The sequence below is a fragment of the Aegilops tauschii genome, chromosome 5 (assembly GCF_002575655.3).
Source record: "Aegilops tauschii subsp. strangulata cultivar AL8/78 chromosome 5, Aet v6.0, whole genome shotgun sequence".
NCBI classification, from domain to species: Eukaryota; Viridiplantae; Streptophyta; class Magnoliopsida; order Poales; family Poaceae; genus Aegilops; species Aegilops tauschii.
In genome coordinates this window covers 314,111,729-314,183,817 of record NC_053039.3, presented here as the reverse complement: position 1 = coordinate 314,183,817, position 72,089 = coordinate 314,111,729, and the positions used below count along the sequence as shown (strand labels likewise).

Below are 72,089 nucleotides of genomic sequence, written 5' to 3'. Positions count from 1 at the left end.
TGTATCGAGAGCATCTGGCCGGTGCATTGTATGAGTATTATGCTGAGGTCACTCTACACCACAGTTCCCCTTCCGGCACTTACACACGTTCTTCTAAGGGTGGTCTTGCTTCTACGCCATCTCAGGTGGTTTAGTTTGCTGCTTTCGAGGCTCTTGTAGACTTGCGCTACAACGAGGTTCGCATGCACACCCACCCAGGTTTCTTCTACTACCCATCTCTACACGAGAATGGGCGTATCCGCTTTCCTTTGATTAATCCAGCGTGCGATCGTTCCACTAGCCACCTTTCTTGCTATATCACTACTAGTTATCTCCTGAACTACGAGTTAGCTCGGGAGCTTTCACGCGCCCGGACAGCCCTCGCCGCTGCTCGTATGAGGAACCCTCTTCCCATTGTCATCTATACTTCTTCAGTTCCTCCAGTCTCTGTTCCACTGGTGACATCTCAGGGTGCCGTTAACCCTCTGACGGTGACCCCTCGCAGTGCCCCTGCTGCGTGGGCTTCCCTTGTCGCTACTCCTGCCGCTCCTATGCTTAGATCCCATCCCATGCCTGCCCCTGAGGGAGAGCCGTCGAGGCAGCGCTGTCGTGTCTCTCTTAACCCGGAGGTCTCTACTATCAGTTCAGGATCTGGGTCCGGCTCAGGAGAGGAGCCCGCAGCAGCGCAGTCCGAGCAGTAGACCGTTAGAGTATCGCTTCCGTCATGAGTATTATGTATGGGTGTAATCGCACGTGTCATGATGCTTAGTTTCATGTATGAGTGTAGTAGAACCGTTGTGATGTGTACTTTCATGTTAAGTCTATGTATAATTATGTTGAGACTTTTTATTCGCTTTGGTTTTCATTCGTTGTTTTCTTCTGGGATTTGTCATTGGCTTTCCTCCCATTTTGGGATTTTCTCATCATGGTTGCTATTATTGGGAAAAACAAATAATAGGATGACGCGGGGAGGCAGCAGCAGTCAAGCTTGTGAGGATGTCCCTGTCCGTCGCTCTGCAAGACAGGCAGGACATTCCCCTGAGCCATACCAGCCACCTCCGTCTCCACCGCCAAATCTGTCGTCCACTGACAAATCCTGCGAATGTTTGAAGAAAGAATGGGCAACGATCTGCTGGAAATATTGAAAAGTGTGCAAGTTATGGTTGGGCAGAATGGAAACCAGAATGGCCATCACTCCAAGCTGTCAGATTTTCAGCGAACCAAGCCTCCCAGCTTCAGCCAAGTTATTGATCCATTGGACGCCGACGACTGGCTAAGGACTATTCAGAGGAAATTGGAGATTGCTCACACTGAAGATGGAGACAAGGTTCCCTTCGCAACGCATTATCTTGAAGGAGCTGCCGCAATATGGTGGGATAATGCTAAGGCAATATGGCCCGCGGACGAGGAAATTACTTGGACAAAATTCAAGGACCATTTCTGCAAGTATCATATTCCCACCGGAATTATGAAAATCAAGCAGCGCGAATTCCTCTCCCTCACTCAAGGCAGCATGACAGTCAACGAGTATCTGAATAAATTCAACCACTTGGCCCGCTATTCTCTCCATGATGTGGCGACAGAAGAACGGAAGATCGACAGGTTTCTTGGAGGACTGAATCAGCATCTCAGGTGCACTCCCAGCATGTTTGATTTTCCGGACTTCCTGACTCTGGTGAACAAGGCCCTCATCGCAGAAAGGGAACACAAACTCCTCCACGACAACAAGCCAGCTGTTAACGACCACAAGCGCAAATTCGAGCCTAAGAAGGATATTCAACCAATGCAGAAGGCTCGTACTTGGCAACAGACTCAAGTTGAGTACAAACCCAACTGGCAGCAGAATGTCAACAAGACTACCACCCAAGTCAAGAATGTCATGACCAGCCCGGTGCGCGAAGATTGTCAATGCAACAATTCATGTTTCAGCTGTGGTCAAACCGGACACTATGCCAGACAGTGTCCCAAGAACAACAAAAAAGCAGCTCCATTCCATCCACAAGTCAACTACATGGAGTTGTATTCCGCCCCAGATGTGATCCAGGGGCAAATTCATCATATCTTCGCAGACGAAGCCCAAGAGGACCCGGAAGTCGTCACTGGTATGTTTCTTGTTAATGACATACCCCCGTAATTTTATTTGACTCTGGGGCTTCCCACTCTTTTATCTCGTGGAGTTTTGCTTCCCAAAACAATTTTCCTTGCTCGATTTTGGGAAAACACATGCTGGTGCGATCCCCGGGATCCCTACTTAGAAGCAATCTCGTCTGCCGTAACTTGGAAATTGATATCAAGGGCGTCAACTTTCCAACATCCTTGATAATCATCGACTCCAACAAATTGGATGTTATTCTGGGCATGAATTGGCTAACCCAATACCAAGTATGCATCAGCTGTGCGACTAGAGAAGTTACCCTGCAAAAAATATGGAAGGTCGCACCACAAGTTTTTATGCCCGCAAGCGCATACCCACGAAAGATATGGTTTTCGCAGCCATGGCAGAGGAGGTGGAATTAATTCCAATGGTCAGTGAGTATCCAGATGTATTTCCTGAAGAATTACAAGGCATGCCACCAGACAGAGAATTGGAGTTTGCAATTGACTTGGTGCCTGGAACCACCCCGATACACAAGAAATACTATCAGATGCCTTCATCAGAATTTGTGGAATTGAAGAAACTACTGGATGAGATGCTGTAGAAAGGATACATCCGTCCAAGCTCTTCACCATGGGGATCACCAGCGATCGTCGTGGACAAAAAGGATGGCAGTCTACGAATGTGCGTAGACTACCGACAGCTGAATGACGTCACCATCAAGAACAAGTATCCACCGCCAAGAATTGACGATCTGTTTGATCAACTCAGCGGGGCCAAAGTATTCTCCAAAATTGATTTGAGGACCGGATATCATCAGCTCAAAATAAAGAAGGAAGATATTCCTAAGACCGCGTTCATCACTCGGTATGGTCTTTATAAGTATACTGTTATGTCCTTCGGCCTCACCAACGCACCCGCATTCTTCGTGCATATGATGAACAAGGTGCTTATGGATTTCTTGGACAAATTTGTGGTGGTGTTCATTGACGACATACTCATTTACTCCAAGAGCAAAGATGAACACAAGGAGCATCTCCGAGCAGTTTTGCAAAGACTTCGCGACCATCAACTTTATGCCAAATTCAGCAAATGTGACTTTTGGCTCCAGCAAGTGGGATTTCTTGGGCATGTCCTCTCGGCAGAAGGAATCTCAGTGGATCCAAGCAAGGTGAAGGATGTACTTGATTGGTCCGCACCCACAATAGTCTCAGAAATCCGGAGTTTCCTTGGACTAGCCGGATATTATCGCTGTTTTATTAAAGGATTCGCCAAGATCGCCAAGCCAATGACTGAGCTCCTTAAGAAGGACAAGAAGTTTGAATGGACTGAGGACTGCGAATGGAGTTTCAATGTGTTAAAAATCAGGCTGACATCGGCACCAATATTAACTCTTCCAGACATCTACCGCAGTTTTGATGTCTACTGCGACGCATCCAGAAAAGGGCTTGGATGTGTACTCATGCAAGATGGGAAAGTTGTGTCTTATGCATCCCGACAACTGCGGCAACACGAAGGAAACTATCCTACTCATGATTTGGAATTGGCCGCAGTGGTGCACGCTTTGAAGATCTGGAGACACTATCTGATTGGAAAGAAGTGCCAGATATTTACCGACCACAAGAGTCTCAAGTACATATTCACTCAGCCCGATTTGAATCTTCGACAGCGAAGATGGCTCGAGTTGGTTAAGGACTATGACCTCGGAATAAATTACCACCCGGGCAAAGCTAATGTGGTGGCTGACGCCCTCAGCCACAAACCAGCCAACCTTAATAGTCTAATGGATTCCTTGCCCCCTAAGCTTTATGAAGAAATCACTCAGCTCAATTTGGTGATCACCGATGGCCGTCTTGACAACATATTGGAAGTTACCCCTACTCTTGAAGAAGAACTCCGTGGTACTTAGGCAGATGACAAACGATTGAACATATATGTCCAGAAGATGCACCAAGGGCATGCACCGGATTTCTCTAAGGGTCAACGAGGTTCGCTAAGGTTCCGAGGAAGACTTTGCGTACCCAATCAAGAAAGTCTGAAAAAGAAGATATTGGCAGAAGCACATGAAGCCCCATACTCAATTCACCCAGGTGGTACCAAGATGTATGAAGGCCTTCGTCAGGTATTCTGGTGGGATGGAATGAAGAAAGACATCGCATTATTTGTGGCTTGTTGCGTTATATGCAACAGGGTAAAGGCGGAACACCAAAAACCCGCCGGACTCCTCCAACCTCTATCAGTCTCCCAATGGAAATGGGACGATATCTGCATGGATTTCATCACCGGATTACCAAGATCTCATCAAGGAAAGGACGCAATATGGGTCATAGTGGACACCTTAACCAAGGTGGCACATTTCCTTCCTATCCGACCACATACCGTGCAAACCAACTCGCACAGCTGTATGTGTCAAGAATCGTTAGTCTGCATGGAGTACCTAAGACTATCACCTCCGACAGGGGATCTCTCTTCACCTCCGCATTTTGGTCCCGACTACATCAAGCCTTGGGGACCGCTCTGAAGTACAGCACGGCTTATCATCCTCAGACAGATGGACAGACTAAGCGAGTAAATCAAATACTCGAAGATATGCTCTAGGCATGTGCATTGGCCCAAGGAACCAAGTGGGAAGACTGTCTTCCCTACGCAGAGTTTTCCTACAACAACAGTTTCCAGACCAGCTCAAATATGTCACCTTATGAAGCTCTGTATGGCCGGAAATGCCGCACCCCATTGAACTGGTCTCAAACCGGGGACAGCCGTATTTTCGGGACTGATTTAATGCTCAAAGAGGAGAAGCAAGTCAAGGAAATCCGAGGTAGACTTTAGGTGGCCAAATCACGACAGAAAAGCTACTATGATGCCAAACACCGTCAGATCAACTTCGAACCCGGAGAACACGTATATCTCTGAGTCACCCCTATGAAAGGAATCAAAAGGTTTCAGACCCGCAGAAAATTGGCACCCAGATACATCAGCCCGTTTCCCGTCATGGCCAGAGTCGGAACAGTTGCATATCAGTTGGAATTGCCACCGGAACTGTCAGAAGTACACAATGTGTTTCATATCTAGTAGCTGAGAAGATGCATCTCGCCACCAGAGAAAAGGACTGATATGGCAGAGATAGAATTGGCTAAGGATTTGACTTATGAGGAAAAGCCAATCAGAATATTGGATCAGACAGAAAAGGTCACTCGCAGCAAAGAAATAAGGTTTTACAAGGTTCAGTGGGAGCATCGCACCGAAGAAGAAGCAACCTGGGAAAGAGAGGAATTTTTAAGGACTGCATACCCAGAACTGTTTTCCCAAGCAACCGAATCTTGAGGACGAGATTCATCCTAAGTGGGGGAGCTTTGCGACAGCCTGGATTTTGCCTTCTCTCTTGTTCCGGACTTGCCTTCTCTCTGTTTCCGGACTTGGTTTTTTGCCCTGTTTTGATTTGGGTTTTGGAATCATTTCAAATGGACTTGTCACTTGGGAATATCCTTGACTTTCACTCAAGTGACCTATCTACTCCTCATTCAACGATATTTCACTGATAAATCCTCAAAATAGTCAAATGGATATTTTTCATAAAAGAAAAATATTCATTTTCTCTCTGAAATTCAATTCAGAAACTTGTGCTCCAAAGCAACCCCCAGTTTTCTTGCTCCCAAAAATCTGAAATAATTCCTGAATAATCTTTGTACCTTGGAACACCTTCCCAAGCAAAAATATTGCATGACTTTTTGTAATATTTTTGCTATAGAAAATCATTTCTCTTCTGGCCCAAAATTCTAGTTTGTACATCAAGTACATTTTTCCTTGATCTTTTGACCCTGATCTTTCTTGAGCTTAAACACCCTCCTAAGAAAACCTAAACCCCAGGAGATCAGCCCTAATGGCCTTCTAGAAGGTTGCTTAACTTGGCGACCAAGTTTCTGGTCAAAAACTTGCCAGCTTAGTAGAGTCAAATCTGGTCGGCCTGGGTATGAGCTATCAACTTTCCTAGACTAAACACTACGTGGACGAACGCGTAGACAAGGTTTGGCAGCGTTTGGGCGTCGTCTTGACCATGCTAGCATGGTGACCGCGTAAAGACACGGTGCCTGGCAGCGTCTCGACGCGCTCTGGATGACGCCTTCCTGTCTATTCATCGCGTGCTCGTTCCAGCGCTCGCCGACGCCTGCCGCGCCACGCCACCGACCCGGACCCATCGCCCTTGACCTCTCCCTGGCGCTCGCCGACGCCGGAGACGCCGCAGAAAGCACGGGCACGTCGCGGCCAAAAGCCATAGTGCGCGCGTGCACTTGTCCGCTTCTCCCACCGCCTCCTGTGCTCGTCCGCGAGCGTGGGCAGCTCCTGCGTTGACGCTGCGTGCTTGCCCCCTCGCTCTGGAGATTTTCGTTGTTGTGCGCCGTGTGTCCAGAGAGCTCCGGTGGCGACACGTTTCCCCCCTCGCTCCGGCTATTTATATCGCCCCCCTCCTCCGTTCCTAGCCACGCACCACTCCACGCCACCTAATGATAATTATATTGCTATGGAAACTAAAGATAGTTCTTTTATTAAGTGAGATTTCATTTAAATGAATGAACTAATAAAAATATTGTTTGATATTAAAAATGAGTTATAACCAGAGTAGTTTTGATCCTGAGTATTGCAAAATTATTATGTTGTTAAGTTTGATCCATGTATATAAGTTGTTTGCTTTGCATGTCAATTAGTTGCATGGTTACGGCATAGTATCATGGTTATTTTATGAAAAGTTTTTGCCAAAGTTAAACTTGATTAAGTTCAACTTGAATATGATGTTGATCACATCATGGTGCCGCTGAATCGGGTTTTTATTCAGTGCGACCACATTTACCTTGTGGGAAGGTCTTGATTCTGTCCTTTGTTGTGCATCTCACGGGTGCCTCCCGCGAGGGAAGGTTATGGGCGTGCATACCCTGGCCCGGTAAGCAGGCATCGTGCTCGTTTTTGTTTTTATGGTACCTTGTCCCCATTTAGGACCGTTTTGCCACGACGGTGGCCGTTGGTGTCTTTGGTAGACACGGGGCCACCCAAGACCTAGCCCTGAGAGGGAGTAGGTCAGAGTGGCGCGGAGAGTGCCACAACAAAGGGAGGGTTTCGTCGGAATGCTTTGGTCCACCCAAATGGGAGTGCGAGGCCAGGGTTCCGTACTGTGGGTAAAGTGCGCTACCTCTGCAGGGTGTATTTAATCTATCGATAGCTGCGTCCTTGGTTATGGGCATAACTCGTGAGTAAGTCACACCATGGATCAACTTCTAAAATTAATCTTGCAAACTAAATGATTGTTGTGATGCAATATTGTCCGAGCGATTCATGAACTCGGGAGTTGTTCATGAGTTGTTGGTTTCAGCTGTGACCCCGGTAAGGTCACCGTTTGGGTTACGAGGTAACCGTCTGGTAAGCGAGTCTGTCAGACTCGGTGCACGTATCGTTTGCATTGCATCTGTAGTAGTTCTTGCATTGCATTAATATGATTAATTGTCATGATATTGTCTGTCATCATGCTTATGTTTGTTGTGAGCTTGCAAGTACATTCAATGTACTGACCTGGCGTGTTATGCCAGCTTTCAGGCAAGTCGGTTCGCACCGGAGCGCATCTCGTGTCTAGGCCGTGTCCACGTCGGTGTCCCTGTGCTATGGAGTTTCCACTTCGTCGTTCTTCCGCTGCCGCTTAGTTTGTGTTATCGAGGCCCCAGCCATGTTCATTAAATAATGTACATACTGTCTAGCAGAACCGTGTGTGCCGCTTGGCCTCGTATCTCGATGTAATATCAGACTTATGTAATCCGCTAGCATCAATTACTGGTTGTTTCTGTCCCATGTTGTTGTGTATTGCCAGAAGACTTGATCTCTGGGCTGGCAATGTAAGGTAAACCGGTCGCTCTGAGCCGGGGTGTCACAACGCTTGGTATCAGAGCCGCGCTGATTGTAGGGCACACTAGACCACTAGTGCGTTAGTGAAACGGTAGATAGCTTCGTTTGAGTGCTGGTACCAATAGAAACTGGTTGTTGCATCGCATGCATGTTTATCTGTTGTTATTACTAACCGTATGGTTTGTGAGTGTAGATTGCTCCAGTACCGATCTTGTACCATCCTGAGCCAGCTCCGTACATATCACCGCACCTGCTTCAGAACGTGTGGCGATGACTCTACCCAGAGGGTGCTTGTCGTGGAATTGTCACGGCAGATGTCCTCGAGCTAGGACTTAGTCGTGGAGCCATCGCAGCTAGGAAGCTTGAAGGCGTTAATGCGGGACAAGGAACACAAGGGTTTATACTGGTTCGACCCCTTATGGTGAAGGTAGCCTACGTCCAGTTTGAGGTGGTATTGATTAGGGTTACGATCACCAGGGAGCTAAACTGCTATGCCCGGCTCTCGATGAGATTGTTCTTGTCCCTAAACCGCTGCCGGGTCGTCCCTTTATATAGGGAGGCTGACGCCCAGCAGCTCTCAGAGTCCTGGCCGGCTCATAAGAGTGTCCGGCTCGGACTCTCAACTATACTTGCCTTACACTACAAGTTCTACCATAATAATGATTGTACTACGGGTTTTAAGCCATATCCGGGTCTTAAGCCCATCTCTGGCCCATCGTCTTCAAGCTTGGCTCCGGGCTTCTGGCAACGACCATATGAGTAACCCGGCCCTCTCCTGGCGGGTGACTCTAAGGTCTACATCCTCAACATTAGGCCCCAGATTGATTTAAGCCGGCTCATGTCAATCTTCAATCCTGTCAAAAAATCTCCGGCTTACAATTGTGTGAAGGCCATAACCCGGCGTGACGTCATCCTCTGGACTCCGGGTAATCCGCCGTGACGTCATCTTCCATTAAGCCCGTTTTTTACTCCACCAGATCCGCAACGGATCTTTGCATTTACTGTCATCCCGAAAATCGAGGCGGTACGTGGGGAGATAACCACGCCGTGGTCTCCTTGAATCTCGCGCCCACTTATGAACTTGCCTTATAAATAGGCCGGCCCGACGGGCTCTTAGCCACTTCTCTCTCCATCTTCTTCCTCGTGCCACTACTCCTCTGCCCGAGCTCTACTACTGCCGCCGCCGTCGCGCCCCCGGTCTTCGCCAACCTTGGCCGCTGCATCACCCTAACTCGGACCAGACAAACGGCAGCAACCTCCGCTCCTCTCCAGCTCCGGTGAGTCTCCGCTACTCCATAGGGCAGATCCGTACTAGGGCTCGAGTAGTTCGCCCGTGTTCTTCGTAGTTCGTCACCATTGCCACAAACTCCGGTAGTTTTCTTTCTTACTGCTCCTTTTGATCTTAGATCCGCATAGAACTATTGCGGTGACTGTTTAGCACCCATTTTACACGCAAGCAGCTCTCTTTTTACTGCATAGGAACTTTGTTCGAGCCCCAAGAACTCCCTCGCTTCTGTTTCTAGGTCTAGAAATTTTTCTTTTGCCCGACCATTTTGATCCAAAAAAGTTACTGCAATGTGTGAAACCTGTTTTACCACACTTAGTCAAAAACTGCAATCATTGAATCCCGGCGGTTTATAGTTCCGTTTTAAAGAAACCACGCGCCGTAGAACCGTCCGGCTTAAAGAAAGCCATGCGCCATAAAAATTTCCGGCTTAGCTGTAATAAGGCCTGTAGACGATCAAATTACTCTCAATCCCTCGGCGGCTTAAATAGCCCGATGCACTTAAGTGTATACCATTGGTCCCCTTCATAAGCCGCCCCCTTGACATTGAACTGTAGACTTTCTCCGGCTCATAATTAACCCGGACCTTGCATTTTTATCATAGACCGCCGACTTTCACCATGCCTCCCAAAGCTCCCATTACTTGCAACTGGATGAGGTCCAATGTCACCAATGAGACCCTAGCAGATTTTGTTAAGGCCGGATATCTGCCCAAGAAGGATGTCATGTCCTACCGAGCCCCTGACCCGTCAGAAGAGAGACCACGGCCAAAGGACGGGGAGGTAGTGATTTTTGCGGATCATATGAGCCGGGGCTTCGCACCGCCCGGCTCAAAGTTTTTCAGAGACGTTCTGAACTTCTTCGACTTGCGGCCTCAAGATATAGGACCCAACTCAGTGTCCAACATCTGCAATTTCCAAGTCTTGTGCGAGGTTTATCTTGGAGAAGAACCTAGTCTGCTGCTCTTCAGAGAGCTTTTTTACTTAAACCGTCAGAATGAGTGCGCCAATGGACCAAGTCTAGAGCTAGGTGGCATCTCCATTCAGCGGCGAAGAGACTGTCTTTTCCCTTATGCCGAGCCACCGAGCCACCCAAAGGACTGGAACATGACTTGGTTCTATTGTCAAGATACATCACCGGCTGATGAAAGTCCGCTACCCGGCTTTCGCCCATCACGTCTGGAATCAACACACCCATTGTCAGACAAACTAACTTCAGCGGAACGCCAGCCTCTGCTCCCCACCATCAACAGGATCAAGGCTCTCCTGGGCAACGGTCTGAATGGAATCGATCTGGTCCGGGTCTGGATCTCATGGCGGGTGATCCCATTGAGCCGCCGCCCCGGCTTAATGTGTGAGTACACAGGCCGAAAAGACGACCCTCAGAGACACAGCCGCAATGATCTTCATGAAGACGTTGCAGAGGAGATGACCAAGGCTCTCTTGAACGAGAGCCTGGAAGACTGTGGAAGGACCGGGTTAGCCCCCTTTTGCAAGACCAACCCAGCCCCAGCGGTAAGCCGCCAATCTGATCATCCTATCTTCTCCTGTATATAACCTTCATCAGAATCGTTTGAAGAAATCATCATTGTATTTTTCAGGCTGATGACAAGTTCTGGCGGGTCAAATATGACCATGAGGCGGCCAACAAGGCCAGAAAGGTGAAGAAAGCCTCCAAGAAAGCCGCTCCCCGTAAGAAGGGAAGTAGGCCCACTGCTTCGGAGCTGTTGCAGCTAAGTGACAGCTCCGAGTCTGAGGTAATTCCTAAACCTGTAAGCTCTTGTTATACTTGTCGTTTATTTCTGTCCGCCTTATCAATGCTATTTATCAACAGGAGGACACCGGAGCCAGTAACCCGGTGGTTGAAGAGGTAACAATATTTTCCTCCGACTCGGAGCCCTTGCCAAGGCTGAAAACCCGAAGAGTAACCCGGAAAGTAAGCTTTTCCCATCCTTTAGCTTACCAAGATCCTCAATTTATTTTGAAGCGACAGGTTCATGAGAGCCGGCGGCACACCCGGACCAGCAAGGACACTGACCTCTCCTCCGGGTTACCTGATGCATCAAGGAAACACCGGACCGAGGTGATCGCAAAATTATACCCTTTTCATCCTTTTGCGGGTGTTATACGCCAACCACTTAATTCTTCTGACTCAAATTATCAGGAGACTTCCCCTTCGTCCGGCGACTCTATGCAGTCGAATCTGCCGGCTTTCAAGACCGCGCCCGGGTAACGATAATCATCTCATGTTGTTCTGATCTTTACTCATATTTTTTGTACTAACCTTTGTTGTTCTTTCAGTGCCCAGGCAAAGCTCACCAAGAGGGTGAAGAAAACCAAATCGGCCGGAGTGCCAGATTTGCCTGAGCCGGAGGTGACGGTCCAAGAACCGCCAGCTGCCTCCGCCCCCGAAGCCACCACTCCAATGGACACGGTGCCTGTAGAAGCTTCTGTTGACCCGGAGGCCTCCGGCTCGGCCCAACCAACAAATGACCCGGACGTGGTAATCACCCGGACGGAGTTCGTTGAACCGGGGAGACCTACCGTGCTGGCCAAGTGCTCCGCTAAGGGGGAGTTGCTGCAGCCCCACTGGGTGAACCTGGATCTCTCCGGCTACACCAACCTGAGCATTGGAGAGCTCGTCTCTGGCTACATCAGCCAAGTGCACAAGAGCCGGGACGCCGAGGTTGCCATGGTGACCCAGATCCAGCAGAAGTCTGATGTAACATCTTTTTGCCCTCTTATTCACTGCTTAGTTACCTGTACCATGCTAGCCCCCAAGTTGACGACTTATGACTGAGTATGTTGTAGACTTTGGTTCCGGCTTACTCCATTTGAACCGGCAATGTGTAGATAGAAAACGTTCAATATGCATTAGCCCCCAAGTGCCAAGTGTCTTTGCTTGGAAAACGCTTGGGACTTTAAATTTGTAGAGTAATTGTTCATGCCATAACCCGGAAACTTATACAGGCTGCTGGCAAGAAGCTGGAGACTGACCTTGCTGATCTCACGAGCCGGCTGAAGATGCAAGAGATGGAGACCCGGAAGGCAAACGCCAAGTTCGTGTCCAGCATCGCCGCGCAAGAGAAGCTGAAGACGGAGTTCGACGCTGAGCGGAAGGCATGGGCCGAAGAAAAGGCCGCATTGGTGACCCGGGCTGAACAGGCGGAGAAGACTCTCTCCGAGAAGACCGCTGAGCTCTCCGGCCTAAAGCGCCAAGTGTCCCAAATGGTGGCCGCAATCTTCGGTAAGTCGTCTCGCCGGCTTTCATCAAGTTTGAGAATGTGTATATCTCATAATTTCATCCTTGTCGGCGGCTTATCTGTCTCTGTTAAACAGGTCCCAGAAGTGCCAACCTGAACCAGAGTGTGGTGACCAAGCTGAAGGCCATCTACACCCTGGTGGAGCAACTCTACACCGGGTCACAATGTGCCTTGGCTGTGGTGGCCCTCTCCAACGAGGTGCCGACTCACCTGGCGGAAGTCCTTCGCCGGCTCACCGTTCTTCCTCAACGGATCCAAGAGCTGCGACGGGCCTCTGCAAGAGCCGGAGCAATCGCCGCGCTGAGCCGGGCCAAGGCATTCTTGCCAGAGCTAGACCCGGCAGACATCGCCCTCGGCTACCCAAGCCTGAAGGAAGACGGCACCGCCTTTGATCAGAAAGACTTCGCAGCTTGCGTGAAGGCTGTACGTCCGGTGGCTACTCTCATTGGCAACGATACAGATCTAACCAAGTACCAGCCGGGTTAAAATGCGGAGAATCAGAGGATTCCAACCCCTCGCTATGAAGCCCTCAACTTGATCCCGCCGGCTCGTCAGCACACTTTCGCCCCGGAGATTGACCCGGCCGGGTTAATTGACGAGGAAGCCCAATTCGAAGCTCTCAGCGGCATCGACTGGAAGTCATCAACCTTCCAGGTCTTGGGATCAGCTGGAGGAGAGGATAGGAACGAGCCGGAGACTTCCACTCAGCAAGCGTCGTAACTCGGCTGGTGGTTTACCAAACAATGCTCCACCCTTTTAGACTTGATGATTTTTGTAATAGAGTAGGTGCAACAGTTTATCTCTGCCGTGCCATCATGCACGTATTGAATGCTAAAGTCTGTTGAAGTTATCTCTTTGATATTTCTCCGGGTCATAATCAATCCTTTGTGTTTCTTAACCTCAAAAGAGGTGCCTTTAATTATCCTGCATAAAAGGGCAAATCACAAGTCTCGAGGCGGCTTACCGCCCTGAGAATCATACGTTTTAGATATATAACCCGGAATATGAATCAAAAAAGACTGGTCCTCAACCAGATCCTTAACACAGCCGTAATAACACACTTAGCGGCCTGTAAGCATACCTCCGGTTTAGATAACCCGGGTAATAAGGTTGGCACCTTAATTCCGATTTACTTACCCATTGTGTTCAACTAACACTGTAAACCAAAGTTAAGCCGGCAAAGTGAGAACCGGCCGTACACACTGTGAAATAATCAGAAGAAACTTGTTATAAAGCAGAGGAACGTAGGGGCTTCCGGTTCGGATACAACCAGAAACCCGGCCCAAAGGGGTTATGCTAAGATTCGTATACGATCATATAGCCCCCAGTGGGTGTGGCGATGCCAATCAAGAGGGTATCGACAGCTATGTTCTCTTTGGTTTGAATACGACCCATGTTTGAACAGGAAGCCCCCAAGTGATTTTAAGAATTGTTTAACGACGCTGATTCGAATACGATCCACGTCGGTTCTCAGAGGGGTTAAACTATGATTCAAATATGACCAAAGATAACCTCCCAATGAGCTCGGCACTTTGCCAATCAAATGGGTATCGACAGCTATGTTCTCTTTGGTTCGAATACGACCCATGTTTGAACAGGAAGCCCCCAAGTGACCTTATTGCTTACGGCTAGATTCGAATACAATCATAAGCCGGATCCTCCTTTAAGTCATCATGTAATCTTGCAATGAAAACAACACGTGCATATTTGGAGGAGAAAAAAGGACAGAGGTCCTGCTTTATTGCTTATCATAATATATACATGGCTGAGAGAAATATGTACACCAGGAGAGCCGGTGGCTCAAGTGTAGTAAGGCCAAAGCTGAGCTATGTTCCACGGCCGACGGGTCTCTTCCTCCGACTTACGTGAATCTTTGTGCTCCCGAATGTCAATGAGGTAATATGACCCGTTGTGCAAGTTCTTGCTGACCACAAAGGGCCCTTCCCAAGGCGGGGATAACTTGTGTGCATCTGTTTGATCCTGGATGAGCCGGAGCACGAGATCGCCTTCCTGGAAGACCCGGGATTTAACCTGGCGGCTATGATAACGACGCAGGTCTTGTTGGTAAATCGCTGAACGGGCTGCTGCCACATCACGCTGTTCGTCCAACAAGTCAAGAGCGTCCTGGCGTGCCTGTTCATTATCCGTCTCAACATAAGCCGCCACTCGAGGTGAGTCATGACGGATGTCACTGGGGAGGACTGCTTCTGCTCCATAAACCATGAAGAAAGGCGTAAAACCTGTAGACCTGTTAGGAGTAGTGTTGATGCTCCATAACACGGAGGGCAACTCCTCCACCCAACAACCCGGCGTCCGTTGCAAAGGGACCAAAAGCCGGGGCTTGATACCCTTCAGAATCTCCTGATTAGCTCTCTCAGCTTGACCATTGGATTGAGGATGAGCCACTGAGGAAACATCAAGTCGGATATGCTCGCGTTGACAAAACTCTTCCATGGCGCCTTTGGAGAGATTGGTGCCATTGTCAGTTATAATGCTGTGCGGAAAGCCAAAACGGAAAATCACCTTTTTCATAAATTGAACCGTCGTGGCTGCATCGCACTTGCTAACTGGCTCAGCTTCCACCCACTTTGTGAATTTGTCAACTGCCACCAAGAGGTGGGTCTTATTATCCTTGGACCTTTTAAAAGGCCCAACCATATCAAGCCCCCAGACCGCAAAGGGCCAAATGATTGGAATCATCCTCAGCTCCTGAGCCGGCACATGAGCCCGTCGTGAGAACCACTGGCAACCATCACATTTACTGACCAAGCCCTCCGCATCAGCATGAGCCGTCAGCCAATAAAAACCATGGTGAAAAGCCTTGGCCACAAGAGACTTTGAGCCGGCGTGATGGCCACAATCCCCTTCATGGATCTCATGCAAGATCTCTCGACCTTCCTCAGGGGAAACACAACGCTGAAACGCCCCCGTAACACTGCGGTGATGCAACTCCCCATTGATACAATCATTGACTTAGCCCGCCGGGTTATTTGCCTAGCCAAAGTTTCATCCTCAGGCAACTCGCCCCGGGTCATGTAAGCTAGATATGGCATTGTCCAGTCTGGTATGATATGGAGAGCCGCCACCAGTCGTGCCTCCGGGTCAGGGACAGCCAAGTCTTCCTCTATAGGCAATTTAACAGAAGGGCTATACAGTACGTCCAGGAAAGTGTTGGGCGGCACCGGTTTTCGTTGAGAGCCCAGCCGGCTTAAAGCATCCGCCGCCTCGTTCTTCCTGCGATCGATGTGTTCCACTTGGTAACCCTGAAAGTGCCCAGCAATGGCCTCAACCTCGCGGCGATAAGCCGCCATGAGAGGGTCCTTGGAATCCCACTTTCCTGATACTTGTTGAGCCACCAAGTCTGAGTCGCCGAAGCACCTTACCCGGCTTAAGCTCATCTCTTTAGCCATCCGAAGACCATGGAGCAAGGCCTCGTACTCAGCCGCGTTGTTAGTGCAAGGAAACAGCAACTGTAGCACATAATGGAACTTGTCACCTTTAGGGGAAGCCAATACAACTCCAGCCCCCGAGCCCTCCAACTGCTTGGACCCATCGAAGTGGATAGTCCAATATGTGTTATCCGGCTTCTGCTCGGGCACTTGTGACTCTGTCCAGTCATTGATGAAATCCACCAAGGCCTGAGATTTAATAGCAGTGCATGGCACGTACTTGAGACCATGAGGTCCAAGCTCTATAGCCCACTTAGCTACTCTCCCTATGGCCTCTCTGTTTTGAATGATATCACCAAGAGGGGCAAAACTGACCACAGTGATGGGATGACCCTGAAAATAATGCTTAAGTTTCCGGCTCGCCATGAACACACCATAAACAAGCTTCTGCCAATGCGGATACCGCTGCTTGGACTCAATGAGCACTTCGCTGACATAACAAACCGGCCGCTGAACCGGATGCTCCTTACCCTCCTCCTTGCGCTCCACCACCATAGCCACACTGACGGCTCGTGTGTTCGCCGCCACGTATAATAATAAGGGCTCCTTATCCACCGGAGCAGCAAGGACTGGAGGTTCTGCCAGCTGCTTCTTCAAATCCTCAAAGGCAGTATTATCTGCATCATTCCAGACAAAGTTATCAGTTTTCTGCATCAACTGATATAATGGCATGGCCTTCTCACCCAAACGGCTTATAAACTGGCTTAAAGCAGCGATGCGACCCGCCAAACGCTGAACGTCATTTATACACGCCGACTTAGCCAGGGAGGTGATGGCCTTGATCTTCTCCGGGTTAGCCTCAATGCCTCTGTCAGAAACCAAAAAACCCAAGAGCTTGCCTGCAGGGACACCAAAGACACACTTGGCCGGGTTAAGCATCATCTTGTAGACCCGGAGATTATCAAAGGTTTCTCTCAAGTCATCTATCAGGGTTTCCTCTTTTATGGACTTAACCACGATATCGTCCACATAAGCGTGAACATTGCGCCCAATCTGTTTATGAAGACAGTTCTGTACACAACGCTGGTAAGTCGCCTGTGCACACTTGAGTCCAAAGGGCATAGACACATAGCAAAAGGCTCCAAAGGGAGTGATGAACGCCGTCTTCTCCTGGTCCTTAACTACCATCTTAATCTGATGATATCCGGAGTAAGCATCCAAGAAACTTAAGCGTGCACAACCTGCCGTAGCATCAATGATTTGATCAATACGGGGGAGGGCAAAAGGATCAGCCGTACACGCCTTGTTTAAGTCCGTGTAGTCCACACACATCCGCCAAGTGCCGTTCTTCTTGAGTACGAGCACCGGGTTAGCTAACCACTCTGGGTGAAAGACTTCAACGATAAACCCGGCCGCCAAGAGCCGGGCCACCTCTTCACCAATAGCTTTCCGCCTCTCTTCATTAAACCGCCGAAGGAACTGCCTGACCGGCTTAAATTTCAGATCAACATTGAGAGTATGCTCAGCGAGTTCTCTAGGTACACCTGGCATGTCAGAAGGTTTCCATGCGAAGATGTCCCTATTCTCACGGATGAACTCGATGAGCGCGCCTTCCTATTTTGGATCCAGATTGGCACTGATGCTAAATTGCTGAGATGAGTCTCCTGGAACGAAATCAACAAGTTTAGTTTCATCAGCTGACTTAAATTTCATTGCCGGCTCATGCTCCGTAGTCGGCTTTTTCAGAGAGGTCATATCAGCTGGGTCAACATTGTCCTTGTAAAACTTCAACTCCTCTGTTGCACAAACAGATTCCGCATAAGCTGCATCGCCTTCCTCACACTCCAGGGCCACTTTCCGACTGTCGTGAACCGTAATGGTCCCGTTGTGACCCGGCATCTTGAGCTGTAAGTACACATAACACGGCCGAGCCATGAACTTGGCGTAAGCCGGCCGCCCAAATATAGCATGGTACGGGCTTCTTATCTTAACCACTTCAAAGGTCAATTTCTCCACCCTGTAGTTGTTCTCATCTCCAAAGGCCACTTCCAATTCAATCTTGCCGACTGGATACGCCGACTTACCAGGTACCACACCATGGAAGATAGTGTTTGACTGGCTGAGGTTCTTATCAACCAACCCCATACGGCGAAAAGTCTCATAATAGAGGATGTTGATGCTGCTGCCTCCATCCATGAGCACCTTTGTGAACTTATATCCTCCCACTTGAGGAGCCACCACTAAGGCCAAGTGGCCCGGGTTATCCACCCGGGGAGGGTGATCCTCCCTACTCCACACTATAGGCTGCTCAGACCACCGCAAGTAGCGTGGGACCGCCGGTTCAACAGCATTCTCTGCCCTCTTATGAAGCTTTTGATCTCGCTTACACAGACTGGTGGTAAACACATGATACTGTCCACCGCTAAGCTGCTTTGGATTGGTCTGATAACCCCCCTGCTGCTGTTGATGACCCTGGCCAGACTGCTGATTAAAGCCCCCTTGACCGTTCTGAGGACCGGAATTTGAGCCGCCGCCCGGGCCATGAAAGCCGCCGGCGCCTGAGCCGCCGCCCGGGCCATTGTAATTCTTAAAGGCCTTCATGATTGCACAATCCTTCCACAAATGAGTCGCTGGCTTCTCTCTAGAGCCATGCCTTGGACAAGGTTCATTCAACAGCTGCTCCAGCGTCGGACCTGACCCGCCGCCTCGGGGAGGGGGCCTCCCCTTGCGTCGCTGGTTATTACCTTGTAAGCTGGCGTTAGCTACAAACTCTAGGCTGCCATCAGCCTTGCGCTTGCCTCCTCCTTGGTTCCCCGGGTTAAACTGGGGACCCTTGCCATTGCCGTTCTTCTTTCCCTTCCCTGTCCTTTCATCATCTGAAGGGGGATCCTTGGTACCATCAGAATCGGCGTACTTGACAAGAGCCGCCATTAGTGTACCCATATCACTGCAGTCGCGCTTAAGCCGCCCGAGTTTCATCTTCAGGGGCACAAAACGACAATTCTACTCCAGCATTAAAACTGCTGAGCCGGCATCCATCTTGTCTGACGAGTGTATGATCTCCTTAACCCGGCGGACCCAATGTGTCGTAGAATCACCCTCCTGCTGCTTACAGTTAGTCAAATCCACAATTGACATGGACTGCCTACAGGTATCTTTGAAGTTTTGGATGAACCAGGCTTTCAGCTCAGCCCAAGACCCAATGGAATTCGGTGGTAGCCCTTTCAACCAGGTGCGGGCAGTCCCATCTAACATCATGGTGAAATACTTAGCCATGGCCGCCTCACTGACCTCCAGCAGCTCCATAGCCATCTCATAACTCTCGATCCAGGCTGCAGGCTGTAAGTCTGCTGTGTAATTAGGCACCTTCCTAGGGCCTTTGAAGTCCTTGGGTAGACGCTCATTGCGGATAGCTGGTACTAAACAAGGGACACCCCCAGTCCTGGTGGGGATACCCACGTCGACGGAAGTCGTCGGATAAGCTGGGGGGGTCTGGTAAGCCGTTAATTGAGGCACTTGCTCTGCCTCTTGCCGCGCTCTGTCCTAGTCTGCTGCGTGAAAAGCTCCATTATGAGCCGGGCCGTGGCCAGGGGGCGCGTCATGGCGTCGGACGTTACTTGAGCCGGTTGCTGAGACCATGTGTCGGCTGTAACTCGGGCTCTGGCCTGGACGAGGGGTCGAGTGGATCCTGTCCCGGCTGTAGGAGTATGCCTCTTGCTGCGCCAGTGCTGTCTGAAGGAGTTCCCTGACCCGGCGGGTTTCAATAGCCGTCGGAGAGTCGCCGTCAACTGGGAGAGCCGCCAGCCGTGCTGCCGCAGCGACCATGTTCTCCAGCGGGTTATTATAATGACCCGGGGGTATTGGCACGTACTGAGGCGGGGCAGGGGCACCTGGGGAGGCCCCATCACCCGTGGCTGAATAGGGGCTCCAGACCCGGGCACTATGACCCCTGGCGGGTTACTAGACCCTACACCTGGCGTGTTGAAGAGGTTGCGTGGATCGTAAACCGGAGGGAGTCGAGATTGGGTCTTTTGATGCCTCCTTCTCATGACCTCATTGGACGCGTTCTGATCCATCGTGAGTTGGAAGGACTGCGCCTGGATCAGCTGAGTTTGGGCATCGAGAGCCGCCCTCTCTGCAGCCATCCTGATCCCTTCCGCTGCAAGCTCCTCCTTAGCTTTCACTAGATCCAATTTTAACTGCGCCACCTCCGCATCATGCTGAGCTTGATCCGCCGGGTCAACCGTGGCGGTTAACAGGGCCGTCATCTTGTCCATGAGGTCCATCAGCACCTGAGCCGGAGAAGGCACCGGGTTTCCTGCTCCAGCCGCGGGGTTCTGAACAGGCTGCGCGCCAGCCATAAAGACTCCAACCTGACTTGGCGGCTCAAACTGGTCCGGAATACTGTCACCATCGGAACAACCCATGAGCCTGCCATCTTGAAGTTGATACAACGAGTTTGACTCATCGGTGGCCGACTCGCCGTCAGAGCCGGCGGCCGCCTCATCACCAGACCCAGATAGATCAGAGGGCCCTCCATGGATACATCCCACAAACACACGCCTTAAGGCAGGCCGGGCCCGGGCGGGTTGTGCACGCTGAGATCCGGCTCAGGGCCCGGCTCAGAGATCCGGCTCAGGGCCCGGCTCACCAATCTTGCCAATGAAAACATGAATTCCGCTGAAGGGGACCCGGTACCCGTACTCAATTGAGCCGGCGTCGGGGCCCCAGTTTGCATCGTCGATGTAGAGCTTGCCGCGACGACTCTTGGTCATCCGGCTTACAGCGTATCCCTTGAGCCCTTCGAAGCTGCCCTTCAAGAACTCAAATCCACCGTGCGTTGGCCCCACGGTGGGCGCCAACTGTCGTGGAATTGTCACGGCAGATGTCCTCGAGCTAGGACTTAGTCGTGGAGCCATCACAGCTAAGAAGCTTGAAGGGGTTAATGCGGGACAAGGAACACAAGGGTTTATACTGGTTCGGCCCCTTACGGTGAAGGTAAAAGCCTACGTCCAGTTTGAGGTGGTATTGATTAGGGTTACGATCACCAGGGAGCTAAACTGCTATGCCCGGCTCTCGATGAGATTGTTCTTGTCCCTAAACCGCTGCCGGGTCGTCCCTTTATATAGGGAGGCTGACGCCCAGCAGCTCTCAGAGTCCTGGCCGGCTCATAAGAGTGTCCGGCTCGGACTCTCAACTATACTTGCCTTACACTACAAGTTCTACCATAATAATGATTGTACTACGGGTTTTAAGCCATATCCGGGTCTTAAGCCCATCTCTGGCCCATCGTCTTCAAGCTTGGCTCCGGGCTTCTGGCAACGACCATATGAGTAACCCGGCCCTCTCCTGGCGGGTGACTCTAAGGTCTACATCCTCAACAGTGCTGATCCAGAGTATCGGGTGTATCGGGAGCATCTGGCCGATGCATTGTATGAGTATTATGCTGAGGTCACTCTACACCACAGTTTCCCTTCCGGCGCTTACACTTGTTCTTCTAAGGGTGGTCTTGCTTCTACGCCATCTCAGGCGGTTCAGTTTGCTGCTATCGAGGCTCTTGTAGACTTGCGATACAACGAGGTTCGCATGCACACCCACCCAGGTTTCTTCTACTACCCATCTCTGCATGAGAATGGGCGTATCCGCTTTCCTTTGATTAATACGGCGTGCGATCGTCCCACTAGCCACCTTTCTCACTATATCACTACTAGTTATCTCCTGAACTACGAGTTAGCTCGGGAGCTTTCACGCGCCCGGACAGCCCTCGCCGCTGCTCGTATGAGGAACCCTCTTCCCACTGTCATCTATACTTCTTCAGTTCCTCCAGTCTCTGTTCCACCGGTGACATCTCAGGGTGCCGCTAACCCTCTGACGGTGACCCCTCGTAGTGCCCCTGCTGCGTGGGCTTCCCTTGTCGCTACTCCTTCCGCTCCTATGCTTAGATCCCATCCCGTGCCTGCCCCTGAGGGAGAGCCCTCGAGGCAGCGCCGTCGCGTCTCTCTTAACTCGGAGGTCTCTACTATCAGTTCAGGATTTGGGTCCGGCTCAGGAGAGGAGCTCGCAGCAGCGCAGTCCAATCAGTAGACCGTTAGAGTATCGCTTCCGTCATGAGTATTATGTATGGGTGTAATCGCACGTGTCATGATGCTTAGTTTCATGTATGAGTGTAGTAGAACCGTTGTGATGTGTACTTTCATGTTAAGTCTATGTATAATTATGTTGAGACTTTTTATTCGCTTTGGTTTTCATTCGCTGTTATCTTATGGGATTTGTCATTGGCTTTCCTCCCATTTTGGAATTTTCTCATCATGGTTGCTATTATTGGGAAAAACAAATAATAGGATCACGCGGGGAGGCAGCAGCAGTCAAGCTTGTGAGGATGTCCCTATCCGTCGCTCTGCAAGACAGGCAGGACATTCCGCTGAGCCATACCAGCCACCTCCGTCTCCACCGCCAAATCCGCCGTCCCCTGAGCAAATCCTGCGAGTGTTTGAAGAAAGAAGGAGCAACTATCTGCTGGAAATATTGAAAAGTGTGCAAGTTATGGTTGGGCAGAATGGAAACCAGAATGGCCATCACTCCAAGCTGTCAGATTTTCAGCGAACCAAGCCTCCCAGCTTCAGCCAAGTTATTGATCCATTGGACGCCGACGACTGGCTAAGGACTATTGAGAGGAAATTGGAGATTGCTCACACTAAAGATGGAGACAAGGTTCCCTTTGCAACGCATTATCTCAAAGGAGCTGCCGCAATATGGTGGGATAATGCTAAGGCAATATGGCCCGCGGACAAGGAAATTACTTGGACAAAATTCAAGGACCATTTCCGCAAGTATCATATTCCCACCGGAATTATGAAAATCAAGCAGCGCGAATTCCTCTCCCTCACTCAAGGCAACATGACAGTCAACGAGTATCTGAATAAATTCAACCACTTGGCCGGCTATTCTCTCCACGATGTGGCGACAGAATAACGGAAAATCGATAGGTTTCTTGGAGGACAGAATCAGCATCTCAGGTGCACTCTCAGCATGTTTGATTTTTCGGACTTCCTGACTCTGGTGAACAAGGCCCTCATCGCATCAAGGGAACTCAAACTCCTCCACGACAACAAGCTAGCTGTTAATGACCACAAGCGCAAATTCAAGCCGAAGAAGGATATGCAACCAGTGCAGATGGCTCGTACTTGGCAACAGACTCAAGTTGAGTACAAACCCAACTGGCAGCAGAATGTCAACAAGACTACCACCCAAGTCAAGAATGTCGTGACCAGCCCGGTGCGTGAAGATTGTCAGCGCAACAATTCATGTTTCAGCTGTGGTCAAACCGGACACTACGCCAGAGAGTGTCCCAAGAACAACAAACAAGCAGCTCCATTCCATCCGCAAGTCAACTACATGGAGCCGTATTCCACCCCAGATGTGATCCAGGGGCAAATTCATGATATCTCCCCAGACGAAGCCCAAGAGGACCCGGAAGTCGTCATTGGTATGTTTCTTGTTAACGACATACCCTCCGTAATTTTATTCGACTCTGGGGCTTCCCACTCTTTTATCTCGCGGAGTTTTGCTTCCCAAAACAATTTTCCTTGCTCTATTTTGGGAAAACACATGCTAGTACAATCCCCGGGATCCCTACTTGGAAGCAATCTCGTCTGCCGTAACTTGGAGATTGATATCAAGGGCGTCAAGTTTCCAACATCCTTGATAATCATCTACTCCAACAAATTGGATGTTATTCTGCGCATGAATTGGCTAACCCAATACCAAGTATGCATCAGCTGTGCGACCAGAGAAGTTTCCCTGAAAAATATGGAAGGTCGCACCACAAGTTTTTATGCCTGCAAGCGCATACCCACGAAAGATATGGTTTTCACTGCCGTGGCAGAGGAGGTGGAATTAATTCCAGTGGTCAGTGAGTATCCAGATGTATTTCTTGAAGAATTACCAGGCATGCCACCAGACCGAGAATTGGAGTTTGCAATTGACTTGGTGCCTGGAACCACCCCGATACACAAGAAATACTATTGGATGCCTTCATCAGAATTGGTGGAATTGAAGAAACAACTGGATGAGATGCTGCAGAAAGGATACATCCATCCACGCTCTTCACCATGGGGATCACCAACGATCTTCGTGGACAAAAAGGATGGCAGTCTACGAATGTGCGTAGATTACCGACAGCTGAATGACGTCACCATCGAGAACAAGTATCCACTGCCAAGAACAGACAATCTGTTTGATCAACTCAGTGGGACCAAAGTATTCTCCAAAATTGATTTTGAGGACCGGATATCATCAGCTCAAAATAAAGAAGGAAGATATTCCTAAGACCGCGTTCACCACTGGGTACGGTCTTTATGAGTATACCGTTATGTCCTTCGGCCTCACCAACGCACCCGCCTTCATCATGCATATGATGAACAAGGTGTTTATGGATTTCTTGGACAAATTTGTGGTGGTGTTCATTGACGACATACTCATTTACTCCAAGAGCAAAGATGAACACAAGGAGCATCTCCGAGCAGTTTTGCAAAGACTTCGCGACCATCAACTTTATGCCAAATTCAGCAAATGTGAGTTTTGGCTCCAGCAAGTGGGATTTCTTGGGCATGTCCTCTCGGCACCTTAACCAAGGTGGCACATTTCCTTCATATCCGGACCACATACCGTGCAAACCAACTCGCACAGCTGTATGTGTCAAGAATCGTTAGTCTGCATGCAGTACCTAAGACTATCACCTCCGACAGCGGATCTCTCTTCACCTCCGCATTTTGGTCCCGACTACATCAAGCCTTGGGGACCGCTCTGAAGTACAGCATGGCTTATCATCCTCAGACAGATGGACAGACTGAGCGAGTAAATCAAATACTCGAAGATATGCTCCGGGCATGTGCATTGGCCCAAGGAACCAAGTGGGAAGACTGTCTTCCCTACGCAGAGTTTTCCTACAACAACAGTTTCCAGACCAGCTCAAAGATGTCACCATATGAAGCTCTGTATGGCCGGAAATGCCGCACTCCATTGAACTGGTCTCAAACCGGAGACAGCCGTATTTTTGGGACTGATTTAATGCTCGGAGCGCAGAAGGAAGTCAAGGAAATCCGAGACAGACTGTAGCTGGCCAAATCACGACAGAAAAGCTACTATGATGCCAAACACCGTCAGATCAGCTTCGAACCCGGAGAACACGTATATCTCCGAGTCACCCCTATCAAAGGAATCAAAAGGTTTCAGACCCGCGGAATATTGGCACCCAGATACATCGGTCTGTTTCCCGTCATGGCCAGAGTCGGAACAATTGCATATCAAATGGAATTGCCACCGGAACTGTCAGAAGTACACAATGTGTTTCATATCTCGCAGCTGAGAAGATGCATCTCGCCGCCGGAGAAAAGGACTGATATGGCAGAGATAGAGTTGTCTAAGGATTTGACTTATGAGGAAAAGCCAATCAGAATATTGGATCAGATAGAAAGAGTCACTCGCAGCAAAGAAATAAGGTTTTACAAGGTTCAGTGGGAACATCACACCGAAGAAGAAGCAACCTGGGAAGAGAGGAATTTTTAAGGACTGCATACCCAGAATTGTTTTCCCAAGCAACCGAATCTCGAGGACGAGATTCATCCTAAGTGGGGGAGGTTTGTGACAGCCTGGATTTTGCCTTCTCTCTTGTTCCGAACTTCCCTTCTCTCTGTTTTCGGACTTGGTTTTTGCCTTGCTTTGATTTGGGTTTTGGAATCATTTCAAATGGACTTGTCACTTGGGCATATCCTTGACTTTCACCCAAGTGACCTATCTACTCCTCATTCAACTATATTTCCCTGATAAATCCTCAAAATAGTCAAATGGATATTTTTCATAAAAGAACAATATTCATTTTCTCTCTGAAATTCAATTCAGAAACTTGTGCTCCAAAGCAACCCCAAGTTTTCTTGCTCCCAAAAATCTGAAATAATTCCTGAATAATCTTTGGACCTTGGCACACCTTCCCAAGCAAAAATATTGCATGACTTTTTGTAATATTTTTGCTATAGAAAATCATTTCTCTTCTGGCCCAAAATTCTAGTTTGTACATCAAGTACATTTTTCCTTGATCTTTTGACCCTGATCTTTCTTGAGCTTAAACACCCTCCTAAGAAAACCTAAACCCTAGGAGATCAGCCCTAATGGCCTTCTAGAAGGTTGCTTAACTTGGCGACCAAGTTTCCGGTCAAAAACTTGCTAGCTTAGTAGAGTCAAATCTGGTCGGCCTAGGTATGAGCTATCAACTTTCCTAGACCAAACACTGCATGGACGAACGCGTAGACAAGGTTTGGCAGCGTTTGGGCGTCGTTTTGACCATGCCAGCATGGTGACCGCGTAAAGACACGGTACCTGGCAGCGTCTCGACGCGCTCTGGATGACGCCTTCCTCTCTGTTCATCGCATGCTCGTTGTAGTGCTCGCCGACGCCTGCTGCGCCACGCCACCGACCCCGACCCATCGCCCTTGACCTCTCCCTGGCGCTCGCCAACGCCGGAGACGCCGCAGCAAGCACGGGCACGTCGCGGCCAAAAGCCACAGTGCGCGCGTGCACTTGTTCGCTTCTCCCACCGCCTCCTGTGCTCGTCCGCGAGCGTGGGCAGCTCCTGCGTTGACGCTGCGTGCTTGCCCCCTCGCTCTGGAGCTTTTCGTCACCGTTCGCCGCATGTCTAGAGAGCTCCGGCGGCGCCACGTTTCCCCCCTTGCTCTGGCTATTTATATCGCCCCCATCCTCCGTTCCTAGCCACGCACCACTCCATGCCACCTCCACGAACACATAGACGAGACACAGCTCGGTCGGGCAGGCCTCTGGCCGTTGCCCCGACCAGAGAACTCCGGCGACCCCCGCAGCAGGGCCACCGCTCTCCGGTGCCTCTCGAGCTCAAGCAGCTGCTCGGGCGGGGCGTTGGTAGTCTGTTGGTGCTACCTGGATTCCTTTAAGCCCTCGGAGCCGCCCCTAGCCGTCGTCTTCAACCACTCCGGCGAAACCCGTCTGCCACCGAGGCTTGCGAGCTTGACCGCAAGCAGCTCCGGCCACCCCAAGCCAAGCCACGGGTACGGGAAGGTGCGCCCCGAGCCCAGCTTCAATCCTATCCCTCTAGCCTAGCCCCAAACCCCCTCGTCACCGGCGTGAGCTCCGGCGAAGCGCCGCCACTCTCTGATCTTGATCCCCCTCTCTCTCTCCTGACGGGCGGGGCCCAGTGTTAGCTTCACCACTCGCGCCCGAAGCGGTACGAGTGGAGGCGCACTCCCGCTTTACGCCTTCGACGTCACCCCCCCCCCAGGATTTCTGTTTAAATCAAATTAATTTAGAAATTTGACTAAACTTTGACCAACCACCATTTCTAAACCACAAGTCCAAATGAATTGATTCTTTTTGCATTGTCTTTGTTTCAGAAAGCTCTAGCAACACACCAAAAGGTGGATTTTCCTTGCTTTCTAGAATTTCTGGTAATTTTCAGAATGGGTTTTGATAATTGTTTTTGTGGTTTTAAATTCTTTTCAGAAGAAGAAGCTTGTCTTGAAGCAAACCAAGAGGGGTGTGATCCTCCTCTACACTAAGGCAAGCCACACCAGCATTTGGATGGTGTTATTTCAATATCTATGATTTTCTACTTGAATATGAGTTCTTATTTGCATTTAAAATTTGATAAATAAATTTGGTTAATTGTTAGTTAGTTTATCATGCTTGATATGCTTGTTTAGTTACTGGTTGAATGCATGAGCTTGTTTGGTTAAGTAGAGTATGAAGTTGCACTAGTTATATTGCTATGGAAACTAATGATAGTTCTTTTATTAAGTGAGATTTTCATTTAAATGAATGAACCAATAAAAATATTGTTTGATATTAAAAATGAGTTATAACCAGAGTAGTTTTGATCCTAAGTATTGCAAGATTATTACGTTTTTATGTTTGATCCATGTCTAGAAGTTGTCTGCTTTGCATGTCGATTAGTTGCATGGTTACGGCATAGTATCATGGTTATTTTATAAAAAGTTTTTGCCAAAGATAAACTTGATTAAGTTCAACTTGAATATGATGTTGATCACATTATGGTGCCACTGAATCGGGATTTTATTCAGTGCGACCACATTTACCTTGTGGGAAGGTCTTGATTCGGTCCTTTGTTGTGCATCTCACCGGTGCCTCCCGCGAGGGAAGGTTATGGGCGTGCATACCCTGGCCCGGTAAGCAGACATAACCTTGTGTGCTCATTTTTGTTTTTATGGTACCTTGTCCCCGTTTGGGACCGTTTTGCCACGACGGTGGCCGTTGGTGTCTTTGGTAGACACGGGGCCACCCAAGACCTAGCCCTGAGAGGGAGTGGGTTGGAGTGGCCAGGAGAGTGCCACAACAAAGGGAGGGTTTCGTCGGAATTCTATGGTCCACCCGAATGGGAGTGCGAGGATTGCGTCATGCATATGATGAACAAGGTGTTTGTGGATTTCCTGGACAAATTTGTGGTGGTGTTCATTGACGACATACTCATTTACTCCAAGAGCAAAGATGAACACAAGGAGCATCTCCGAGCAGTTTTGCAAAGACTTCGCGACCATCAACTTTATGACAAATTCAGCAAATGTGAGTTTTGGCTCCAGCAAGTGGGATTTCTTGGGCATGTCCTCTCGGCAGAAGGAATCTCAATGGATCCAAGCAAGGTGAAGGATGTACTTGATTGGTCCGCACCCACAACAGTCTCAGAAATCCGGAGTTTCCTTGGACTAGCCGGATATTATCGCCGTTTTATTGAAGGATTCTCCAAGATGGCCAAGCCAATGACTGAGCTCCTTAAGAAGGACAAGAAGTTTGAATGGACTGAGGACTGTGAACGGAGTTTCAATGAGTTAAAAATCAGGGTGACATCGGCACCAATATTAACTCTTCCAGACATCTACCGTAGTTTTGATGTCTACTGTGACGCATCCAGAAAAAGGCTTAGATGTGTACTCATGCAAGATGGGAAAGTTGTGTCTTATGCATCCCGACAACTGCGGCAACACGAAGGAAACTATCCTACTCATGATTTGGAATTGGCCGCAGTGGTGCACGCTTTGAAGATCTGGAGACACTATCTGATTGGAAAGAAGTGCTAGATATTTACCGACCACAAGAGTCTCAAGTACATATTCACTCAGACCGATTTGATTCTTCGACAGCAAAGATGGCTCGAGTTGGTTAAGGACTACGACCTCGGAATAAATTACCACCCGGGCAAAGCTAATGTGGTGGCTGACGCCCTCAGCCGCAAACCAGCCAACCTTAATGCTCTAATGGATTCCTTGCCCCCTGAGCTTTATGAAGAAATCACTCAGCTCAATTTGGTGATCACCGATGGCCATCTTGACAACATATTGGAAGTTACCCCTACTCTCAAAGAAGAAATCCGTGGTACTCAGGCAGATGACAAACGATTGAACATATATGTCCAGAAGATGCACCAAGGGCATGCACTAGATTTCTCTAAGGATCAACGAGGTTCGCTAAGGTTATGAGGAAGACTTTGCGTACCCAATCAAGAAAGTCTGAGAAAGAAGATATTGGCAGAAGCACACGAAGCCCCATACTCAATTCACCCAGGTGGTACCAAGATGTATGAAGACCTTCGTCGGGTATTCTGGTGGGATGGAATGAAGAAAGACATCACATACTTTGTGGCTTGTTGCGATATATGCAATAGGGTAAAGGCGGAACACCAAAAACCCGCCGGACTCCTCCAACCTCTATCAGTCTCCCAATGGAAATGGGACAATATCTGCATGGATTTCATCACCGGATTACCAAGGTCTCATAAAGCAAACGACGCAATATGGGTCATAGTGGACACCTTAACCAAGGTGGCACATTTCCTTCCTATCCGGACCACATACCGTGCAAACCAACTCGCATAGCTATATGTGTCAAGAATCGTCAGTCTGCATGGAGTACCTAAGACTATCACCTCCGACAGGGGATCTCTCTTCACCTCCGCATTTTGGTCCCGACTACATCAAGCCTTGGGGACCGCTCTGAAGTACAGCACGGCTTATCATCCTCAGACAGATGGACAGACTGAGCGAGTAAATCAAATACTCGAAGATAAGCTCCGGGCATGTGCATTGGCCCAAGGAACCAAGTGGGAAGACTGTCTGCCCTATGCCGAGTTTTCCTACAACAACAGTTTCCGGACCTGCTTAAAGATGTCACCTTATGAAGCTCTGTATGGCCAGAAATGCCGCACTCCATTGAACTGGTCTCAAACTGGAGACAACCGTATTTTCGGGACTGATTTTAAACTTGAAGCGCAGAAGCAAGTCAAGGAAATCTGAGACAGACTGCAGCTGGCCAAATCACGACAGAAAAGCTGCTATGATGCCAAACACCGTCAGATCAGCTTCGAACCCGGAGAACACGTATATCTCCGAGTCACCCTATGAAAGGAATCAAAAGGTTTCAGACCCGCGGAAAATTGGCACCCAGATACATCGGTCCATTTCTTGTCATGGCCAGAGTTGGAACAGTTGCATATCAGTTGGAGTATCCACCAGAACTGTCAGAAGTACACAATGTGTTTCATATCTCACAGCTGAGAAGATGCATCTCGCCACCGGAGAAAAGGAGTGATATGGCAGAGATAGAATTGGCTAAGGCATTGACTTATGAGGAAAAGCCAATCAGAATATTGGATCAGACAGAAAGGGTCACTCGCAGCAAAGAAATAAGGTTTTACAAGGTTCAGTGGGAGCATCACACCGAAGAAGAAGCAACCTGGGAAAGAGAGGAATTTTTAAGGATTGCATACCTAGAATTGTTTTCCCAAGCAACCGAATCTCGAGGACGAGATTCATCCTAAGTGGGGGAGGCTTGTGACAGCCTGGATTTTGCCTTCTCTCTTGTTCCGGACTTGCCTTCTCTCTGTTTCCGGACTTGGTTTTTGCCTTGCTTTGATTTGGGTTTTGGAATCATTTCAAATGGACTTATCACTTGGGCATATCCTTGACTTTCACCCAAGTGACCTATCTACTCCTCATTCAACTATATTTCCCTGATAAATCCTCAAAATAGTCAAATGGATATTTTTCATAAAAGAAAAATATTCATTTTCTCTCTGAAATTCAATTCAGAAACTTGTGCTCCAAAGCAACCCCAATTTTTCTTGCTCCCAAAAATCTGAAATAATTCCTGAATAATCTTTGGACCTTGGAACACCTTCCCAAGCAAAAATATTGCATGACTTTTTGTAATATTTTTGCTATAGAAAATCATTTCTCTTCTGGCCCAAAATTCGAGTTTGTACATAAGTACATTTTCCTTGATCTTTTGACCCTGATCTTTCTTGAGCTTAAACACCCTCCTAAGAAAACCTAAACCCCAGGAGATCAGCCCTAATGGCCTTCTAGAAGGTTGCTTAACTTGGCGACCAAGTTTCTGGTCAAAAACTTGCCAGCTTAGTAGAGTCAAATCTGGTCGGCCTGGGTATGAGCTATCAACTTTCCTAGACTAAACACTGCATGGACGAACGCGTAGACAAGGTTTGGCAGCGTTTGGGCGTCGTCTTGACCATGCCAGCATGGTGACCGCGTAAAGACACGGTGCCTGGCAGCGTCTCGACGCGCTCTGGATGACGCCTTCCTCTCTATTCATCGCGTGCTCGTTCCAGCGCTCGCCGACGCCTGCCGCGCCACGCCACCGACCCGACCCATCGCCCTTGACCTCTCCCTGGCGCTCGCCGACGCCGAAGACATCGTAGCAAGCACGGGCACGTTGCGGCCAAAAGCCACAGTGCGCGCGTGCACTTGTCCGCTTCTCCCACCGCCTCCTGTGCTCCTCCGCGAGCGTGGGCAGCTCCTACGTTGACGCTGCGTGCTTGCCCCCTCGCTTTGGAGCTTTTCGTCGCCGTTCACCGCGTGTCTAGAGAGCTCCAGCGGCGACACATTTCCCCCCTCGCTCCGGCTATTTATATCGCCCCCTCCTCCGTTCCTAGCCACACACCACTCCACGCCACCTCCACGAACACATAGACGGGACACAGCTCGGTCGGGTAGGCCTCTGGCCGTCGCCCTGACCAGAGAACTCCGGCGACCCCCACAGCAGGGCCACCGCTCTCCGGTGCCTCTCGAGCTCAAGCAACTGCTCGGGCGGGGCATTGGGAGTCTGTTGGTGCTACCTGGACGCCGTTGAGCCCTCGGAGCCACCCCTAGCCGTCGTCTTCAACCACTCCGGCGAAACCCGTCAGCCACCGAGGCTTGCGAGCTTGACCGCGAGCAGCTCCGGCCACCCCAAGCCAAGCCACGGGTACAGGCAGGTGCGCCGCGAGCCCAGCTTCAATCCTATCCCTCTAGCCTAGCCCGAAACCCCCTCGTTGCCGGTGTGAGCTTCGGCGAAGCGCCGCCCCTCTCTGATCTCAATCCCCCTCTCTCTCTCCTGACGGGCGGGGCCTAGTGTCAGCCTCACCACTCGCGCCCGAAGCGGTACGAGTGGAGGCGCACTCCCGCTTTACGCCTTCGACGTCACCACCCCCCCCCCCCCCGCCAGGATTTCTGTTTAATTCAAATTAATTCAGAAATTTGACTAAACTTTGACTAAACTTTGACCAACCACCATTTCTAAACCACAAGTCCAAATGAATTGATTCTTTTTGCATTGTCTTTGTTTCAGAAAGCTCTAGCAGCACACCAAAAGGTGGATTTTTCCTCTCTGTTCATCGCATGCTCGTTGTAGTGCTCGCCGACGCCTGCTGCGCCACGCCACCGACCCCGACCCATCGCCCTTGACCTCTCCCTGGCGCTCGCCAACGCCGGAGACGCCGCAGCAAGCACGGGCACGTCGCGGCCAAAAGCCACAGTGCGCGCGTGCACTTGTTCGCTTCTCCCACCGCCTCCTGTGCTCGTCCGCGAGCGTGGGCAGCTGCTGCGTTGACGCTGCGTGCTTGCCCCCTCGCTCTGGAGCTTTTCGTCATCGTTCGCCGCATGTCTAGAGAGCTCCGGCGGCGCCACGTTTCCCCCCTTGCTCCGGCTATTTATATCGCCCCCATCCTCCGTTCCTAGCCACACACCACTCCATGCCACCTCCACGAACACATAGACGGGACACAGCTCGGTCGGGCAGGCCTCTGGCCGTTGCCCCGACCAGAGAACTCCGGCGACCCCCGCAGCAGGGCCACCGCTCTCCGGTGCCTCTCGAGCTCAAGCAGCTGCTCGGGCGGGGCGTTGGTAGTCTGTTGGTGCTACCTGGATTCCTTTGAGCCCTCGGAGCCGCCCCTAGCCGTCGTCTTCAACCACTCCGGCGAAACCCGTCTGCCACCGAGGCTTGCGAGCTTGACCGCAAGCAGCTCCGGCCACCCCAAGCCAAGCCACGGGTACGGGCAGGTGCGCCCCGAGCCCAGCTTCAATCCTATCCCTATAGCCTCGCCCCAAACCCCCTCGTCGCCGGCGTGAGCTCCGGCGAAGCGCCGCCACTCTCTGATCTTGATCCCCCTCTCTCTCTCCTGACGGGCGGGGCCCAGTGTTAGCTTCACCACTCGCGCCCGAAGCGGTACGAGTGGAGGCGCACTCCCGCTTTACGCCTTCGACGTCACCCCCCCCCCCCAGGATTTCTGTTTAAATCAAATTAATTTAGAAATTTGACTAAACTTTGACCAACCACCATTTCTAAACCACAAGTCCAAATGAATTGATTCTTTTTGCATTGTCTTTGTTTCAGAAAGCTCTAGCAGCACACCAAAAGGTGGATTTTCCTTGCTTTCTAGAATTTCTGGTAATTTTCAGAATGGGTTTTGATAATTGTTTTTGTGGTTTTAAATTCTTTTCAGAAGAAGAAGCTTGTCTTGAAGCAAACCAAGAGGGGTGTGATCCTCCTCTACACTAAGGCAAGACACACCAGCATTTGGATGGTGTTATTTCAATATCTATGATTTTCTACTTGAATATGAGTTCTTATTTGCATTTAAATTTGATAATTAAATTTGGTTAATTGTTAGTTAGTTTATCATGCTTGATATGCTTGTTTTAGTTACGGTTTGAATGCATGAGCTTGTTTGGTTAAGTAGAGTATGAAGTTGCACTAGTTATATTGCTATGGAAACTAATGATAGTTCTTTTATTAAGTGAGATTTTCATTTAAATGAATGAACTAATAAAAATATTGTTTGATATTAAAAATGAGTTATAGCCAGAGTAGTTTTGATCCTGAGTATTGCAAGATTATTATGTTGTTAAGTTTGATCCATGTTTAGAAGTTGTTTGCTTTGCATGTCGATTAGTTGCATGGTTACGGCATAGTATCATGGTTATTTTATAAAAAGTTTTTGCCAAAGTTAAACTTGATTAAGTTCAACTTGAATATGATGTTGATCACATAAGGTGCCACTGAATCGGGTTTTTATTCTGTGCGACCACATTTACCTTGTGGGAAGGTCTTGATTCGGTCCTTTGTTGTGCATCTCACCGGTGCCTCCCGCGAGGGAAGGTTATGGGCGTGCATACCCTGGCTCGGTAAGCAGACATAACCTTGTGTGCTCATTTTTGTTTTTATGGTACCTTGTTCCTGTTTGGGACCGTTTTGCCACGACGGTGGCCGTTGGTGTCTTTGGTAGACACGGGGCCACCCAAGACCTAGCCCTGAGAGGGAGTGGGTTGGAGTGGCCGGGAGAGTGCCACAACAAAGGGAGGGTTTCGTCGGAATGCTTTGGTCCACCCGAATGGGAGTGCGAGGCTAGGGTTCCGTAGTTTGGGTAAAGTGGGCTACCTCTGTAGAGTGTATTTAATCTATCGATAGCCGCGTCCTTGGTTATGGGCATAACTTGTGACTAAGTCACACCATGGATCAACTTTTAAAATTAATCTTGCAAACTAAATGATTGTTGTGATGCAATATTGTCCGAGCGATTCATGAACTCGGGAGTTGTTCATGAGTTGTTGGTTTCAGTTGTGACCCCGGTAAGGTCACCGTTTGGGTTACGAGGTAACCGTCTGGTAAGCGAGTCCGTGAGACTCGGTGCACGTATCGTTTGCATTGCATCTGTAGTAGTTCTTGCATTGCATTAATATGATTAATTGTCATGATATTGTCTGTCATCATGCTTATGTTTGTTGTGAGCTTGCAAGTACATTCAATGTATTGACCTGGCGTGTTATGCCAGCTTTCAGGCAAGTCGGTTCGCACCGGAGCGCATCTCGTGTCTAGGCCGTGTCCACGTCGGTGTCCCTGTGCTATGGAGTTTCCACTTCGTCGTTCTTTCGCTGCCACGTAGTTTGTGTTATCGAGGCCCCAGCCATGTTCACTAAATAATGTACATACTGTCTAGCAGCACCGTGTGTGCCGCTTGGCCTCATATCTCGATGTAATATCAGACTTATGTAATCCACTAGCATCAATAAAGCGGTTGTTTCTGTACCATGTTGTTGTGTATTGCCAGAAGACTTGATCTCTGGGCTGGCAATGGAAGGTTAACCAGTCGCTCTGAGCTGAGGTGCCACAACGCTTGGTATCAGAGCCACGCTGATTGTAGGGCATGCTAGACCGTTAGTGTGTTAGTGAAAAGGTAGATAGCTTCGTTTGAGTGCTAGTAGCCATAGAAACTGGTTGTTGCATCGCATGCATGTTTATCTGTTGTTATTACTAACCGTATGGTTTGTGAGTGTAGATGCCTCCAGTACCGATCTTGTACCATCCTGAGCCAGCTCCGTATATATCACCGCACCTACTTCAGAACGTGTGGCGATGACTCTACCGAGAGGGTGCTGATCCAGAGTATCAGGTGTATCGGGAGCATCTAGCCGGTGCATTGTATGAGTATTATGCTGAGGTCACTCTACACCACAGTTCCCCTTTCGGCGCTTACACTCGTTCTTCTAAGGGTGGTCTTGCTTCTACGCCATCTCAGGCGGTTCAGTTTGCTGCTATCGAGGCTCTTATAGACTTGTGATACAACGAGGTTCGCATGCACACCCACCCAGGTTTCTTCTACTACCCATCTCTGCACGAGAATGGGCGTATACACTTTCCTTTGATTAATCCGGCATGCGATCGTCCCACTAGCCACCTTTCTCGCTATATCACTGCTAGTTATCTCCTGAACTACGAGTTAGCTCGGGAGCTTTCACGCGCCCGGACAGCCCTCGCCGCTGCTCGTATGAGGAACCCTCTTCCCACTGTCATCTATACTTCTTCAGTTCCTCCAGTCTCTGTTCCACCGGTGACATCTCAGGGTGCCATTAACCCTCTGACGGTGACCCCTCGCAGTGCCCCTGCTGCGTGGGCTTCCCTTGTCGCTACTCCTTCTGCTCCTATGCTTAGATCCCATCCCGTGCCTGCCCCTGAGGGAGAGCCCTCGAGGCAGTGCCGTCGCGTCTCTCTTAACCCGGAGGTCTCTACTATCAGTTCAGGATATGGGTCCGGCTCAGGAGAGGAGCCCGCAGCAGCGCAGTCCGAGCAGTAGACCGTTAGAGTATTGCTTCCGTCATGGGTATTATGTATGGGTATACTCGCACGTGTCATGATGCTTAGTTTCATGTATGAGTGTAGTAGAACCGTTGTGATGTGTACTTTCATGTTAAGTCTATGTATAATTATGTTGAGACTTTTTATTCGCTTTGGTTTTCATTCGTTGTTTTCTTATGGGATTTGTCATTGGCTTTCCTCCCATTTTGGAATTTTCTCATCATGGTTGCTATTATTGGGAAAATAATAATAGGATGACGCGGGGAGGCAGCAACAGTCAAGCTTGTGAGGATGTCCCTGTCCGTCACTCTGCAAGACAGGCAGGACATTCCGCTGAGCCATACCAGCCACCTCCGTCTCCACTGCCAAATCCGCCGTCCACTGAGCAAATCCTGCGAATGTTTGAAGAAAGAAGGAGCAACGATCTGCTGGAAATATTGAAAAGTGTGCAAGTTATGGTTGGGCAGAATGGAAACCAGAATGGCCATCACTCCAAGCTGTCGAATTTTCAGCGAAACAAGCCTCCCAGCTTCAGCCAAGTTATTGATCCATTGGACGTCGACGACTGGCTAAGGACTATTGAGAGGAAATTGGAGATTGCTCACACTGTAGATGGAGACAAGGTTCCCTTCGCAACGCATTATCTCGAAGGAGCTGCCGCAATATGGTGGGATAATGCTAAGGCAATATGGCCCGCGGACGAGGAAATTACTTGGAAAAAATTCAAGGACCATTTCCGCAAGTATCATATTCCCACCAGAATTATGAAAATCAAGCAGCGCGAATTCCTCTCCCTCACTCAAGGCAGCATGACAGTCAACGAGTATCTAAATAAATTCAACCACTTGGCCCGCTATTCTCTCCACGATGTGGCGACAGAAGAATGGAAGATCGACAGGTTTATTGGAGGACTGAATCAGCATCTCAGGTGCACTCTCAGCATGTTTGATTTTCCGGACTTCCTGACTCTGGTGAACAAGGCTCTCATCACATAAAGGGAACACAAACTCCTCCACGACAACAAGCTAGCTGTTAACGACCACAAGCGCAAATTCGAGCCGAAGAAGGATATGCAACCAGTGCAGAAGGCTCGTACTTGGCAACAGACTCAAGTTGAGTACAAACCCAACTGGCAGCAGAATGTCAACAAGACTACCACCCAAGTCAAGAATGTCGTGACCAGCCCGGTGCGCGAAGATTGTCAGCGCAACAGTTCATGTTTCAGCTGTGGTCAAACCGGACACTACGCCAGACAGTGTCCCAAGAACAAGAAACAAGCAGCTCCATTCCATCCGCAAGTCAACTACATGGAGCCGTATTCCGCCCCAGATGTGATCCAGGGGCAAATTCATCATATCTCCGCAGACGAAGCCCAAGAGGACCCGGAAATCGTCATTGGTATGTTTCTTGTTAACGACATACCCGCCTTAATTTTATTCGACTCTGGGGCTTCCCACTCTTTTATCTCGCGGAGTTTTGCTTCCCAAAACAATTTTCCTTGCTCTATTTTGGGAAAACACATGCTAGTACAATCCCCGGGATCCCTACTTAGAAGCAATCTCGTCTGCCATAACTTGGAAATTGATATCAAGGGCGTCAAGTTTCCAACATCCTTGATAATCATCTACTCCAACAAATTGGATGTTATTCTAGGCATGAATTGGCTAACCCAATACCAAGTATACATCAGTTGTGCGACCAGAGAAGTTTCCCTGAAAAATATGGAAGGTCGCACCACAAGTTTTTATGCCCGCAAGCGCATACCAACGAAAGATATGGTTTTCACAGCTGTGGCAGAGGAGGTGGAATTAATTCCAGTGGTCAGTGAGTATCCAGATGTATTTTTTGAAGAATTACCAGGCATGCCACCAGACCGAGAATTGGAGTTTGCAATTGACTTGGTGCCTGGAACCACCCTGATACACAAGAAATACTATTGGATGCCTTCATCAGAATTGGTGGAATTGAAGAAACAACTGGATGAGATGCTGCAGAAAGGATACATCCATCCAAGCTCTTCACCATGGGGATCACCAGCGATCTTCGTCGACAAAAAGGATGGTGGTCTACGAATGTGCGTAGACTACCGACAGCTGAATGACGTCACCATCGAGAACAAGTATCCACTACCAAGAATTGACGATCTGTTTGATCAACTCAGCGAGGCCAAAGTATTCTCCAAAATTGATTTGAGGACCGGATATCATCAGCTCAAAATAAAGAAGGAAGATATTCCTAAGACCGCGTTCACCACTCGATACGGTCTTTATGAGTATACCGTTATGTCCTTCGGCCTCACCAATGCACCCGCCTTCTTCATGCATATGATGAACAAGGTGTTTATGGATTTCTTGGACAAATTTGTGGTGGTGTTCATTGACGACATACTCATTTACTCCAAGAGCAAAGATGAACATAAGGAGCATCTCCAAGCAGTTTTGCAAAGACTTCGCGACCATCAACTTTATGCCAAATTCAGCAAATGTGAGTTTTAGCTCCAGCAAGTGGGATTTCTCGGGCATGTCCTCTCGGCAGAAGGAATCTCAGTGGATCCAAGCAAGGTGAAGGATGTACTTGATTGGTCCGCACCCACAACAGCCTCAGAAATCCGGAGTTTCCTTGGACTAGCCGGATATTCTCGCCGTTTTATTGAAGGATTCTCCAAGATCGCCAAGCCAATGACTGAGCTCCTTAAGAAGGACAAGAAGTTTGAATGGACTGAGGACTGCGAACGGAGTTTCAGTGAGTTAAAAATCAGGGTGACATCGGCACCAATATTAACTCTTCCAGACATCTACCGCAGTTTTGATATCTACTGTGACGCATCCAGAAAAGGGCTTGGATGTGTACTCATGCAAGATGGCAAAGTTGTGTCTTATGCATCCCGACAACTGCGGCAACACGAAGAAAACTATCCTACTCATGATTTGGAATTGGCCGCAGTGGTGCACGCTTTCAAGATCTGGAGACACTATCTGATTGGAAAGAAGTGCTAGATATTTACCGACCACAAGAGTCTCAAGTACATATTCACTCAGCCCGATTTGATTCTTCGACAGCGAAGATGGCTCGAGTTGGTTAAGGACTACGACCTCGGAATAAATTACCACCAGGGCAAAGCTAATGTGGTGGCTGACGCCCTCAGCCGCAAACCAGCCAACCTTAATGCTCTAATGGATTCCTTGCCCCCTGAGCTTTATGAAGAAATCACTCAGCTCAATTTGGTGATCACCGATGGCCGTCTTGACAACATATTGGAAGTTACCCCTACTTTCGAAGAAGAAATCCGAGGTGCTTAGGCAGATGACAAACGATTGAACATATATGTCCAGAAGATGCACCAAGGGCATGCACCGGATTTCTCTAAGGATCAACGAGGTTTGCTAAGGTTCCGAGGAAGACTTTGCGTACCCAATCAAGAAAGTCTGAAAAAGAAGATATTGGCAGAAGCACACGAAGCCCCATACTCAATTCACCCAGGGGTACCAATATGTATGAAGACCTTCGTCAGGTATTCTGGTGGGATGGAATGAAGAAAGACATCACATACTTTGTGGCTTGTTGCGATATATGCAACAGGGTAAAGGCGGAACACCAAAAACCCACCGGACTCCTCCAACCTCTATCAGTCTACCAATGGAAATGGGACAATATCTGCATGGATTTCATCACCGGATTACCAAGGTCTCATCGAGGAAATGACACAATATGGGTCATAGTGGACACCTTAACCAAGGTGGCACATTTCCTTCCTATCCGGACCACATACCGTGCAAACCAACTCGCACAGCTGTATGTGTCCAGAATCGTCAGTCTGCATGGAGTACCTAAGACTATCACCTCCGACAGGGGATCTCTCTTCACCTCCGCATTTTGGTCCCGACTACATCAAGCCTTGGGGACCGCTCTAAAGTACAGCACGGCTTGGCATCGTATCTTGATGTATATCAGACTTATGTAATCCGCTAGCATCAATAAAGTGGTTGTTTCTGTACCATGTGGTTGTGTATTGCCAGGAGACTTGATCTCTGGGCTGGCAATGCAAGGTAAACCGGTCGCTCTGAGCCGGGGTGCCACAACGCTTGGTATCAGATCCGCGCTGATTGTAGGGCACGCTAGACCATTAGTGCGTTAGTGAAACGGTAGATAGCTTCGTTTGAGTGCCGGTAGCCATAGAAACTGGTTGTTGCATGGCATGCATGTTTATCTGGTGTTATTACTAACCGTATGGTTTGTGAGTGTAGATGGCTCCAGTACCGATCTTGTACCATCCTGAGCAAGCTCCGTACATATCGCAGCACTTGCTTCAGAACGTGTGGCGATGACTCTACCCAGAGGGTGCTGATCTAGAGTATCAGGTGTATCGGGAGCATCTAGCTGGTGCATTGTATGAGTATTATGTTGAGGTCACTCTACACCACAGTTCCCCTTCCGGCGCTTACACCCGTTCTTCTAAGGTGGTCTTGCTTCTACGCCATCGCAGGCGGTTCAGTTTGCTGCTATCGAGGCTCTTGTAGACTTGCGATACAACGAGGTTCGCATGCACACCCACCCAGGTTTCTTCTACTACCCATCTCTGCACGAGAATGGGTGTATCCGCTTTCCTTTGATTAATCCGACGTGCGATCGTCCCACTAGCCACCTTTCTCGCTATATCACTGCTAGTTATCTCCTGAACTACGAGTTAGCTCGGGAGCTTGCACGTGCCCGGACAGCCCTCACCACTGCTCGTATGATACTACTGTGCCACTAGGTGAATTTCTTGATGAACAACTTGCTAGGGCTAGAGAATGAAATTATTGAAACTTATAATATTGATAAAAGTGATTATGAAGATTCTCCCCCTAGATATGAATTTCCTATTGTGCCTGAGGGCTATGTTATGGATGAAGAAACTGCTAGAGACTTTCTTGCGTGCAATGATAGGAATGATCTTAAGAAATTATTAGCTAAGCTGAAAGAAAAATCTTTGAATGCTAGAATGAAATATGACCCTACTTTTGCTACTTCACCTATTGCTACGTCTTGAGCTTGCGTTGGTTTTCCTTGAAGAGGAAAGGGTGATGCAGCAATAGTAGCGTAAGTATTTCCCTCAGTTTTTGAGAACCAAGGTATCAATCAAGTAGGAGGCTCCTCAAAAGTCCCACGCACCTACACAAACAAACAAGAACTCGCAACCAACGCAATAAAGGGGTTGTCAATCCCTTCACGACCACTTGCGAAAGTGAGATCTGATAGAGATAATATGATAAGATAAATATATTTATGGTATTTTATGATATAGATAAGAAAAGTAAAGATGCAAATAAAAGTAGATGGCAAACTTATATGATAAGAGATAGACCCGGGGGCCATAGCTTTCACTAGTGGCTTCTCTCAAGATAGCATAAGTATTACGGTGGGTGAACAAATTACTGTCGAGCAATTGATAGAAAAGCGAATAATTATGAGATTATCTAGGCATGATCATGTATATAGGCATCACGTCCCTAACAAGTAGACCGACTCCTACCTGCATCTACTACTATTACTCCACACATCGACTGCTATCCAGCATGCATCTAGAGTATTAAGTTCATAAAGAATAGAGTAACGCATTAAGAAAGATGACATGATGTACAGGGATAAACTCATGCAATATGATATAAACCCCATCTTTTTATCCTCGATGGCAACAATACAATACGTGCCTTGCTGCCCCTGCTATCACTGGGAAAGGACACCGCAAGATTGAACCCAAAGCTAAGCACATCTCCCATTGCAAGAAAGATCAATCTAGTAGGCCAAACCAAACTGATAATTCGAAGAGACTTGCAAAGATAACTTAATCACACATAAAAGAATTCAGAGGAGATTCAAATATTTCTCATAGATAAACTTGATCATAAACCCACAATTCATTGGATCTCGACAAACACACCGCAAAAAGAGTTACATCGAATAGATCTCCAAGAAGACCGAGGAGAACTTTGTATTGAGATTCAAAGAGAGAGAAGAAGCCATCTAGCTAATAACTATGGACCCGAAGGTCTGTGGTAAACTACTCACAACTCATCGGAGAGGCTATGGTGTTGATGTAGAAGCCCTCCGTGGTCGATTCCCCCTCCGACGGAGCGCCGGTGAAGGCTCCAAGATGGGATCTCGCGGATACAGAAGGTTACGGTGGTGGAAATAGTTTTTAGTGGTCGCCTCTGATGTTTTCGGGGTACATGGGTATATATAGGAGGAAGAAGTAGGTCGGTGGACGCCCGAGGGGCCCACGAGATAGGGGGGCACGTCCAGTAGGGGGGCCTCCACCCTCGTGGCCGCCTCGATTGCTTCTTGACTTGCACTCCAAGTCCTCTGGATCACGTTCGTTCCAAAAATCACGCTCCCAAAGGTTTCATTCTGTTTGGACTCCGTTTGATATTCCTTTTCTTCGAAACACTGAAATAGGCAAAAAACAGCAATACGGGCTGGGCCTCCGGTTAGTAGGTTAGTCCCAAAAATGACATAAAAGTGTAAAGTAAAGCCCATAAACATCCAAAACGGGTAATATAATAGCATGGAACAATCAAAAATTATAGATACGTTGGAGACGTATCAAGCATCCCCAAGCTTAATTCCTGCTTGTCCTCGAGTAGGTAAATGATAAAAAACAGAATTTTTGATGTGGAATGCTACCTAGCATAATTCTCAATGTAATTTTCTTTATTGTGGCATGAATGTTCAGATCCAAATGATTCAAAATAAAGCTTATAAAACATAAAAACAATAATACTTCGAAGCATACTCGCAAATAATCATGTCTTATCAAAATAGCATAGCCAAAGAAAGCTTATCCCTACAAAATCATATAGTTAGGCCATGCTTCATTTTCATTACACAAAATACTCCCATCATGCACAACCCCGATGACGAGCCGAGCAATTGGTTCATACTTTTTAACGCGCTTCAGCTTTTTTCAACTCTTACGCAATACATGAGCGCAAGCCATGGACATAGCACTATGGTGGTATATGGTGGTGGTTGTGAAGGCAAAAGGGAGAAGATAGTCTCACATCAACTAGGCGTATCAACGGGCTATGGAGATGCCCATCAATAGATATCAATGTGAGTGAGTAGGGATTGCCATGCAACGGATGCACTAGAGCTATAAATGTATGAAAGCTCAACAATAGAAACTAAGTGGGTGTGCATCCAACTCGCTTGCTCACGAAGACCTAGGGCATTTTGAGGAAGCCCGTCATTGGAATATACAAGCCAAGTTCTATAATGAAAAATTCCCACTAGTATATGAAAGTGACAACATAGGAGACTCTCTATCATGGAGATCATCGTGCTACTTTGAAGCACAAGTGTGGAAAAGAGATAGTAGCATTGCCCCTTCTCTCTTTTTCTCTGATTTTTTCTTTTCTTTTTTTTCTTTCTTTTTTTCCTTTTGTGGGCTTCTTTGGCCTCTTTTATTTTTATAAAGTCCGAAGTCTCATCCCGACTTGTGGGGGAAACATAGTCTTCATCATCCTTCCCTCACTTGGGACAATGCTCTAATAATGAAGATCATCACACTTTTATTGATTTACAACTCAAGAATTTCAACTCAACACTTAGAACAAAATATGACTCTATATGAATGCCTCCGGCGGTGTACCGGCATATGCAATGAATCAAGAGTGACATGTATGAAAAATTATGAAGGTGGCCTTGCCACGAATACGATGTCAACTACATGATCATGCCAAGAGCAATATGACAATGATGGAGCGTGTCATAATAAACGGAACGGTGGAAAGTTGCATGGCAATATATCTCGGAATGGCTATGAAAATGCCATAATAGGTAGGTATGGTGGCTGTCTTGAGGAAGGTAAATAATGGGTGCAAGATACCGGCGAAAGTTGCGCGGCATAATAGAGGCTAGCAAAGAGGAAAGGTGAGTGTGCGTATATCCATGGACTCACATTAGTCATAAAGAACTCATATACTTATTGCAAAAATTTACTTAGCCCTCAAAGCAAAGTACTACTACGCATGCCCCTAGAGGGATAGATTGGTAGGAAAATACCATCGCTCGTCCCCGACTGCCACTCATAAGGAAGACAATCAAAAGAGCAGCCCATGCAACAAATTTGTCACACAACTTTTACCATACGTGCATGCTACGGGACTTGCCAACTTCAACACAAGTATTTCTTAATTTCATAATTACCCAACTAGCATGACTCTAGCATTACTACCTTTATATCTCAAAACAATTATCAAGCATCAAATTGATCATAGCATCCAATTCACTCTCTATGATAGTTTTTATTATACCCAACTTGGATGCCCACCATTCTAGGACCAATTTTATAACCATAGAAAATACCATGCTGTTCTAAGAGAATCTCAAAATAATATAAGTGAAGCATGAGAGATCGATAATTTCTTCAAAATTAAGCCACCGCCGTGCTCTAAAAAATATAAGTGAAGCACTAGAGCAAAAACTATCTAGCTCAAAAGATATAAGTGAAGCACATAGAGTATTCTAATAAATTCCAATCAAGTGGGTTTCTCCCAAAAGGTGTGTACAGCAAGGATGATTGTGGTGATATAAAAAGCAAAGACTAATTCCATACAAGACGCTCCAAGCAAAACACATATCATGTGGCGAATAAAAATATAGCTCCAAGTAAAGTTACCGATAAACGAAGACGAAAGAGGGGATGCCTTCCCGGGGCATCCCCAAGCTTAGGCTCTTGGCTATTCTTGAATATCTTGGGGTGCCATGGGAATCCCCAAGCTTAGGCTCTTGCCACTCCTTATTCCATAGTCCATCAAATCTTTACCCAAAACTTGAAAACTTCACAACACAAAACTCAACAGAAATCTCGTAAGCTCCGTTAGCGAAAGAAAACAAAACACCACTTCAAGGTACTGTAATGAACTCATTCTTTATTTATATTGGTGTTAAACCTACTGTATTCCAACTTCTCTATGTTTTATAAACTATTTTACTAGCCATAGATGCATCAAAATAAGCAAACAACACACAAAAAACAGAATCTGTCAAAAACAGAACAGTCTGTAGTAATCTGTAACTAACGCAAACTTCTGGAACTCAAAAAATTCTACCAAAATAGGAAGTCCTAGGAAATTTGTCTATTGATCTACAGCAAAAAGAATCAACGCAAAAGCACTTTTCTGTGATTTACTAAAAAAATTCTTGTGCGCGCAAAATTTCTGTTTTTCAGCAGAATCAAATTAACTATCACCATAGGTTATCCTATAGGTTCTACTTGGCACAAACCGTAATTAAAACATGAAAACACATGTAAACAGAAAGTAGATGATAAATTTATTATTAAACATAAACAAAAACAAAAAACACAAAGAAAATTGGGTTGCCTCCCAACTAGCGCTATCGTTTAACGCCCCTAGCTAGGCATAAAAGCGAGGATAGATCTAAGTAGTGCCATCCTTGGCACTCAATTCATAAGTAGCTCGCATGATGGATTCATAAGGTAATTTAATTTCTTTCTTGGAAAGTGCTCCATGCCTTTCCTTGATGGAAATTGAAATCTAATATTCCCTTCCTTCATATCAATAATTGCACCAATCGTTCTAAGGAAAGGTCTACCAAGAATAATAGGACATGAAAGATTGCAATCTATATCAAGAACGATAAAATCTACGGGCACCAAATTCCTATTTGAAACAATAAGAACATCATTGATCCTTCCCATAGGCTTTTTAATGGTGGAATCCACAAGGTGCAAATTTAAAGAGCAATCATCAAGATCATCGAAACCTAGAATATCACATAAAGTTTTTGGAATCGTGGAAACACTAGCACCCAAATCACACAAAGCATAACACTCATGATCTTTAATTTTAATATTTATAGTAGGTTCCCACTCATCATAAAGTTTTCTAGGTATAGAAACTTCCAAATTAAGTTTTTCATCATAAGATTGCATCAAGGCATCAACAATATGTTTGGTAAAAGCTTTATTTTGACTGTAAGCATGGGGAGAATTCACAACGGATTTCAACAAGGAAATACAATCTTCTAAAGAACAATTATCATAATTAAAATCCTTAAAATCCAAGATAGTGGGTTCAATGCTATTTAAAGTTTTGACCTCTCCAATCCCACTTTTACCAAATTTAGCATCAAGATCTAAAAACTCCGAATCGTTGGGACGCCTTTTAACTAAAGTTGACTCATCTCCAGTCCCATCATTATCAAGATTCATATTGCAAAACAAAGATCTAATATGGGACACATCAATAACTTTAAGATCTTCATCATTATTTTTATGGAAACTAGAGGAACACGCCTTTACAAAGCAATCTTTCTTAGCGCGCAATCTAGCCGTTCTTTCTTTGCATTCATCAATGGAAGTTCTCATAGCCTTGAGGGACTCATTGATATCATGCTTAGGAGGAGTAGATCTAAGTTTCAAAGAATCAACATCAAGCGAAAGTCTATCAATGTTCCTAGCCAAATCATCAACTTTAAGCAATTTTTCTTCAAGCAAGGCATTAAAATTCTTTTGAGAGATCATAAATTCTTTCACACTATTCTAAAAATCAGAGGGCATCTTATTAAAATTACCATAAGAATTGTTGTAAGAATTTCCATAATTATTAGAGGAATTACTAGGGAATGGTCTAGGATTAAAGTTTCCTCTATAAGCATTGTTACCAAAATTATTCCTACCAACATAATTAACATCCATAGATTCATTATTATTCTCAATCAAAGTAGACAAAGGCATATCATTGGGATCAATAGAAACACTCTTAGTAGCAAACAATTTCATAAGTTCATCCATCTTTCCACTCAAAACATTAATTTCTTCTATAGCATGCACTTTTTTACTAGTAGATCTCTCGGTATGCCATTGAGAATAATTAGCCATAATATTATCAAGGAGTTTAGTAGCTTCTCCTAATGTGATTTCCATAAAAGTGCCTCCCGCAGCCGAATCTAAAAGATTTCTAGAAGCAAAATTCAAGCCGGCATAAAAATTTTGTATGATCATCCATAAATTCAAACCATGAGTAGGACAATTGCGAATCATCAGTTTCATTCTTTCCCAATATTGGGCAACATGCTCATGATCAAGTTGTTTAAAATTCATAATATCGTTCCTAAGAGAGATGATCTTAGCGGGAGGAAAATACTTAGAGATAAAAGCATCTTTGCACTTATTCCATGAATCAATACAGTTCTTAGGCAAAGACGAAAACCAAACTTTAGCACGATCTCTTAGTGAAAACAGAAATAACTTCAATTTAACAATATCATTATCCGTATCTTTGTTCTTTTGCATCTCACACAAATCAACAAAGTTGTTTAGATGGGTAGCGGCATCTTCACTAGGAAGGAAGGAGAATTGATCTTTCATAACAAGATTCAGCAAGGCAGCATTGATTTCACAAGACTCAACATCATTAAGAGGAGCAATCGGAGTACTAAGGAAATCATTATTATTTGTATTGGAAAAATCACACAACTTGGTATTATCTTGCGCCATGGGGACAAGCAATCCAACACACAAGCAAACAAAAAGGCAAGCGAAAGAGAGAGGAGATTGGGAAAGAGAGGGCGAATAAAACAGCAAAGGTGAAGTGGGGGAGAGGAAAACGGGAGGCAAATGGTAAATAATGTAAATGCGAGGGAGATGAGTTTGTGATGGGTACTTGGTATGACTTGACTTGAGCGAAGACCTCCCCGGCAACGGCGTCAGAAATCCTTCTTGCTACGTCTTGAGCTTGCGTTGGTTTTCCTTAAAGAGGAAAGGGTGATGCAGCAATAGTAGCGTAAGTATTTCCCTCAGTTTTTGAGAACCAAGGTATCAACCCAGTAGGAGGCTCCTCAAAAGTCCCACGCACCTACACAAACAAACAAGAACTCGCAACCAACACAATAAAGGGGTTGTCAATCCCTTCACGGCCACTTGCAAAAGTGAGATCTGATAGAGATAATATGATAAGATAAATATTTTTTCGTTGTTTTATGATATAGATTGGAAAAGTAAAGATGCAAAATAAAAGTAGATGGCAAACTTATATGATAAAAGATAGACCCTGGGGCCATAGGTTTCACTAGTGGCTTCTCTCGAGATAGCATAAGTATTACGGTGGGTGAACAAATTACTGTCGAGCAATTGATAGAAAAGCGAATAATTATGAGATTATCTAGGCATGATCATTTATATAGGCATCACGTCCGTGACAAGTAGACCGAAATGATTCTGCATCTACTACTATTACTCCACACATCGACTGCTATCCAGCATGCATCTAGAGTATTAAGTTCATAAAGAACAGAGTAACGCATTAAGAAAGATGACATGATGTACAGGGATAAACTCATGCAATATGATATAAACCCCCTCTTTTTATCCTCGATGGCAACAATACAATACGTGCCTTGCTGCCCCTACTGTCACTGGGAAAGGACACCGCAAGATTGAACCCAAAGCTAAGCACTTCTCCCATTGCAAGAAAGATCAATCTAGTAGGCCAAACCAAACTGATAATTCGAAGAGACTTGCAAAGATAACTTAATCACACATAAAAGAATTCAGAGGAGATTCAAATATTTCTCATAGATAAACTTGATCATAAACCCACAATTCATCGGATCTCGACAAACACACTGCAAAAAGAGTTACATCGAATAGATCTCCAAGAAGATCGAGGAGAACTTTGTATTGAGATTCAAAGAGAGAGAAGAAGCCATCTAGCTAATAACTATGGACCCGAAGGTCTGTGGTAAACTACTCACAACTCATCGGAGAGGCTATGGTGTTGATGTAGAAGCCCTCCGTGGTCGATTCCCCCTCCGGCGGAGCGCCGGCGAAGGCTCCAAGATGGGATCTCGCGGATACAGAAGGTTATGGTGGTGGAAATAGTTTTTCATGGTCGCCTCTGATGTTTTCGGGGTACGTGGGTATATATAGGAGGAAGAATTAGGTTGGTGGACGCCCGAGGGGCCCACGAGATAGGGGGGTGCACCCAGTAGGGGGGGGCGCCCTCCACCCTTGTGGCCGCCTCGATTGCTTCTTGACTTGCACTCCAAGTCCTCTGGATCACGTTTGTTCCAAAAATCACGCTCCCGAAGGTTTCATTCCGTTTGGACTCCGTTTGATATTCCTTTTCTTCGAAACACTGAAATAGGCAAAAAAACAGCAATATGGGTTGGGCCTCCGGTTAGTAGGTTAGTCCCAAAAATGATATAAATGTGTAAAGTAAAGCCTATAAACATCCAAAACGGGTAATATAATAGCATGGAACAATCAAAAATTATAGATACGTTGGAGACGTATCACCTATCTGTATTACTGATAAGGATTATGATTTCTCTGTCGATCCTGAGATAATTACTTTGTCTGATCCTTTTTATGGCTATGAATCTGAAACTGTTGTGGCACATCTTACTAAATTAAATGATATAGCCACCCTATTCACTAATGATGAGAAAACTCGCTACTACTATATCCTTAAATTATTTCCGTTCTCATTAAAGGGTGATGCTAAAACATGGTTTAATTCTCTTGGTCCTGGTTGTGTGCGTAGTCCCCAGGATATGATTTATTACTTCTCTGCTAAATATTTCCCCGCTCATAAGAAACAAGCTGCTTTAAGGGAAATATGTAATTTTGTGCAAATTGAAGAAGAGAGTCTCCCACAAGCTTGGGGGAGGCTTCTCCAATTACTTAATGCTTTGCCTGATCATCCTATAAAGAAAAATGAATACTTGATATCTTTTATAATGGACTAACCGATGCTTCCAGAGACTACCTGGATAGTTGTGTTGGTTGTGTTTTTAGGGAAAGAACAGTTGATCAAGCTGAACTGCTATTGAATAATATGTTGACTAATGAAAATAATTGGACACTTCCTGAACCAACTCCTAAGCCAACTCCAAAGAAAAGGGGTATTCTATTTCTCAGTCCTGAAGATATGCAAGAGGCAAAGAAATCTATGAAAGAAAAAGGTATTAAAGTTGAAGATGTTAAGAATTTACCACCTATTGAAGAAATGCATGGTCTTGATAACCCGACACAAGTAGTAAAGGTAAATTCTCTCTATAGATTTGATGAAGGTGATATTCCTCGTTATAAGTCTACTAGCCAATGCTTGGATGAGTATGATAATTTTATTGTTAAACAAGAAAACTTCAATGCTTATGTTGGTAGACAATTGAAACGTAATGCTTATATGATTGAACACTTGAGTGATTATATGTCTAGAGTTAAAGGTGAACTTAAAATTATTAGTAAACATGCTTCTATGGTTACCACTCAAGTAGAACAAGTGCTTAAAGCTCAAAATGATTTGCTCAATGAATTAAATAATAAGAAAAAGGATAATGTTGTTAGAGTTATGACTAGAGGGGGTAAATTGACTCAGGAACCTTTGTATCCTGAGGGTCACCCTAAGAGAATTGAGCAAGATTCTTAGAGAACTAATGTTGATGCACCTAGTCCTTCTAAAAATAAGAAAAAGAAAAATGATAGGACTTTGCATGCTTCTAGTGAACCTGTTGTTGACACACCCAAGAATCCCAATGATATTCCTATTTCTGATGCTAAAACACAATCTGGTAATGAACATGAACCTAGCAATAATGTTAATGATGATGTTCATGTTGATGCTCAACCTAGCAATAACAATGAGGTAGAGATTGAACCTGCTGTTGATCTTGATAACCCACAATCAAAGAATCAATGTTATGATAAGAGAGACTTAGTTGCTAGGAAGCACGATAAAGAAACAGAACCATGGGTTCAAAAACCCATGCCTTTTCCTCCTAAACCATCCAAGAAAAAGGATGATGAGGATTTTGAGAGTTTGCTGAAATGATTAGACCTATCTTTTTGCGTATGCGTTTGACTGATATGCTTAAAATGAATCCTTATGCTAAGTACATGAAGGACATTGTTACTAATAAAAGAAAGATACCGGAAGCTGAAATCTCCACCATGCTTGCTAATTATACTTTTAAGGGTGGAATACCAAAGAAACTTGGAGATCCAGGAGTACCAACTATACCATGATCCATTAAAAGAAACTATGTTAAAACTGCTTTATGTGATCTTGGAGCCGGTGTTAGTGTTATGCCTCTCTCTTTATATCGTAGACTTGATTTGAATAAGTTGACACCTACTGAAATATCTTTGCAAATGGCCCATAAATCAACTGCTATACCTGTCGGTATTTGTGAGGATGTGCCTGTTGTGGTTGCAAACGTTACTATCTTAACGGACTTTGTTATTCTTGATATTCCCGAGGACGATAGTATGTCGATTATCCTTGGTAGACCCTTTTTGAATACTGCAGGGGCTGTTATTGATTGCAACAAAGGCAATGTCACTTTTCATGTTAATGGTAATGAGCATACGGTACACTTTCCGAGGAAACAACCTCAAGTCCACAGTATCAATTCTATTGGAAAAACTCCATCGATTATTATTGGAGGTTTTGAATTTCCTCTTCCTACTGTCAAGAAGAAATATGATATTCTTATTATTGGGGATGTACATATCCCCGTTGAGGTAACCTAGTGCTATTCGAAAATTCTCCGGTTTCATGCGATTCAGAATGAGTTTGTTAACAAGACTTGATCAACCTTGTTAGTGGATTCCTTTTGATGAGCATGAGATGGATGAAGTTAGAAAGCACAACTTGTTGTACCATCCTTTTAATTTCTGTTATTTAGATTAAATAAAGCAAAAATAGTATTTTCTATCTGTTTTCTGAATTATCTGTGCAATAAAAAATACCCCAAAAAGAAAAGTTCTCCAAATGCCCTGAAATTGAAATATGATTTTTTCTAGAATATTTAAGAATATTTGGCATTGAGAACACATCAGGGGGAGCCAGCACCTAGCCATGAGGGTCCAGGGCATGCCGACCCCCCTGGGCGCGCCCCCTGCCTCGTGGGCCCCACGTGGCCCCCCTCCACTTATTCCAGCACCCACGCACTTCGTCTTCCTCCAAATAAATCACCACACAGCTCAAACTCGTGTTCTAGCTCGTTTTGCTGCGATTTTCGATCTCCTTGCTCAAAGCTCCACTCACAAAACTGCTTTGGGGGATTGTTCTTCGGTATGTGACTCCTCCAATGGTCCAATTAGTTTTTGTTCTAGTGCTTTATTCATTGCAAATTTTTGCTGCTTAGGTGACCCTGTTCTTGAGCTTGCATGTCAAATTTATATGGTCCCAAGTAGTTCTAATGCATGATATAGTCTCTAGGCACTTGTGGGAGTAGTTTCTATCAATTTTGTTGAGTTTGGTTCACTTTTATTTTGAGTTACTAAAAATTTCAGAAATTTTTCAGAGGAAGAAATATGTTTAGGAAAATGTACCAAGGTGGTTCTTCAAGGAAGCAAGGACCCAGGCCTGCAATACGTGAGCCGGACCATGAACCACCAAGAGAAGCTCAAGTGCGGCCTTGTGAATGGCCGTCAGAAAATTTCATGGTCCAAGCAGGAATTAAGGATGAGTTTGACGCGTGTGTGCGTAATGCTGAACTCGAGGGCTTCGTGTCAGATAAGTGCCCCCAACATTACCACCTAGCTGACTCCTTTGTGAGAAGGTTTAAATTTACATCATCACACAATTCTCACATGGTCCTGTTTGATCTTTATAATAGATCTTATACCATGGATTTAGAGGATTTTAATACTGCTTGTAAACTCCCGCAGTGGGGTAGTGCTAGTGAACCTCGCAAATCTGAATATAAAGACTTTCTTGCTAGTATAACTTTGGGGGAATCTAGGGAAATCACGCAAGCTACCATAGGGAGTATTCATTTTCCTGCCATACCTTATTTGCTCTCTTTATATGTAGATGCATTAACGGTAAGGACGAGGCATGTCACATGTGCGTTCCGGATCTTAGTGTTCTCAAGAGTGCTGTATTAGGAGATAAACAATATAACTTGGGAGCTATTGTTGCACGAAGGTTGCATCATAACAGTATTAGCGGAGATTTGTTTGGTGGAATTTATGCAACCGTTTAGCTAAATTTTTTGAGGTATCCATTCGTGAAAATGATATGGAGTTGCCTCCTGCTTATCTAGATTTTAATGCTATGGTTCATCATCAGTTTATTGAGAGGAATGAACAATTCCTCCAATACCGACTAATCTTTGACAGACGTCGCACTGTCCATGTTGCTCTCCCTGCTCCTGCTTTCTTTGACTTTCAGGCAAAAGGGAGATATGCTATAACCAGGGAGGAGGTGAACGAGTATGAGAGAAGGACGGAGGCAGCTCGCCTCCAAGCTGCAGCTCACCAGGCAATAGCCACTGCATCTCAGTACGACCCCAGTTACAACTTCGGATATCCGCCAGGCCAGTTGTGGCCATAGACCAACTTAGGCCAAAAGCCTAAGCTTGAGGGAGTACGTATTTCTCACCAACATTACATTCATGTTCCCACACTCATTCTAGTTGTCGATGCTCATACTTTTTCATTGTACTAACCATGCTAGTTTATTTTCTTTTCTTGCTTCCTTCTTGTGTGTTTGAAAAACCTTAAGAAAAACCAAAAAAAATTAGTTATAACTTTTAGCTAGTTTACTTTTCATGCCTGTAGTAGTAATAATTAAAAGAAACCCCAAAAAGATTTCTCATTCTTCTTTTGCTTGTTGGGAGCTTTCCCGTGTAAATAGTTCTATTTTATTTTGTTTTCTTGGGGGGTCGAAAGGAGAAGACCATGATGAAAATGTTGAAGTGGCTCCTATATGCATTATTGTTGATTTAACCAAGAGCCCATGTTACCTTGTCTTCTCCTTTGTATCAAATGCCTGCAGATTCCAGCTTAGTCCAATGCACGTGCACTATTATTATTATACACATCGTTCGGTCGTGCAAGTGAAAGGCAATAATGACGATATATGATGGACTGATTAAGATGAGAGAAGCTGGTATGGACTCGACATCTCTTGTTTTTGTAAATATGATTAGTTCATCGTTCCTGATTCAGCCTATTATGAATGAAACATGTTTGCAACGACAATTAGAGATTATAGTTGCTTATGCCATGCTTAATTAGCTAGGAGTTTATAATGGTTTACCTTGCGTGCCAACATGCTATTAAAATGGTTGTGATGTGGTATGATAGGGTGGTATCCTCCTTTGAATGATTCGAGTGACTTGACTTGGCACATGTTCACACATGTAGTTGAAACAAAATCAACATAGCCTCCATGATATTTATGTTCATGGTGGATTATATCCTACTCATGCTTGCACTCAATGTTTATTAATTTTAATGCATGTTCATGACTGTTGTCGCTCTCTAGTTGGTCGCTTCCCAGTCTCTTTCTAGCCTTCACTTGTACTAAGCGGGAATACTGCTTGTGCATCCACTTCCATAAACCCAAAGTTATTCCATATGAGTCCACCATACCTTCCTATATGCGGTATCTACCTGCCGTTCCAAGTAAATTTGTATGTGCCAAACTCTAAACCTTCAAATGAAATTCTGTTTTGTATGCTCGAATAGCTCATGTATCAACTAGGGCTGTCTGTATCTTCCATGCTAGGCGGGTTATTCTCAAGAGGAGTAGACTCCGCTCCTCATTCACGAGGAAATGGCTGGTCACCGGGATGCCCAGTCCCATGCTCAAACCAAATCAAAATAATTGCAAACAAAACTCCCCCAGGATTGTTGTTAGTTGGAGGCACCCGTTGTTTCGGGCAAGCCATGGATTGATGCTTGTTGGTGGAGGGGGAGTATAAACTTTACCATTCTGCTTGGGAACCACCTATAATGTGTGTAGCATGGAAGATATCGAGATCTCTTGGTTATTATGTTGACAATGAAAGTATGCCGCTCAAAATATTATTTATCTCTATTTCAAAAATTGAGCTCTGGAACCTCTACAAATCCTTGCTTCCCTCTGCGAAGGGCCTATCTATTTACTTTTCTGTTGAGTCATCACCCTCTTATTAAAAAGCACCAGTTGGAGAGCACCGCTGTCATTTGCATGCATTACTATTAGTTTATATTGAGTATGACTGGATCTCTTTTACCATGAATTACAATGTTTAGTCAGTCCTTGATCTTCAGAGGTGCTCTCCATTTATGTTTTGCGGTCTCAGAAAGGGCTAGCGAGATACCATCTTGTTATATCATATTATGATTGTTTTGAGAAAGTGTTGTCATCCGAGATTTATTATTATTGCTCGCTAGTTGATTATGCCATTGATATGAGTAAACATGAGACCTAAATGTTATTGTGAATGTGGTTAGTTCATAATCTTTGCTGAAAACTTGAATGTTGGCTTTACATATTTACAACAACAAGAGCAAACAGAGTTTGTAAAAGTTTTTCTTTATCACTTTCAGTTTGTCAACTGAATTTCTTGAGGACAAGCAAAGGTTTAAGCTTGGGGGAGTTGATACGTCTCCATCGTATCTACTTTTCCAAACACTTTTGCCCTTGGTTTGGACTCTAACTTGCATGATTTGAATGGAACTAACCCAGACTGACGCAGTTTTCAGCAGAATTGCCATGGTGTTATTTTTGTGCAGAAATAAAAGTTCTCGGAATGACCTGAAACTTCATGGAGAATATTTTTGGAATTTATAAAAAATACTGGCAAAAGAATCAAGACCAGGGGGCCCACACCCTGTCCACGAGGGTGGGAGGCGCGCCTGCCCCCCTGGGCGCGCCCCCTGCCTCGTGGGCCCCCTGGTGCTCCACCGACCTCAACTCCAACTATATATATTCACGTTCGGGGAGAAAAAAAATCAGAGAGAAGGATTCATCGCGTTTTACGATACGGAGCCGCCGCCAAGCCCTAATCTCTCTCGGGAGGGCTAATTTGGAGTCCGTTCGGGGCTCCAGAGAGGGGAATCCGTCGCCGTCGTCATCATCAACCTTCCTCCATCACCAATTTCATGATGCTCACCGCCGTGCGTCAGTAATTCCATCGTAGGCTTGCTGGACGGGGATGGGTTGGATGAGATTTATCATGTAATCGAGTTAGTTTTGTTAGGGTTTGATCCCTAGTATCCATTATGTTCTGAGATTGATGTTGCTATGACTTTGCTATGCTTAATGCTTGTCACTAGGGCCCGAGTGCCATGATTTCAGATCTGAACCTATTATGTTTTCATGAATATATGTGAGTTCTTGATCATATCTTGCAAGTCTATAGTCACCTATTATGTGTTATGACCCGGTAACCCCGAAGTGACAATAATCGGGACCACTCCCGGTGATGACCGTAGTTTGAGGAGTTCGTGTATTCACGAAGTGTTAATGCTTTGGTCTGGTACTCTATTAAAAGATGTCCTGCAAGTTATTTTCCATAAGCACGTATGACTATATTCAGAATACATGCCTACATTACATTGATGAATTGGAGCTAGTTCTGTGTCACCCTATGTTATAACTTTTGCATGAGGAATTGCATCCGACATGATTATCCATCACTGATCCAATGCCTACGAGCTTTTCACATATTGATCCTTGCTTAGTTACTTTTCCGTTGCCACTATTACAATTACTACAAAACTGCTACTATTACTTTTGCCACCGTTACCGTTACTTCCATACTACTTTGCTACTAAATACTTTGCTGCAGATATTAAGTTATCCAGGTGTGGTTGAATTGACAACTCAACTGCTAATACTTGAGAATATTCTTTGGCTCCCCTTGTGTCGAATCAATAAATTTGGGTTGGAATACTCTACCCTCGAAAACTGTTGTGATCCCCTATACTTCTGGGTTATCACCCCCCTCCACAGTTTTCCACCTCGGTCATATTGTCTAGTGCTTAGGTGAAGTCTTGCGTCAGTAACTTCATCATCACCGTTACCACGCCGTCGTGCTGACGAAACTCTCCCTCGGCCTCAGCTGGATCTAGAGTTCGAGGGACGTCACCGAGCTGAACGTGTGCAGATCGCGGAGGTGCCGTGCGTTCGGTACTTGGATCGGTTGGATCGCGAAGACGTTCGACTACATCAACCGCGTTACTAAATGCTTCCTCTTTCGGTCTACGAGGGTACGTAGACACACTCTCCCCGCTCGTTGCTATACTTCTCCTAGATAGATCTTGCGTGATCATAGGCAAAACTTTTGAAATACTATCCCCAACAATTTCAAATATCATACTCTGAGTACTGGTTATTTAACATGATCTAAAAGCATATATATAACGACATCAAATTTTTTGGACATGGTTCTAGGCACACGGTATATAACATTTTAATCTTTAAAATATAAAATCAAACAACTCTAATTTTTCTGGTGGCGAACATGATCGAGTGTTCTACATACGTATCAAGTTTTGGAAAGATGAATGTGGCGTTCTTCTGATCTAAAAAGCAAAATTTAACTTCAAAAAGTTTGAATACTGACTTGTTACGGCAGATTGGACTCTTCTGCAAGGTCGACGACGACTGGAAGCAGCAGCAGCAGCAGCATCATCACAGCTTCCAAGAATATTTAGAGGAAAGAGAGATTCGGTCGTGATCGTTGTTGCAAGCAAGGTGCTATAACAAATGATGTTGTTGTTGATGGCTTATGCCTTATAGAAAGGTTGTAGCTCTCTTTTGCAAAATTTATGTGTGCTGAACATGATTGGATATATGAAAGTACATGGCCGATTATAATCAGCAAAATTAGTGATCTTTTCTTTACACATGTTTTGCAGTGTGTAAATGTTTATCATAAAGTTGGCCCATCTCTGAGAAAGATTAACAGAGGCCATTTCTAGTATCATACTCCGAGTACTAATTATTAAACTTGATTTTAAAGCATATATAACGACATAAAAAAATTTTACATCGTTCTAGGCGCACTGTATATAGCATTTTAATTTTTTAAATATAAGAAATCAAAGAATTCTGATTTTTTTTGGTGAACATGATCAAGTGTCTACATAGGTATGAAGTTTCACAAAGACGAATTACGCATTCTTCTAAACTAAAAAAGAAAACAAAATTGCAACTTCAAAAAGTTTGAATAGTAACTTGTTGCAGCAGATTGGACTCTTCAACAAGGTTGTCAACGACTACTGAAAGCAGCATCAGCATCATCAAAGCTTCCAGGAAGATTTAGAGGAAGGGGAGATTCGGTCGTGATCGTCGTTGCTAGCAAGGTACTATAACAAGTGATGCTGTTGTTGATGGCTTGATGCCTCACACAAAGCTTGTAGCTCTCTTCTGCAAAATGTATGTGTCCTGAACATGATTGGATATATGAAAGTACATGACCCATTATAAAGAGTATCATGTACATTTTTAGAATCCACAAACATTTTTTGTTGTCGTTTCTCTGGTTTCGTTTTCTAAACTACATGATTTTGTATTTAAAACTGATGATAATTTAAAAGAACTCATGGATATTTTTTATAAAATTTAAGTCATTTTATTAAAATTGGTGAACATTTTTTAAATTGAAAAACACAGGAAATATTTAAAAGTTTGCTACAAACAGTAGTTTTTGTAGAGAACTTAAGCTGCATTTTATTGATCAACGATGTTCAGAGGAAATGTTACAGGATCATGTGGTGCAGCAAGCCGGACATGACATCCAAAATTTATATCTTGAGAGTATTTAGCTAAACTTCGGTTTCATGATTGCTATCTTGACTATCACAGGTGAAGTTGCATTCCCTGAAATTACACGAGCAGTGATCGACTATCGCTCCATAATGCCCACCCACTTTATCAAAGATATCCTTTATAAATATGGCACAATCCAAAGCTATTAGGATCTACCTGACTAGTAGATCATCAGCAAGGTCTTGGCTCTTGGGCTTCCCGGTACGCTATGTCTTCTAGAGTCGGTACATCAATTATACCACTAAGTGCAACTGAAGATGAGCAAAAATAAAGGCTGCTTTGGTCTCGGCAAATAGCCACAACAGCTCCTTCCATCATTTCTTAAAACTTTGCCATCAACATTGAACATCGCAAAACCAACCCTAAGGCCGAATCCAAGGCAAATGTTGGGTTCTAGGTCTGCTAGCCAGCAAGAGCTATGCACGCCTACTGCAGGACATAACGCAACTCCGTCTCGCAGTAGGCAAACGCGAGATGGGCGGGCCAAATAGGGGTTTCTTGGAGCGGTTTCAGCGTGTTTATTTTTTAATCATTTTTTCCTTTTTCCTTTTTCCTTTTGGTTTGTTTTGTTTTTTTAGTCTTCTATTTTGTTTTTTGTTTTCTTTTTTTAATTAATATTTAGTTGTCTTTTTTCTTTTGCCAGTTTTCGTTTTCTCTTTCCGGTTTTCAATGGGTTTTTTTCTTTTTTTTCAACACATGTCTACTTTTCCCATGCACAATATACATTTTTTATAAGTTAGGTATTTTTAATAGATATTTAGCATTTTTTAAATAAATGATTAACATTTTCCCCAATATATATCTTTTAATGACTACTTTTTACATAAACGTTGTACATTTTTATACATCAGGAACATTTTTTATAAATGTTTGACTTTTTAAAAAAATACATAATTAATATTTTGATGTCTATTTTTTCATGTACGCCTTAGATTTCTGTATAGATCAGTAACATGGTTAACATTTTTTTAATTCATGATTACATGTTTTTCAATATATGTTTTAAATGCCTACTTTCTTTCATACACATTGTACATTTGTTGTATACATCAGGAATATTTCAATACATGTTTAACATTTTTTAATATTTTCATACGCATTGTATTGAGGCGAGCCGAGGCAAACAGTTGTTCGTCACGAGTACACGGATGCGAAATAGGAAAAAGGGTTCCCCAAAAAACTAGGAGCCCCCTTGAGAGGCGATTAGGGTTTCGGTGGAGAAACGGCGGTGCTCGCTGACATCTCGTCGGCGGGGCGCTACAATCTTTGGTCTAGGAGATGGCTACGTCTGCAGATCCAAGCGGAAACTCGAGGGGGGCGAAATTCCCCAGGGCGGCGAGGGCATGGATGGAGGAGGCCATGGGGAAGCTGGATCTCACCGAGGAAGAAGCCACGCCTCTGCTGGTTGATGATCTCGAGGAGGGAGTCCCGCAGAAGTGGTCAATCGCTGGCAAGGTTCTACACCGAAAGATTTTACACATCCAAACCATTGCTAATGCATTGAGGCCGGCGTGGGGAAACCCTAGGGGTTTGTTCTTCATGCCGGTGGGCGAGAACACGTTTGTGGCGGACTTCGAGAATCGCCGTGATCGCGATCGTGTGCGAGAAGGATCGCCGTGGCATGTGAGCAGACATGCAGTAATTCTGGCGGATTTTGACGCCTGCATGAGGCCGTCGGAACTAAAGTTTGAAAAACTTCAGTTGTGGGCTAGGGTTCCAAACCTGCCTTTCAACTTGCAGAATGATCGGTGGGGGAAAGACGTTGCCAAACAGATAGATGCTAATGCGACATCTGTCCACTTTGATCATGTGGGGGATTTCTGAGAGCTAGGGTGACGATTAATTCAATAAACCCTTGCGGCGATGGATTCTGATTGATTGGCAAAGAGGGAGTCTAGGGACTGGTATGATATTCAATATGAACACATCCTGAATTTTTGTTTCTCGTGTGGTCATCTTGGCCACTCTGGTCTATTCTGTCCCACTCCGGGCACCCGTGATGAGAACGGAGATTTTCCTTTTACCTCAAGCTTGCGGGCGCCGGAGGATAGGAAGGGAGCTGGCTCGGGTGATGGCTCGTCTAAGGAAACTCCGAACTCTGTAGCAAGTAAGAAAGATGCAGCCTCGTCGAACAACAAGCCTCGGGGGGATGAGGAGGTCAACTCCCCAAAGAAGAAACCTATTTATAAAAAGAAAGGGAGGACCGCAGAATGAAAAAGTTTATCGTAGGGTTGACCCTCTGGCTCTACCAAGTCCTGCAGATATGACAAATCCAGATGGAGCTCCTACTGATATGGTGGTGTTTACAGCTCAGAGAATTGATGGCTTGGGTGGCGTAGATGGAGATGGGGGTGCAGACTCGAGAGTGAAGGAACCAGAACCAAAGAAGAAGAAGCCCACTCCCCCATCCTCTGAAAATTCGGCATTGGCTGATCGTCAGCCCTACCAGGAGCCATGAAATGCCTAAGTTGGAACTGCCAGGGGCTTGGGAACCCCGAGGCAGTTCGAGAGCTTCGGAAAATAACAAAGCAAGAAGGGCCCGCTTTGCTCTTTGTTTTGGAGACGAAGATCAGGGCTAGACGAGTAGAGATTTTGCAACAAAGTCTTGGCTTTGCGGGATGCTTTGCGGTGGATAGTGCATGACTTAGCGGTGGAATTGGTTTGTTCTGGTCAAGTGATGTGAAGGTTGAGCTAAAAAACTACAGTTCTGGACACATTGATGTTATGGTCTAGAAAGCTGATTTGTCTGCTCCAGAATGGAGGTTTACGGGTTTTTATGGCGCGCCAAGGAAAGAAGATGGGCACCATAGTTGGCGTTGCTTGAGAATGCTGCATGCAATACCGCACCAGGCATGGATGTGCCTTGGAGATTTCAATGAGACACTATTTGGTAGTGAACATTTCAGTAGGGCTCCGAGGTCGGAATTGCAAACGCTAGCTTTTCAGGAAGCACTGGAAGATTGTTCCCTGCAGGACCTTGGGTTCACAGGGGTATCGTACACGTGGGATAATAAGCAAGGGGGTTGATGAATGTGAAAGCCCGCCTTGATCGAGGTGTAGCGAGCGAGGAGTTCCTACAAAGGTTCGACCCTGTGCGTGTTCACCGCATTAGTGCGGTGGAATCAGATCACTGCTTTGTGTTGGTTGAGTCACAACAAGTTCAATCACGTCGGGGGCCAAAACTGTTTTGTTATGAGGATATCTGGCAATCCCATGCTGAGTACGATAGTTTTCTTGCTGAGGCGTGGAAAAGAAACCATGCTAGGCAGGGATGATAGATCCATGGGATCGTGTAGGGTAGGATTTCCGGGAAACTTACCCTCTGTTGGTCCAGACGAGCTTGAGCCAGATGCTATGCCGGAGCAGTGGCGGCGGTGGTGATGGCAGAGAGATGGTGAGGTGGTGGAGCTTCCCGTGAGCACCGCGCTAACCCTAGATCGGTAGGGAGTGTCGGTGGGGTTTGTGGCAGCGATTAACCTCGTGTCTCATGCCGCGGCCCCCACCTCTGTTTATATAGTGTGGGTCACAGGGGCCCACCAACCATATGAGGGTTGGGCGCCCCCGATCAGGGCGCAGATCTAAGGGCCCGGTGGGCCGTTGGGCCCACACGGAAGAGATCAACCTAACATTCTCCCCCTTGATCTCAACTTTACTTTTAACCTTATACTTTCTAGTTTATTTGTTTCATCACATATTGGTACATAGAGCATGTTTCATCGTCACAGCTTACTTGCCGATAGAATCATACAGCTACAACATACGTTTTGTTCAGAAACAAATTCTGTTCCTTTTTGGGCCTATCCAGGAATCATAAGGCTTTCCCTTAAACCCATGCCGGCTAAGTGTTCCTTGAACACATTGGGTGGTAAGCCTTTCGTTAGCGGATCAGCAAGCATATCTTTTGTCCTTATATGCTCGAGACTTATAGTTTGATCCTGGATTTTATCTTTCACAACATAATGCCTTATCTCTATTGTTTTGGCAGCATTACTAGACTTGTTGTTGTGAGCGTAAAATACTGCGGGCTGGTTGTCACAGTACATCTTTAGTGGTTTGTGAATACAATCTACCACTTTCAAGTCGGGTACAAACTTCTTTAGCCATATCGCCTGCCCCATGGCTTCGAAGCATGCTATGAATTCTGCATACATCGTGGATGATGCAACTATCGACTGTTTGGAGCTTTTCCACGAAATAGCTCCCCCAGCGAGGGTGAATACTTTTCCTGACATGGATTTTATATCATCTCTGTCCCCCGCAAAATCTGCGTCTGAATACCCTTTTATCTCTAGGGAATCACTTCTCCTGCATATTAGCATGTAGTCCTTCGTGCCTTGCGCATAATGCAATGCTTTCTTTGCCATCTTCCAGTGCTCTATGCCTGGATTCTCTTGATATCTACCGAGTACCCCGGAGATAAAGGCTAAGTCAGGGCGAGTGCACACTTGTGCATACTGTAAGCTGCCAACTGTCGAAGCATATGGTACTTCTTTCATTTGATCGATCTCGTACTGGTTCTTGGGACATTGGAATTTCCCAAAACTATCGCCCTTAACTATAGGAGCAGGTGTGGCTTTACTCACATGCATATTATACTTTTTAAGAACCTTTTCTAAATATGCTTTCTGCGATAGTCCTAAGACTCCACTGTTCCTATCTCGGTGAATTTCTATGCCCAAAACATATGATGCTTCACCAAGATCTGTTATGTCAAAATTTGGGGATAAGAACTTCTTTGCTTCTTGTAGTAGACTAACATCACTGCTAGCAAGAAGGATATCATCCACATACAAGATTAGAAAAATATATTTCCCATTTTTAAACTTTGCATAAATGAAGTTATCCTCAATATTTTCTTTAAATCCAAAACTTTTAATCGTTTGATTAAACTTTAGATACAACTGTCTAGAGGCTTGTCTTAATCCATAAATGGATTTCTTCAGGCAGCATCCCATATTTTCCTTGCCTTCCATGATAAAACCCTTGGGTTGTTTCATGTAGACCTTTTCTTTTAAATCACCATTCAGAAATGCCGTCTTAACATCCATTTGGTGTAACTCTAAATCAAAATGAGCAACTAATGCCATTATGATTCTGAAGGAATCCTTACATGAGACTGGAGAAACTGTCTCATTGTAATCTATCCCTTCTCTTTGTGTAAATCCTTTTGCCACGAGTCAAGCTTTATACTTTTCTACATTCCCTTTAGAGTCATACTTAATTTTGTAGACCCATTTGCAGCCTACTGTTTTGGTTCCTTTAGGAATTTCTTCTAAGTCCCAAACATCTTTGGAACTCATCGATTTCATCTCGTCTTCCATTGCCTTCATCCACTCTGATGAATGAGGGCTTCTCATGGCTTCTTCATATGAGGTGAGATCTTTTTCTATATGAACTATTTATGTGTTATAAACTTTAAAGTCAGTAGAAATAGTTGACTTTCTTGGTCTTGTAGACCTTCTAAGGGCCTCAGTTTCTAGCACATTCTGTGCCTCAACTTCTGGCACTTCTTGTAAAATTTGCTGTTGCACCTCCATTTCATGCTCAACAACGGGTTCAGTCGGCTCCTGATGGACAGGTTCCGGGTCTACTCACATAGTTGTCATTGGTGGAGTTGCAACTGGTAGTGAGAAAAATGGCTCCTGAATCATCGGATTAGGTGCATGCACCCTCTTCTCCTCAAGATCAATTTTTCGAGCTACCAAGCTCCCCCTCATCATTTTGTCCTCTAAGAAGACTGCATGTCTTGTTTCTACAAACTTTGTATATCTTTCTGGGCAGTAGAAACGAAAACCCTTTGATCTGTCTGGATAGCCAATGAAGTGGCAACTCACTGTTTTGGGATCTAACTTTGCAATGTTTGGATTAAACATTTTGGCCTCAACAGGGCACCCCCACATCCTAAAGTGTTGTAGGGAGGGCACCCTTTCTGTCCATAACTCGTACGGTGTTTTGGGCACCGACTTGCTTGGTAATCTATTGAGAATGTGAATGGCGGTTTCAAGCGCCTCCATCCATAATCCCAATGGCAAGTTGGAATAACTCATCATGCTGCGCACCATATCCATAAGTGTACGGTTGCGCCTTTCAGCTACTCCATTCTTTTCTCCCAGAGTGGGATACATTAAAAGCACATGAGTTATCATATCTTTTCCTTGCCAGAATTTCTCCCGCCATACGGGATTTTTGACATAATATTATGTCAGTTTTACCCCGTTACGCAGGTATTTTCCCAGACTTTTCCCGCCATGCGGGTTTTAACATAATCATCTTTTCCCACCACGCGAGTAATTCCCTGTAAGGGAACATAAATGCTAGAATTGGCTCTTTTGACTGCATATTCAATCATCAAATTTAGGAATAAATCCGAATGCTCTTTGACACACATGCTTGATCCGGCGTTGGTCAAATTAAACACGCATGTTGCTTGTTCATCTCAGATCATGTTGACTGAAGAATCTTCTTCATAGAGAGTACATGAAAGACATTCATCAACCAAGACTCTCAATGATCTATCTCTTTTCTTTTGATGCCATTCTTTAGAGAGAACATACTCCCTCACGTTATGACCTTTCTTGGTCATCTTTTGGGTCACAAGTACCCAGCCATTCGCTTTCACGAATGAAAGCATGGAAAACTTTTAGTCTGAGAAAACTTAGCCAATAATCAACAATAATGGGCATAAAAATAACCCTACGTTGGTCTGGTTAAAAGAAATGCACATTAAACTTTTTGAAACTTTCCTTTATATTCTAAATCACCGCTGTGGCAGAATTAGAATAAACATCATCCTTCTACATTAATTCTATATCACCGTTGGGCAGAAATGGAAATAATGCATATAACTCATAAACAATGTGATGATAGTATTTTATTAAACAACTTTGCTAAGAATTAATCATCATCATCAACTTTATTGCAGCAGGAACAAGAAATTTCTCTAGTTCAAGAGCATTTCTTGATCTTTATCCGTTCTCTGAAAATTGATCACTTTGATACAAAATTTATCAGAGATTTAAACTTTGAACATAAGACTCATAGAATTATAGCATTGTTATCATCAACGTTGGTCAGAAAATAACAATACCTTATTTTAACTTTAAAATAAATATTTTTCTTTTGTCATAGCGGAAACTATCTGCATCTTATTCCACCCACAGGGGAAAAAGACTGCTAAGAACATTTCTTCCAAATAAATTTTCCCGTTGGTTCCAATTTAATTGGAGGATAAAACTTTTACTTTGCAACGGAAACTTTACAATATTCTATTCAAAAACAATTCTGTACTCTTTTACTCTCTAAGCAATTTTAACCGGTTGGTTCAAAAATGCATTAGAGAAGCAACAATTTAATCTGTTACTTTAGTTCTATTCACTTTTAAAAAGAGCACTTTTATTTTCAATAATAAAATATGATCATGTTATTAACAACGTTGGTCATAAAAATAACATAATCATTTCATTTCAATAATTACTTTAATATGCTCTTTAAATATAATTCTATCTAAAATTTTATTTTCTTTGTAAAAGAGCACTATTAATTGTTTACGCAGCGGAAAAACATGAATAAAAATTCATGAACTTTTTATTCTTTACAGAAACTTTTCTTTGACCAAATAAGAAATTCATGAACTTTATTATTTTCTTTGTAAAATTCAAGAACATTTCTTTTTCTGAAAATTTTCTATTTTCATTTTCAGAAACTTTTCTGTTTACTTTTCAAAACATTTTCTTTTACTTTTCTGTACTCTAAACAAAATTTCGTTGGATGAAAAATTGCATAGAAAATCTATTAGAAAACTGCCTAAAAACTATTAAAACAAAAATAAAAAATGTCAGCTCCAGCCGGCCTCGGCCTGGCGCGGGAGACCCGCAGCGGCCCATGGCCTGCTCCCCCGCACGCTCGCGCGAGCCGAGCCTGGCCTCGGCCTGGGCCGCTAGCCTTGGCTCAGCGCACGCACGGGTGAAAACCTCAGCCCAGCCTGGTCTGACTCCTCTCTCTCTCAGCCCAGAAGGCCCAGCGCGCTCTAGGGTTTAGATCCGGGCCGTCCACCGTGATCCGACGGTCACCTGCAGTTTTCTCTCAGACAAAACCGGTGCACAGCGCTAGGGTTCGTCATTTCCCCACCCCGCGCCTCTCTTCTCTCGCTCTGAGCCGTGGCGTTCGACGCCGGCCGCTCGGTCACCTCGGCGCGCCGGTCGCCGGCGACGGCGGCGAAAAGCCACCGCGCGCCACTGCGCCGCGCCGCGCCATGGCGCTCTTTTCTTTTCTCTTCCCGCGCAACAGAGAGAGACAGAGCAAGAGATGCGACGGGTAAAGGCCACGCCGGCTGCCGGCGACGGCATCGCCACGGTGCTGCGCGAGCACCTTTGCTGTTCTTGTCCCCTTCCCCCTTTTTGTTCTTTAGACAGAGAGAGAGATCCGAGGTCGAGCCCTCCTCTGCTCCCCTTGTGCGCCTCTGTCTCTCTCTGTGCTGCGGCTGCGTCGGGGCTTAGCCGGCGACGGCGTGAAGCCACCGCATCGTGTGAACCGCACGCGAGCTTTTCCCTTTCCCTGCTCCATCTCCACCTTCTTTGAGAGAGAGAACGAGGGCTACTTTGCCCTTCTACTCCCCTTCATTTTTCGACGACGGCAGAGCATTCTACGGCGAGATGCGGCGCCGTGGCCTCCCCCCTCGCCGGCTGCGCGTCCACCTTGCGATGAGCGCGCCACCGTCGAGCGGTTTGGCTGCGGTGCCCCCTTTGCCCTTTGCAGGGTTGTTCTTCGTCCGAACGGCTCGGCTTGCCGATTCCCATTCGGATCGAGAGGAATCGGCGCAGCCTTGCGGCGGCGCACTTTGCCGGCGAGCACTAGGCCCTCTCCGGTGAACCACTTTTCTTTTCTGTTCTAGGGTTCGTGGGGAAGGCTCTGTTTGGTTTGATCTGAAGAATCCTACACCCATCTGGCTGATACCATCGATAGATTCATGGGACCGTGTAGGGTAGGATTTCCAGGAAACTTACCCTCTGTTGGTCCAGACGAGCTTGGGCCAGATGCTATGCCGGAGCAGTGGCGGCGGTGGTGATGGCAGAGAGATGGTGAGGTGGTGGAGCTTCCCGTGAGCACCGCACTAACCCTAGATCGGTAGGGAGTGTTGGTGGGGTTTGTGGCAGCGATTAACCTCGTGTCTCGTGCCGCGGCCCCCACCTCTGTTTATATAGCGCGGGTCACAAGGGCCCGCCAACCATATGAGGGTTGGGCGCCCCCGATCAGGGCGCGGATCTAAGGGCCCGGGGGGCCGTTGGGCCCACACGGAAGAGATCAACCTAACAAGGGACTCACAGGAATTCAGGACACTCTACAAAAGCTCCAAAGCGACCTTGGAGCGTGGGGTGCCCAGGAGTTTGGATGTCTTGCCAAAAAGGTGAAGAAACTACATTTGAAACTTGAAAGCTTAAGGAAGCAATCTATTGGCAGAGGCCCGAACGATGAAGAGAAGGCCACGGTGCTTAAACTTCGTGAGGCATGGAGGCAAGAGGAGGTATGGATGAGACAGCGCTCTCGCATGCCTTGGCTCCGGAAAGGTGATTGTAATACGACTTATTATCATGCGCAAGCGGCGCAGCGTAAACGTGAATAGAATTTCCAATCTTTGACGTGCGGACGGGTCAGTGTGTGCGTCTGAGCAAGAAGATATGGTGGAGGTGCAGTCGTTTTATCAGAATTTGTACTCCTCGCAAGGCTATAATGGTATGAACGAGCTGCTGCAGTATGTCCCCGAGTGCGTAACGGGAGATATGATTCTGTTGCTGGATAAACCCTATGAACCGGAGGAGGTCCATACAGCCCTTTTTCAAATGTCACCATCAAAAGCTCCGGGAGTTGACGGGTTTACGCGGGTTTCTTTCAAAGGCATTGGAATATCCTTCAAGGAGATCTAGTACCAGCTATTCTGGGTTTTATTAATGGTGGCGAGTTACCTTTGGGGTTCAACGACACATCGATCACACTCATACCAAAGGTATGCAACCCTCGGTGTATTGCTCAATACCAACCCATCTCGTTGTGTCCGGTGCCCTACAATATTGGGGCTAAGATGATTACTAACCGCTTGAAAGAGCTGATGGACACAGTGGTTAGCGAGGAGCAAAGTGCGTTTGTCCCCAGCAAGTTGATTACTGATAATGTTGTGGTAGCTTCTGAGAGTGTCCACACAATGAGAAGGCGGAAGAAGGGGAAGAATTACTCATGTGATGTCAAGTTAGATATGATGAAGGCCTATGACAGAGTCGAATGAAATTACCTCTAAGGCAATCATGACTAAGCTTGGTTTCAGCGAGAATTTTGTTTCACTAATAATGAAGTGTGTTTCTTCGGTTCAGTTTACAATAAGAGTTAATGGAGAACTTTTGTTGTATTTTACACCGTCATGTGGTTTGCGTCAAGGAGATCGAGTATCTCCTTTTATCTTCCTGTTGTGTGCAGAAGGACTCACATCTCTGTTGAACTCCTATGGTTCCCCGTATATAGATAGAGGCATCCGAGTGTCCGTTCGGGCACCGTGGGTGAGCCACTTATTATTTGCCGCTGACGGTCTTATCTTCATCAGTGCAATGCAAGAGAGCGTGGTCCGGCTGAATGAAATCTTGGTTATCTATGCTTCATGCTCCGGCCAGTTTGTTAATAGAGATAAAAGTGCGGTTTTCTTTTCGCCAAACACTCCAGTGGACAGAAGGCATGAACTGAAACTGTTACTAGGCATCCAAGTGGAGGCTTTCAGCGATCGTTATCTTGGATTACCAACAGCGGTTGGGAGGATTTCCAGTGGTACTTTCGATCATATTGGTGAGCGATCATAGAGTAAAATGAATGGTTGGGCAGAGAGACTTCTAGCTTGTGCTGGGAGAGAATCACTTGTCAAGTCAGTTATTCAAGCAATCCCAATTTTCAGTATGAGTTGCTTCCTTCTAACAAAAAGGTATGCAAAAGTTTGACTGCTAGTATGGCAAAATTCTGGTGGAGTGGATCCCTTGACCGTCGATCTCTGCATTGGGTGGCGTGGGATAAACTTGCCTCTCCGAAAGCTCGAGGGGGTATGGGTTTTTGCGACATGAAGTTGTTCAACCTGGCGCTGCTCCGGAAACATGGCTGGAGGCTCATTACTAACCTGGATTCATTATGCGCCAGGGTTATAAAGGGCCGATATTTTCCCGATGGGGATTTCCTGGAGGCCACGGTGCCGAAGACGTCGTCTGCCATTTGGCGAGCGATCGTAGCTGTCAGAAAGGCGCTCAACACTGGTCTGATTAAGAGGGTGGGAGATGGGACTACTATCTCCATTTGTCATGATAGCTAGATCCCAGGTCTAGACACTTTATCCCCCATGGTTGTACCAGGTGGGACGACGCTTGAGGCAGTGGACCAGCTAATTGATACGGACAATTGTTCATGGCGTCGAGAGCTGATCCGGGATGTTTTTGCTGCACCCGACGCTGATGCTATACGTAATATCCCATTACGTGCGGGTGGTGGTGATGATTTCCATGCTTGGGCCCATGAAAGAAGCGGCATTTACCCTGTCAAATCGGTGTACCGTGCTCTCGTGAACCATAAAGAGCGTGCAACTCTAGAGAAGGGACGGTTACCGGTACCTCATACACTGAAGAACAGATGTGGAAATCGCTATGGAAGCTCAAGGTTTTGCCGAAGGTGCATGTATTCTGGTAGAGAGTTGTGCGTGGAATCCTTCCCGATGAATGCACCCTTTGGTACCGCATATCAAACTCATCAGTTGATGTAATATTTGCTATGCGATGGATGAAGATCTAATGCACGCCCTAGTGCATTGCTCTCATGCCAAGTTGTTCTGGGAACAAGCGTTTGCAATGTTCGATCTCCGAAGGCCACGCTTGCACCCTGATACATGGTCCCGTGACATTATTTGTGATGGGAGTTTCTCTGACATTGAAAGGGCTCGGATGATCTCAGTGATGTGGGCTATATGGAACTCTAGAAATAGACTCACTCATGATGATGATCAACTTGATCCGTTTACATCGGTTAAGCGGATTCGGGAAGACTTGGCTTTGCTTGATATTCCTCACTCACATGCTTCGGTGCTTCCAGGATTTGGGTGGACACCTCCCGAGGAGGGGGTAATAAAAATAAATACCGATGCGGCTGTGAATTTGGACTTCAATAAGGTGGGAGTGGGAGGTGTTGCACGTTCCAGTACTGCCTTGTTGGGTGCTTGGAGTAAACCCCATCTAGGGATATCGGATTCGTTCATTGGAGAGACCATGACGCTGCGCGATGGAGTTATCTTTGCTAACCTGCGCGGTTTCTCCCATGTGATCATGGAAACAGATCGCCTGGAGATCGTTAATCTCTGGAACACTCGCCACAATAGTCTTTTTGTTATGGCTCCTTTACTTTTAGAAATTGGAGAGCTAGCTTCCTCTTTTTCTTTTTTCGATGTTCAACATGTAAACAGATCAGCCAACGTATCGGCCCACCTTTGTGCTAAACATGCATGCACACTGATGATCACCGAAAGTTGGACCGGGTCTAGACCATCCTTCCTACTCACCAGCCTTTTGGCTGATGATGCTAGGAGTGCCTTTGTTGAATAAAAGCTACCAGATTGGAACAAAAAAAAACGAGCACACGGAATACGCCGATGGGATACGCCGATTGGGGAAATGCCAATTGCAACGATAGGAGGCACGAAAGAAATGAGCTGCAGTGTCGCCCGACGAGGGCTTCCGAGATGGCCTCAAACTCCTTAATTCATGTCACTAAGCTTGAAGTGCACGCAAGCAAATCCGATTTCCTGACGGATCACAATATCACATACGCATCCACATGCTCGATTTGGAATCGGCATCACACCTCAGCTGAGCTGATCAATAAAAGGCAGCCAACCTGCTGCCTTTGCCCTTACCTCGCTCTGACCAATCTTCTCTTCTCCAGCTTTCAATCTTCACCAATCAGCAGCCCTTACCCAGCGAAGCGACCTGCGTCCCCTGTTCCCTTCCCATGGAGATTGCCTACCCCTACAGCAGGGAGCTCACCAGGAAGCACGACTTCATCAAAGGCGAGCCGTTTGATGCCAACACCGGCATCATATCCGGCCCGAAGCGCGCGAGGGAGATGGAGATCCTTCGGCAGCGCTTCCAATCTGAGCTCGTCGCCGTCCGTCGCCTCCTCC

The 72,089-nt window shown here is 46.0% G+C and overlaps 2 protein-coding genes across 2 annotated transcripts in view; both read left to right on the top strand.

Moving 5' to 3' along the window:
• The window catches only part of LOC109770133 (uncharacterized), a 3,294-nt gene extending 1,181 nt beyond the window's left edge, over positions 1-2,113 (top strand). The window contains exon 2 of the mRNA XM_020328852.1: positions 1,196-2,113. Coding sequence (XP_020184441.1) covers positions 1,196-2,113 — 918 coding nt within the window. The remainder of the gene's footprint in view (positions 1-1,195) is intronic.
• A 34,677-nt stretch (positions 2,114-36,790) lies between these two features.
• LOC141022800 (uncharacterized) lies at positions 36,791-37,330 on the top strand. The gene has a single exon (XM_073499070.1). It carries the CDS (start codon positions 36,791-36,793, stop codon positions 37,328-37,330), a length of 540 nt encoding a protein of 179 aa, XP_073355171.1.
• The last annotated feature ends 34,759 nt before the right edge of the window (positions 37,331-72,089 follow it).

What these genes read in the sequence shown, in the direction of transcription:
- LOC141022800 (XM_073499070.1), top strand. Translation starts at nt 36,791, where the DNA reads ATGGTTGGGCAGAATGGAAACCAGAATGGCCATCACTCCAAGCTGTCG.